The sequence below is a fragment of the Protopterus annectens genome, chromosome 1.part0, assembly GCF_019279795.1.
Source record: "Protopterus annectens isolate FY-2018-M chromosome 1.part0, PAN1.0, whole genome shotgun sequence".
In the NCBI taxonomy this organism is placed as follows: Eukaryota; Metazoa; Chordata; order Ceratodontiformes; family Protopteridae; genus Protopterus; species Protopterus annectens.
The window spans coordinates 1339606212-1339678300 of record NC_056725.1 but is presented as its reverse complement, the minus strand read 5'-3'; positions in this window follow the sequence as shown (position 1 = coordinate 1339678300).

The following is a 72089-nucleotide window of genomic DNA, read 5'->3' as shown; positions in this document are numbered from 1 at the left end:
ATGATGCCTCAGTTGACCCAGGAACACCCAACACTACATCCTCTACTGAGACCAGTTTTCTGTGCCCTTCAAAGGGAGAAGGATAATAAGAAAGATGGAACTGGTCATGTGTGGTCCCTGTCTGGGAAAGAGCATATAATTCATCCTGGTCAGGTCACCTGCTTGAGAGCCAAAGTGAGGATGTGTGGACAAATGGTTTCCTCTCATCTCATGATGGAAACGGATCCAGAAAGCGACTTGCCACCAGAGCTGGAACTAGTCCCAGACGTTTGGCCTGTGGACAAGTTAAAGCATCCTTATGACACTTTGCCTATGGGGTTAAAGAATAAAGGAAGTACTCCCATTGTCCTGCATTCACAAGTGTGTTTGGGAAATGTTTATGCTGCCACTCCCTTACCTGCTTCTGTGTTGACAAGGAATGAGAGCAGGGCCAACAAGTTGAAGCTGGAAGATATTGATATAGGAGGTGGTTGCTTAAACCCTGAGTGGCTAACCAGAGTTAAAGAGCTACTAATGAAAAAAGCAAAATTATTTTTCTACTAGTGAAGTAGATGTGGGCTGTGCAAAAAGTGCAGAACACCAAATAAGAGTAAAAGAGGACCAGCCTTTCAGGGAACATTCCAGAAGAGTACTCCGGGAGACCTGGAGGACTTAAGAAAACATTTGGGAGAACTGAAAGCCTTAGGGATAATTCAAGATTCAAGAAGTCCATATGCTTCGCCCATTGTCATTGTCAGGAGAAAGAATGGGTCAATTTGCATGTGTGCTGACTATCGTACTCTGAATCAGTGAACCATTCCAGACTAGTACACAACTCCCTGGATTGAAGATGCTCTAAATTGCCTGGTGGGCAGTAAGTGGTTCAGTGTGCTAGACTTAAAGAGTGGATACTATCAAATCCCTATGCATCCAGAATGGCTCAGCGGAAGCCTAACCCAAGGCGATCCAGAAGGCTAAGGCGGAGAGGAACTATCATCTCCACTGTTCAAGAGCCTATGCTTCCTCCTGCTGAAGGAGAGGAGGATAGTGATGATGACTGGGGTTTCAATGAGCTTTTTTATGATGATGTTCAAGACCCCGTGGGCTGTAATCTCCATGTAAATGCACCTGAATTCATTCCTTGTCATTTTGAGCAGCCCAGACCTAACAACAGACTATGTAATGTTTCTGTGCCTCTTACAGAACCTGATACTGATGGAGGCCCTGCTATGCAAACTTCAGAAAATAGTGTCGAGGACAGTCATACTGTTATGGAAAATGAAAGTGAAGTTATACAAGAGGAGATCTTAGAAGTAGACAATATGCCTACTGAAGAACTGGACCTTGAATATGATGTGAGTGACAAACCTTCCGAGCAAAATTCTTTAGCTGTCTCTTCCAAACCAAAACTGCAGAGATTGATTCGGCCCCCACAGAGACTTACAAATAACAGTTTGGGACATAGTACACAGGAACCTTTGACCACAGCTCATCAGAGAGTCTGCACCCATAATCCCTCTGTCTCTTATTCCAGTAGTGTCACCCCTTCCCAGGTTACGCATAAGGCTGATTACCCTTGGTGGAATGTACCTTTTGAATGCAAAAATATTGTTCAGTTGATGGTGCATTAGTGCTTGTAAATATTTTGCTGCTAATCTACCTTTGACTTGGGGGGACCCAAGATTTTCAAGTGGGGGGAGGGTGTAGCTCCCACTGTATTTCATTGTAGAATAGACTGTAGTTATTAATTACACCACAAGGTGGAGCTCTTTTCAGGAATATAAAAGACAATTTCAAAAGTGAAAGAGGAGATTGGAACACTAGCCAAAGGAGCGAAGACTGAAACAGGGAGCTGAAGGGAAAAAGGGCCTTGCAGCATGACTGGATTTTCTTTTCTAGTGCTTTAGGACAGGGAAGTGAAGTAGCAGATTGTGTCTATATTTTTGCTGAAATCCTGGATGATGGTATTTTGTGGAATCAGGAGAAAAGTCTGAAACCAGTAGTTCCATGCCTGCATATGATTCAGCAAGAAAAGGAGTTCCTTTGGGCCTAGTACAGAGAAGCCGTAGATGATTACCAGAGTTCTGTCAGGTGATTTTTCTACCTTTCTCATCAGAGGAACCATGGTGTCTGGTCACTAGGATATTCTCGACAGAGTGGTGAGAGGCTCTGGCCATCATTTTATATTTTTATAAGATTGTGGATCCCCCAAATGCTTTGTGGATTACACATAACTGGGATCCATATGAGCTCCAACTTGGACCCCATCATGCCAACAGCAAGACTGTAAGTAGTCACTGGCCAGTGAACAGGGTATAATAGAGTGTTTCATAGTTGGTCTGTTTAGAATTGATCAAGAGGGTTGAGGGTGTTAGTACCGCTCAATGACATTGCATTTTCTCATATGTGTATTGTTGCATTATAGATCTGCATTGTTCAATGCCACTGCATTTTGCTCATGTTAGTACTGCTGCCTTCAAGAATTTTGCTGGTCAATGACATTGCATTTTCTCATATCTGTATTGTTGGATTATAACTCTTTTATTGCTTAATGGCATTGCATTTTTCCTGTGTTTCTATTGCTGCATTCTAAAGCTTTACTGCTCATTGATAATGCCTTCTTTGTACATGTTTGAATGTCAAGACCTTTTTCTGTTGAGTTCTGGGGAAGAGGGTGAATGTATGTTTTCATTGTGTGCATATCTCATATTGCCTTATTGCTAACTGGTGCACTGTTGAAATAATTTGTTAGTGGTTGTGCTATTGCCTTTTAAACTAGATGTGTCACCTAGAATAAAATCTGTCATTCTTGCCAACTTGGTGTGTTGGGCCTAATAAGGGTGTCACCAGAGTCAGGTAGGAAAGAACCCATAACATTCAACTACACCTGTGGGTGTGCTACATACCCAATGCATAAAATGTATAATGATTAGCATAACAACTAAGGGGTGTACAAATATAATGTTCAAAATCTCATCTCTTTGAGCAGAATTTTTATCTGTGTATAACCTGCCTTGACTATGTCATCCAGAAAGCTTTCCACTTGATATTTAGAACAATAGCACACTTTTCAATTTATAATAAGAAACATAAGACTCCCAAACGTAGTAAGAGAAATCCAGACAAAGCTTTACAATATTTATAATGTATTATCTTCATGACTTAACACTCCTGGGCTATAGAATAATCCAGTCAAGTAAATAAATCAATATTTTAATAATATTTTCACAACTAAGATTTTAGCTTCAACATTGTTACAAAGTAAAATAGGTGAAACAGAGTCTTTAGCACGTGTAAGCATTTCTGTGAAAATAGGTGAAACAGTCTTTAGCAAAAGTGTAAGCATTCCTGCTGTATGCTACTGCTCTTAGAAGGCTCAGAGGCTGTACTTTTTAATAGCTTTTATAGAAGACTGAGTGTAGTTCATGTTAATGTTCATATTGTATAAATTAACTGTAAGATTATTGCCTTAGAACAGCCATACTTGCTTTGTGCAATATATCCTGTCTGTATTCACTGCTGGATTGTACAGATGTTATCAGTCAGAGGCTGCATGTTAATGCTAATAATGTATGCAATATAATCAGTTTTACTTTTTATCTGTATACCTTGCATGCTTTGCACTTCACATTCTGTAACCTTTGCACTAATTCTGCCTTATTTAATTTTATTTTTCAGTTGCATGGGTTTCTTTCCTGCGTGAACCCCCCCCACACACACACACACTTGGGATTAACTACAATACACATTTTCCACTTCATCCACTGAAGCTGACTATCGTAACTAAATAAAACTCCAGGAAGCAAGAACCTGACACCCTACAGCTTTTCTGATGTAATAGATGAATTACAACTTTGTTTTTTGTCAGGTTTTAAGGCTTAAAATGTGTATGCACAACATCCAGGAAGGGTTCCAGCCAATTGACACTAGACTGGGCCAATACCTTGAACCAGCCTTAAGCACACAAACACACACACACACACACACACACACACACACACACACACACACACACACACACACACACACACACACACACACACACACACACACACAGTCCCAAGCCTTTACTGTTTACATTAGTAAATTTTGCTTGCTTTACTTTCAGCAGAGTCTCTAGACTAATAACAACTTTCTCTAAAACTGCCAAACAGCCCTGTTTATGTGCCTGCAGTGAAAATTAAAGTATTCCAGAGCTACGTCAATTAAGCTTTTGTTAGATACTGATATTTTAAGCTCAGTACTCACCTTTAAACTGATAATTTTTTCAGGTCTTCTCCCTGTGGGGCTGAATCTGGTCCATTTGCTACGCTCACTCCGCTCTCCTCCCTGCTCCCATCCCCACCCTCCCACCATAACATCAACCTTATACCTAGCCTGACCCCTCCCATACTTCTCTTCCACCTCTCCTATAACCCCCCTAATTATCCCCCTATCATACCCCCTCATTATTGTACTCTACCTCCCCACCCATTTCTAAATAAGCCCATATAGTACTCCATCCTCTAAACTACTTCTATCCTGCTCATATTCTTTATCACACTGCACTCAACCACCATCATGTCCATCACAACTATTACTATGATCTTGCTTCTCTCACTTACACTCTCTCTCCTAACAATAATCACAACTTTCCCGACACCCAACATACCTCCTGCACCTACCTGTACAACCAGCAAACATAACCCACATTTATCAAGTTACTCAGACATCCACCCTAGCTTATTCACAGCTAATACCTCTGTATTATGCAAAGTGAAAATTCTACCTCTCCAAAGACACTCCCTTTATCATACCACCAGCAGCAACTACACCATTTTTAGGAAAAAACTGAGAAGTATAACCTACACAATTTGCCAAAGCACTATTTCCCAGTGTGGTGATGTACAACCTAACCCAGGCCCAGCCCCCCTCAGCTCCAGCAAACCTAGCAAATCTCTTATGCTATCAACCATAAATCTCCAAAGCCTTAGAAACAAGATACCTGAACTCCATGCGTGGATTTCTAAGTACAACCCAGATATTATAGCAGCTACCGAAAACTGATTGAAATCATATATAAAAGACATGGAATTTCTCCCCCCAAGCTACTCGTGACTGAGAGTTGATTGACCCAACAAGAGAGGAGGAGGAGGAGTAGCAATACTCTTCCCTAGAAATTACACATTAATTCCCTACTCAAAACTAGCATCCAACTTCTCCCCAGCCGAAGTACTAATCTCTATATTAAAACTTAACAACCATAAAAACATTTGCATAATTGCTCTTTATATTTCTCCAAGAAACAACATACCAATATTAGAAAACATACTTGCTTGGACTTCCCAAAATATATATAATGAAACCATCATTCTAGGTGATGTAAATATCGATTGGCTAGATAGAGGCCACAACAGCCCCTCAAAAAACATAAATCTTTACAACTTCTCCCAACCAATTGAAGACATCACCAGACCTCACAAAAATTACAGCTGGGGCTCCACCATAGACTGGATATTAGTGCCCCACCCTTTCAATGTCATCAGTGCAGGCATACTACCTAATACCATTAGTGACCACCACCCAGCATATAACATACGCAAAACTACTCCAACCACAGGCCAACACCAATACAAATCTACCAGAAATTTTATTAAGTTCCAATCATCCATATTTAATGAAACCTTAGCTACAGTAAACTGGAAACCCCTCAAATCCCTACCACTTAATGAGGCTGTTGAATTTTTCAATTCAACATTTCTAGACATCCTAAATAGGCAAGCACCCACCCGCCAAAAACAAATAAAACATAACCATGCATGCTGGCTCTCAAAATCCACCAAAGAAGTAATGTCCACAAGGGATAAAATCTGGAAATCATGGCAGAAAAACAAAGACCCCTCAACTCTACTACATTACAAGCAACTCTGTAACCAGGCAAAACATCTAATAACCACTGATAAAAAAGACCACTACTTCCACCTACAAAGCCAACTTAAAAATAATCCCCAAAGGATTTGGTCCTCCATCAGCCAACCATTACACCCAGGTTCTCCAAGCAATCCATCCCCTGACCCACAAAAAAATCTCATTGAACTTGCTACCCTCTTCAATTCTTACTTCAATGACACCATAGCTAACGTAACCACCACCTTTCCTACAGTTAATAGCACCACCAATAAAACAGCTGATGACCAAATCATCTCAGAAAACAAGTCTACCCTTAACCCTAACCTAAAATTCTCCCCCATACCCACCAGCACAATAAAAAAAAACTTTTACTTAAGCTAAAACTCTGTACTCTGGCCCCTGACAATCTACCCCCACACTTCCTGCAGCTAGCAGCAAACTCTATAGCTTATCCCATCAGCACACTCATTAACAGATCAATTAAAGAATCCCTTGTCCCAGACATCTGGAAAAAAGCATTCATTCTCCCCTTACACAAAGGTGGCACCAACACAGACACCACAAACATTCGACACATAGCAATTCTCTCAACCCTCTGTAAAATACTGGAAAAATGCATCCATGCCCAACTCCTCAACCACCTGCATGAAAATCAAATGTTATCACCCACTCAGCATGGTTTCAGACCAGGACACAGCACCACTACCACCTTCCTATCCTTCCTTGATACAGTTAACTGGGCACAGGATTCTGGCAAAATAATTGCTTCACTTTTCCTTGACCTCTCCAAAGCTTTTGATTCCCACACTATCCTCCTCTCTAAACTATCCACCCTCCACATTTCTCTCCCTACCCTACAATGGTTCAACAGTTATCTCTCCAATTGACAGCAATCCACCAAATGGCAACAATCTTACTCTTCCTTCCTCAGTACTTCCACAGGGGTACCCCAAGGCTTCATATTTGGTCCTCTCTTATTTAGCATCTTTATTAACAACTTTCACACCTCTCTCCACATGCTCAGTAATCAAGTATATTGATGACTCTACAATAATATGCACTGCAAATTCCAGCTCTGAACTCCAGCAAATTACCCAGAATGCCCACACCTCTACTGAATCTTGGATGCTTTACAATAATCTTGCCCTAAATCCAAAAAAAAAACTAAACAAGTAATTTTTACTCCTAGGAAAACTACCCCATTTAATAAACAAATCTTCACTATACAAGCCCAAGACAATACCACTATAGAAGTTGTCCCACACACTAAATTACTAGGCATTATTATAGATGAAAACCTTAACTTTGACCTACACATAAACGATAACATCAAAAAAACACACCCAAAGCTTGGTATGCTGTACAGGCACCAACACTTTCTTAGCCTCTCTACTAGACAAACCTTTGCAACTGCCTTTTTATTACCCTCTCTCCTTTATGGTGCCCCTCTCCTCACTAATATCCAAAATTCTACAAAATCCATACTTGCTACGTGTTACAACAGAATAGCAAAATTTGCCACCAAAGCCAAATTCTCATCCCACCACTGTAAGTCACTGAAACAATTAGGGTGGCTGGAACTCCCCCACCATCTCTCATTCACCCAACTAACTACTGCGCACAAAATAATCTACAGGCCCACAGACTGTCCTGCTCTCTCAACTCTACTTGCCAAATACCATCCCAGCAGGCCTCTAAGATCTGAAAATCATCTACCTCTAAAAGTAGATAAGCCCACCTTAACTGCTGGTCAACTCCTCTATTCCTTCACTGTTGCCAAACTATGGAACTCACTTCCACCTTCTATAAGAAACGTAGGCAGCATCACCACCTTCAAACAAATACTGAACAATCATCTCAACTCTTCCTGGCTATGTTCCTGCTCTATAACCTAACCTCTTCACTCTCCTTATATGATTACTAAACTCCTATGTCTTTTGCTGCTAGTGACTGATGAAACTTTCTCCATATTTATTTTTATCTTTACTTGTTGATACTGGTACAATAATACTTATTAATATATTTCAGTTTATACCACTCCGATTGAATTTGTTGAATTCTGCTTTAATGTATATCTTCTGTATATATTACTGTAATCAAATAAACTAAATTCCTGCTTTTATGCATATATTCTGTATATGTTACTATATTTACTATCTGTAACACTTTTTCTTCTTCTGTACTAATTAATGTTTATATTTTTTCTCTATCTCATTGGAGCTTTTCTCCCCGGGCCTCCACTGAAAATGGGCTCTTTTAGGCCCAGTGGACTTTCCCGGTAAACAAATGCAATAAAATAAAATAAAAAATAAAAGTGATAGCCTGCTTTCTTTGCTACTTGACCTAGAGTTATTTAAATCTGGTAAACAGGTATAGTTAAGGGAAATTCCTAAGGTTCAGAAAATGTTGAAGTAACAAAGCCACACCTATATTCTCAGTAACCTATATTCTCAGTAACCAGTGAAGTCTGAAATTCAAAAATGTTAAGCATTCTAGTATTGCAAACAATTATCAAAGTTTAGCAGATTTAGTTTTTATGTCAGCCCCACATGCATGCAAATAATCTTTGCCATGTCAGTCAATGGTGACAGTGTCATTAGATGCAATTAATGTCGGTACTATTTTCTCCTCGGCCACACCAAATCCCACAGTACTTGTCAGACATCTTGTCCCTTTTAAATTTGCACCACTCCATTCCTACATAAATTATATTTTACCTGAAGCACTATTTTGACTGTCTGTGTCTAAATTTACTTATGCATTGTGTATTTATTATTTTTTTATTAGCACTGTTTATTTATTTACTTGCTTACTTATTTTTGTGTTTGTCAACTAGATAAGCAGGCTATGAGCCAGTTTGCAACCCATCTTGTGACATAGGGGTTGATATTTAAGCTGGTGAGCTTATTTATGATGCCCGAGTGGGGTATTGTGTCAAAGGCTTTTGCGAGGTCCAGGTAGGCTGTGTGGACTACCTTCCCTTCATCTATGGCTTTGGTAACTGTTTCAAAGAAGTCGACCAGGTTCAAGAGGCAAGATCTGCCCTTAACAAAGCTGAATTGGATAGAATCCAGTATCTGGAGGTTCCCAATGTCTTTGTTTATGATTTCCATGATGATACGCTCCATAGCTTTGCAGACCAGGCTAGTCAGGCTTATAGGGCGATAGTTTCCGGGGTCTGTTGTGACACCACCTTTGTGGAGTGGGACCACTGTTGCTGTACGCCATTCCTTGGGTACATATCCTGTAGTAAGGCTGAGATTGAACAGTGACTTTATATGAAGGTTTAGTTCTTCTTAGAGCTCGTGTAAGATGCAGCCCGGGACACCGTCTGGTCCCATTGATGCTGTGTTTTTTGCTTTGGAGAGGGCAGCTCTCACCTGTGCATCTGTGATCTCAGGAAAGCTACACTCTGTTGGGATAGACATTTGCTCTTTTTGGGAAAGGGAGGGAGAAGTTTGCACTGAACTTTTCTGCCAGGATGTTGGCAATGTCTGTGGGTTCAGTGTATTTTTTGTCATTTTGCACTAACTCAGAGCAGATCTGGGAGTTGCCTCCCAGGTTTCTGACATAACTAAAGAAGGCCTTGTGATTATCTTCAGTGTCTTGTGCAATTTTTGTTTCGAAGCTGGCCTTAGATGATTTTATGAGGGATCGTATTTCTTGTTAGTACTGATCAGAGATGCATTCCCTTTTTGGGATTTTGCTCCATCATGTAGTAGCTTTCTCCTACTGTTGTATAGCTTATTTATGGCCAGGGTCCACCAGACAGGTCTCCTGCCTTTGGAGGAGTGAGTCTTGGTTTTATTTGGGATTGCATGCTCCATGCATTCCTGTAGGTGTCCATAGAATGCTTTTGTAAAGGATTCTGCATTTTGGGCCGTATTTTCCACTGGCCCGGGGGCTTTGAAGGATTCCACCTCGGTTTTGAGAAGTGTGAAGTTTGCTTTTGAGAAGTTCTTCACCATGGTTTCCTTGGCTAGGGGTGGGGATGGAATATGGATGTCCAGTGAGATTAGTTTATGGTCTGATCTTACCAATGAGGGGTATACCTCTGGTGTGGAACATAGAGACCACACATTGGTGATGACCATATCCAATATGTTTTCCCCTCTTGTGGGAGTGGGGACCAGTTGTTCCATAGCATTTGAGTTTATAAATTCTAGGAACCATTGGGTGAGGGTGTTTGGGCTTGAGTAGTTTTCCCAATCAATGTTTGGGTAGTTGAAGTCACCAATATAATGGTGTTTGGAGAGACCTTCATATTCTCCAGTGTTCTCAGGAAAGCCGAGTGAGGTTCCTGTGTTTGGGAGGGTGGTCTGTAACAGGCTATAAACTGAAAGGCAGTTTTTCCCACTGTTAGTTGCACATGGATGATCTCCGATGCTTCGTGCAGTGCCACTAACCTGGAGGTGTTTAATAAATATGGATACCCCCCCTCCTTTTGTGGTTCGGTCCAAGTTTTGGGGCCGGAAAGCATGGTATGAAGTATAACCTGTTAGTGCTGGGGTGCTCTCGAGAGCCTTGAACCAGGTTTCTGTTACTGCACAGATATCGATAGTCTCCATACTGAGGAGAGTCTCGAGTGCATGTATCTTGAGGTTTAGACTTCTGGGGTTGAGCAGCATTACCCTTGTTTTTTTTTTCTTTGTGTTGTCTATGGAGGTGGGTTTGTCTTTTGAGCCTTGCCTAAAAAAGGCACTATGGGGGAGGCAAGAGCCTTTGCCAGTATTCGAAAACCCAGGGGTGACAGGTGCAAGCAGTTCCTAGCAAAGCAACGTGGCTTGTCGAGCATGTCATCCCAGGCTGACAGACACTGGATCCCCTTTGAATGACACCAATACTTAAGCCAATTGTTGAAATTGATCATCTTGTCTTCATATTGTGGCATCATTCTTGGTGAGGGTAAGATGCTACTCAAAGTCAGGGTCATACCGGCCTGGGCTACATGCTCAGAGAGCTCCTCTGTCTCTTTTCATGTAGTCCAGGGAGGTACATCTCAGGTCATTCACACCAGCATGGACAATGACAGAGTCATATTTGTACTTGCTTTGGAGTGACCTGAGTGCTTGTGTTATGTGGCGGATCCTAGCACCCGACAGGCAGCTTACAGTGACCTTCTCCTTGTTCGGCCTGGTGAGCGGGACGTCAGTGTGTTTGACAATAGAGTCACCTATTACAAGTGTATTAGGTGTGTTGTTTAGCCTTAAGGGCTGTGACTGTGTGGCACACTGACTTTGTGAGCTATGTGCTATGTGGGTATTGTTTCATGGTAGGGGTTGCTTGGATGTCTGCTTTGGAGGTCTCTGCTGCTTAGGCATATTTTTATTTAGAGCCTCCGAGTATGTTTTTGTGTGTTTATGTATTTGGTTTGCTGATGTGATAGGTCTATGTGAGACTGGATTTGTGGTGTGCGTGGTTACCTTCTCCTGCTGACAGGCTGTGCCAGTACTGGGTTGAGAGAGCTTAGCCTCCAGTTTGGCTATATAGTTGCATCTCTCACATATATTTGAGCTTGTTGGGAGGAGGAGAGGGTGGTGTGTATACATAAGGCAGTTGTAACATTGCCTCAAGATTCCCAGATTCACCAGCTGGACTGGAGAGTAAACCTGAAACTGACCTTTGGACATGCCTGAATAATATAGGGAACTACTTATTGACTGATTAGAAATAACCAATAGGGAGCAAGTGCTTAAAAGGAGTATAAGAGGATTATATAAGTCAGCACTAAAAAATTAAAAGCACTACACCCTCACAAACTCCCCTTGAGTACCTTGTTCCCCATTGGCCCTTTTTTCAATTATAAAAGAATTCCCAATACTATTCTAGCATGTCCAAAGGTCAGTTGTCAATCTCCTCTCCAGTCCAGCTGGTGAATCTGGGAATCTTGAGGCAATGTTACAACTGCCTCATGTACACAGACAACCCTCTCCTCCTCCCAACAAATTCCAGCACATGTGAGAGATGCAACCATATAGCCAAACTGGAGGCTAAGCTCTCTCAACTCAGTACTGGCGTAACCAGTCAGGAGGAGAAGGAAACTGCACTCACTACGATTCCAGTCTCACATAGACCTACCACGACAGCAAACCAAACACATAAACACACAAAAACATACCCGGAGGCTCTAAATAAAAATCTGCCTAAGCAGCAGAGACCTCCAAAGCAGACACCCAAGCAACTGCTAACCCAATACAAAACACGTGCAACACATAGCTCACAAAGCCAGTGTGCCGAACAGTCACAGCCCTTAAGGCTAAACAACACACCTGATACACTTGTAATAGGTGACTCTATCATCAGGCACACTGATGTCCCGCTCACCAGGCTGAACAAGGAGAAGGTCACGGTGAGCTGCCTGTCAGGCGCTAGGATCTGCCACATAACACAAGCACTCAGGTCACTCCAAGGCAAGTACAAATATGACTCTGTCATTGTCCATGCTGGTGTGAATGACCTGAGATGTACCTCCCTGGATTACATGACAAGAGACATAGAGGAGCTCTCTGAGCATGTAGCCCAGGCCGGTATGACCCTGACCTTGAGTAGCATCTTACCCTCACCAAGAATGATGTCACAATATGAAGACAAGATGATCAATTTCAACAACTGGCTTAAGTATTGGTGTCATTCAAAGGGGATCCAATGCCTGTCAGCCTGGGATGACATGCTCGACAAGCCACGATGCTTCGCTAGGGACAGCTTGCACCTGTCACCCCTGGGCTTTCGGATATTGGCAAAGGCTCTTGCTTCCCCCATAGTGCCTTTTTTAGGCAAGGCTCAAAAGACAAACCCACCTCCATAGGTATCACAAGGGATAAGAAACTAAGAGTAATGCTACTCAATGCCAGAAGTCTAAACCTCAAGATGCACGCACTCGAAACTCTCCTTAGCATGGAGAACATCGATATCTGTGCAGTAACAGAAACTTGGTTCAAGGCTCCTGAGCACCCCAGCACTACCAGGTTTTACCTCATACCATGCTTTTCAGCCCCAAAACTTGGACCGAACCATAAAAGGAGGGGGAGTATCAATATTTGTCAAAGATACCCACACCTCCAGGTTGGTGGCACAGCACGAAGCATCAGAGACTATCCATGTGCAACTAACAGTGGGTAAAACTGCCTTCCAGTTTATAGCCTGCTACAGACCACCCTCCCAAACCCAGGAACCCCACTCGGTCTTCCTGAGAACACTGGAAAATATGAAGGCCTCTCCAAACACCATTATATTGGGCGACTTCAACTACCCAAACATAGACTGGGAGCATTACTATAGCTCCAACACCCAGGCCCAAAGGTTCCTAGAATTTATAAACTCAAATGCTATGGAACAACTTGTTACCAATCCCACAAGAGGGGGAAAACATACTGGACCTGACCATCACCAACATGGGGACTCTATGTTCCAGACCAGAAGTGTATCCCTCACTGGTAAGATCAGACCATAAACTAATCTCACTGGATATTCACATCCCGACTCCACCCCCTGCCCAGAAAACCACAGTGAAAAACTTCTCTAAAGCAAATTTCACACTCCTCAAAACCTGTGGAAAATACGGCCCAGACCGCAGAATCCTTTATAAACGCATTCTATGAACACCTTCAGGAATGCATGGATCATGCAATCCCAAATAAAACCAAGACCCAATCCTCCAAAGGCAGACGTCCTGTCTGGTGGACCCCAGCCATAAACAAACTATACAATAGAAGGAGGAAGCTACTACATGATAGAGCAAAATCCCAAAAAGGGAAGGCATCTCTGATCAGTATTAGCAAAAAACTACGGGCACTCAAAATCGTCTAAGGCCAGCTTCGAGAGAAAAATTGCACAGGGCACTAAGGATAATCACAAGGCTTTCTTTAGTTATGTTAGGAACCTGGGTGGGAATTCCCAGATATGCTCAGAATTAGTCCAAAATGACAAAAAATACATCAAACCCACAGACATTGCCAACATCCTAGCTGACAGGTTCAGTGCAAACCCCCCCCCCCACCACCAAAAGGGCAAATATCTATCCCAGCAGAGTGCTGCCACCCTGACATCTCAGATACTCAGGTAAGAGCCGCCCTCTCCAAAGCAAAAAACACAGCATCATTGGGACCAGACGGTGTCCCGGGCTGCGTCCTACATCTAAACCCAAACATAAAACTACTGTTCAATCTCAGCCTTACTACAGGATATGTACCCAAAGAGTGACGTACAGCAACAGTGGTCCCTCTCTACAAAGGTGGTGCCTCAACGGATCCTGGAAACTATCGCCCCATAAGTCTGACTAGCTTGGTCTGCAAAGCTATGGAAAGGATCATCATGGACCTCATAAATAAAGATATTGGGGACCTACAGACACTGGATCCTACCCAGTTCGGTCTTGTTAAGGGCAGATCTTGCCTCTTAAACCTGGTCAATTTCTTTGAAACAGTCACCAAGGCCATTGACGAGGGGAAGGTGGTCCACACAGCCTACCTGGACCTTGCAAAAGCCTTCGATACAATACCCCACTCGGGCATTATAGATAAGCTCAACAGCTTAAATATAAACCCCTATGTCACTAGATGGGTTGCAAACTGGCTCAAGGGCAGAACCCACATGGTTAGAATTGCTGGAGCCATGTCAGACTCCAAACCAGTTACAAGTGGCATCCCACAAGGCTCAGTCCTGGGACCTCTCTTGTTCGGTATATATTTCTCAGAGGTACAGGCCAACACAGAAGGACTGTGGCTGACCAAGTTCGCAGATGACTGCAAACTGGGCACCATAATTGACTCTCCAGTTGACACAAGCATCCTCCAAAAGGGCCTCATAGAAACAGGCAACTGGTGCCAGAGCCATGGCCTCAAGCTAAACGCCAAAAAGTGTAGAGTCATCCCCTCTGGCAAAAACAAAGTGCCCACAAATTACCACATAGGTGGTAATCCATTAAGTGCAGAAGAAGTAATTAGGGACCTGGGGACCCAAGTTGATAGCAATCTCTCATTTGACAACCATGTGGCCAAAGTGGTTAGAAAAACATTTTATATAGCCCACCTAATCATGAAGGGATTCACATCTAGATCAGGGGAGGTCATCATGCCTCTTTACTCAGCCCTTATCTGGCCCATAATTGAGTGCAATGCCCCTTTTGGGATGTACCTTACCAGACACCTGCAGCAACTGGAAAGACCCCAAAATACCTCACCAAGAGGATCAAAGGGCTCAAACAGATGCCATATGCTGCCCGGTTAAAGAAACTCCAGCTCTACTCAGTGGCATACCGCCTGCTCAGAGGCGATCTGTGCCTGACGTATAAAGCCATGTCCAACCCGGAATTAATGGACATGCTGCACCTCAGAAAATCCAAATCCCATCGAGCTATGCGCTCGAGAGACTTGAACCTCAGCACTGAAATAAATAGGACATGCTGGAGGGACAGATTCATAACCCAGAGGCTCCCTTCACTCTGGAATAAAATCCCAGTCCAGGTTAGGCAGAGTCCCTCATTGACTCTCTTCAAGAGAAATCTTGATGAGTGGATGGGAGATCGTAGGTTTACCCTGGGTATCACTTCTGTGTCACTGTTAGACAGAGGCACAGTATACTAACCTTGAAAAAGGGCATAGCAAAATTAATTTAAAATGGATGACAAAAGCCAAACACACTCTGTCTAGGCTTATAAATGCCCTAGGGCAGATAGCCTAGTATGAACCTATGAGCCTATGAACCTATAGTGCTTAGGTTTATTAGTGTTTACCTATGAGATTACTTATACAAGCAAGTGCAGGGCTTTAGAATGAAAATAGAGTGCTTATTTTCAGATTTAGAGCAGTTCTAAGGGAAAAAGTGAAGAGTATGTTTGGTACATTGATTTTGGCAGTGGACGGGTGTGGTACTGTGGGGATTTAATGAAGCAGAGGTATTGTGTAATTTGAAAGATGACAGGATAGAACTAGTTCATATGTTAGGACAGAGAGTAAATTCTATATAGTTGGGGCAAATTTTGTATAAGTTCTCCTGGCAGCTTAAGATGAAGGGTGTCTTGGACTTCCAAGATGGCTGCACACTGATAAACAGCTTAATTTTTGTTCTACCAATGTGAAAAAAAGAAACTGAAAGAAAACAGCGGGTAATTCTGCTAATTTTTGTAAAATTCAATTATTGGCTAGTAAGCATACTGTCTGGATGTCAGCAAAGAAGAAACTTAGAGAACCAAAAAGAAAATCAGCAAGAAAAGGTGAAGAGAAAATGCTGACTGGGAAGAATCCTGCAGTTTTTCAGCAAAAAGGCAGTTCAAGCTCCAGCTTTGGTACAAGAGATGGCTTCCAGTAATTTAGAGGAAAAAATACATCAAATGTGCTCAGAGCTGATTAAAATAAATACAACACTGAATGAGTACTGTATATCAACTCAAATAAAAAAAAAAGCTGGAAAAAATGGAAGATGCTTTACACAGCTATTCAGATGAACTGATAAAATTGCAAAAATCAGAAGTTGAAATGAAGAAAAGGTTGGCTGATTATGACAATTCTCAAGAAGAGTTGTTTATAAAAATGTCAGAGTTAGAGGACAGAGCACGGAGAGAAAATCTGAGATTTTCTGCTATACCACAGAAATGAGAAGTAACAGACTGTATTAATTTTATGAAAGTATAAATAAGCAAATGGGCTGGTACTCCACAGCAGGATATGTAAATTGAAAGGGCGCATTGTGTGTATGCTCCAAACCTGGCCATGGGAAAGTAGACAAGACCTATATTACTAAAGATGCAACCTTACCAGCAGAAAGAGTTTATCCTGACAAAATTGTAGCAGAAGGGCAAAGTATTAAAATTGGAGACAGTGGAGTGGTTTTGTAAAATGATTATTTATTGTACACAAGGCAAAAGAGAAGCAAATGTTTCCCAGCACTTAGGGAATGTTGAGAGACAGGTGTGAGATTCAAGCTGCTGTAACCAGCTGTCTTCAGAATGTTTTTTTTCTGGAAGATCAGTGGTGTTTTTTGACGCAGAACAGATTATAGAGGAAATACAAAAGTTGTCCAACAAAAAGTGAGAAATCAAGCAGGAGACTCTGCTTCTCATTCTTCTGATAATAAAATTCAGAGAGAAATGTTGTCAGTGAAGCCTTTTCTAATATTCCAAAGGAAAATGAGTGACAGAAAAAAATGGGTCTATGAATGCCCATCAAATGGAAAAATCATTGAACAGCATATGTCGTTGAATATGCTGTTCATCGAGCCATTCAAGTAAGATTGTGTTATGGTATGGATATGGAAATTTGCCCTTTCCTCACTGTAGTGCACTTTCGGAGTTGGTAGATATGATTAGCAGGGGTGTGAGGAGGTTTCACTAAATGGCATTTACGATGTAAAACTGTTTGGCGATTTTTCCATTTGATGGCTACACATAGACCAAAAACAAGCACAGGAGTTGACTAGAAGATTTGAGAGTACCTTGGACTTGAACTGGAGTCTGGGGATGAGAGATGGAAATGAACAAGAAGAAGACCAACAACACTGAAATTAGTGAATAAATGTGACTATAAAACATCTATCACATTTATGAAATATGGCTTTACAAGAAAAAGTGGCTGAGAAAGACTGCAATGTTGTGACTCTGTTAAACTAAACCAGTGTGCAGTCTGAAAAGCATATACCTCACTTCATGTCATTAATGTTGGAAGGACACTAAAAAGAAAAAAGTAACTATAAGTTAAACAATTTTTGTTCTTAGTATTTGTATAAACATTTCATGATATAAACTGCATGCTGTATAGTAAAGCAGATTTGTGTTGTATGAAGTCAAGGGTATGTAAAGTGAAGGGATGAGGGTGAGACTTTTCAGAGATTGTGTGTGATAAAAATACTAAAGTAAACAAGTACTTTTTGTTACTTTTAAGAAATGGAGGCATTACAATGTTAAAATACAAGGAAGTCTGGACAAAAGCATGTTTAAGTTAATACGCTGTGATCTTAGACTGTTGGGATAGGGGACAGGGTGCAAAAGTGCACTGATTATAACATATGTAGAGCTGAGATGTTTTCTGTTACTTTTGCATGGATGAATGTGTGGAAAAATGCCCTTGGCTTAATTTCAAAACATTTTTTTTTATTTAAGCATGTGGGCTTTAAAGTAAGAGAACACTGTGAATTCAGTGAAAAGTTTTAATTTAGCAAATAAATATTCAGTGTGAGTTGAGAAGTTAACAGCTGAGGGCAGTCGTACATTCTGTTCTTGCGATTCCATGGAGACAAGGTAATTACAGGTGTAGGCAATACATATCGAGGATTCTGGCCATTATTTGCTTAGGCACATATAAAATTTAAAGGTGCAAGCAAAGTTTGAAATTTATTGGAAGTCAATAAGCGATAGCAGCTTTCCTGGTACTTAAATACTTCAATGAATTTACTACAACTTGGTATAATTTAGTTGTACTTAAATATAGCCAGTGTGCTTTTTTAAGGCTAAAAAGGTAATGCTTTCTGAAAACATACAAGCTGTTTTTCACATCTAGAAGGGAAATGGAGATAAGACAAGAAAAGACAGCAATTAGTGCAAGTAGGAGCACAGGCTGTAACATGTGTCTTAGCATGGTTAATCTTAATTTGAGGTTAGCTAATGCCATGAGTGCAGCTGTCAATTTGGGACAATTTCTCCTACAAGGAGAGTTAAACTTCATTATTTGAAGTTGTACATAGTTTTGTGTATTTGTTTTAAGTTAATAGGTTACGGAAATGTTTTGGGGTCTGTGTTTTGTTTTGAGGATTTTCATTAAAACAAAAAAGTACTGTAAAATATGACATAGATTCAAATGGAAATGACAAAAAACAACTGTGTAAATGAGTAACTTGCAAATCAGTGGGGTTCATGTAACAAAGATGTTGAAAATAGACATTTTAAAAAGCTGTCATATACAATAGGTTGGAATAATAACTTCTTATCATAATGGCTATGCTATTCATATTATTTCAGAATATTAATGTCTTCCAGGTATAGACAAAAGTAAAAGTATTGACTTATATTAAGAAATGCAGAGTACAAATATTAATGTTGCAACAGACACTTTTGGAAAGAAATGAACATGTAAATTTGATAAAGAAAGGATTTCAGGATGGGTATTCAGCAAAATATCAGGGATAATGGAAAAGGGGATTACTTATACTAATTGCTAGATATTTGGTAGTAAGGGACTATTGGCAAGGAATGAGGATCATGCTGGCATGTATTTATATTCCACCTAAAACTGCTATTATAAAGATTAAGAGAATTTTGAAATAAATAATTAGCTTTCAGTAGTGAATATTATTTATAGGTGAATACTGGCATTTGATTTATAACAGCAACAATGTATCTGGGGACATAGAAGGGAAAATATAACAAAGACAGTAGATTTCTGAAGAAAGTTATGAAAATATTTGGTATGAAAGATGCAAATGCAGTAGTAGAAACTCAGAGAGAATTTACATTTTATTCCCCAAAGTAAAATAAATGGGTTAGACTAGCCAGAATGTATATTTCACAGGAACATGTGTGTTTAATTGAAAGCTTTGGCACACATCCAATAACAATTTCAGATTATGCTCCAATAAAAACTAAGATAAAAATACATGGTAATAAAGTAAAAATGAGACAATGGCACTTCCTCACCTACCTGTTAAAAAGGAAGGAATTTAAGGAATGAGTGGTGGAAACTATTTGAGAGTTATTAGGGAAGATTTTATCCAAGACCTGGAGAGGTGTGGAACTGTGAGTAACTAGCTTTTCTTCAAAAAGAAAAGAGAATTATTTCAATTCTGCTTAAATATTTAAGTTGCATGTATAGTAAAATGTGGTAATACTTATTTGAACTTTTCTGCTTTTCTTCCATATTTTAGCCAAAAAACTTAACTGTTTGCATTTTTTAGTTTTTTCTGGGACCTTCATATTGTATTTTAAATTGCAGACTTACCGTTGTTGGAAGATTGTGTTTCTGCATTATTATGCACTTTTATTTCCAGAAGCAGAATTACTTGTAAAAGCTCTCCATTTGTATTTTAAACTTGCTGGACAATAGTCTTGTAGTGTAATTCCGTACTGTGGCATGACCGTGTACTGCTGCCAGATTTGGGTTTTACTCCTTTATTACTGGTTTTCTTTCCCAATGAACAGTGTTACTGGTACATTTCTACATAGTATAATACCTTAAAATGTAGTAGAAGTTTATTACTGAGAGAATTGTCTCTGCTCCGGCTAGCACTTCAGTGGTTTTATACTCTGATTATCATTTACCTGATTAAAGTTGCTTTCTGTGCCTGCCCCATCCCCCACTAATACATTAAGGTAAAGTTTCTGAAAGTGCTCCAATACTGGATTTATTTGATTGGGTTTCTGTCTAGCTAGTCTGCTATTTCCAGCTCGGAGCTATCCTTCACACGGTCTTTTATCCAAGACTTGGAGAAGTGTAGAACTGTGAGTAATTAGCTTTTCATCAAAAAGGAAAGATAGTTATTTCCATTGGACACTTCTCTAGGTAGCCAGCTTGAAAATTTTTCTCTTCCACCCTTTTGCTGTAGTGATTTTATAAGGCGATGTCTCTGGCCCCCAGCCTTATGGTAACCTGATTTCCAAAGTCTCTCCTTTCCCTCTTTCATTGTTATTGTCTGTTATATAAGCTACTCATGCAGTCTCCCCCATTGTTTTCCATAGATCCATGATGCTGAGTCCCCATCCAGCAAACCAGTATTGCCCTTGAATAAACCTCCTTTACTACTTATTGCCTCCTGCTCATTTTCCCAGTGCTCAGCAAAGCTTGGAGCACTGCATTCTGGAAGTGTTTTACTTGTATCCAGTGCCATCCAGGCAAAGTTAAGTAATTTCAATTGCTAAATCCCACTTGCTTAAGTTATTTTGCATAATCACTACTGTTCCCTGCTTCTGTGTGTGCATTTCACTGTATTTTTTATAGAAAACTATTACTCTTCCTCTAACTGTTACTGCCATATGACTGTCTTTAAACCACTCTCAGCAAAGGACTTCCATCTAGCTGTTTAATAGGTTTGTTGGTACCAATGTACTTGTGGGTCTTTTCTACTGTGTTTTTACATTAGGGTGACTGGGTTTATTCATCATGTGGCAGGAAGTGTCTATCTGAGCGGGGAAATACAAAAAAGGACATTTAGTGTTGTCATTTTATTGGCCAGAGGGCTCATTGGTTAGTTTTCTATTTTTTCTGTGCCTCTGTAAAATGTTGTCCATTTGCACAGGTTAACAATGCCCTGTACAGCAGCAAACACTAAGAAGCAAATTATCCCTGTAGAATGGTCCATAAGACTGTACCTTGTAAAGCAGAAATATAGAGCAATTACCTTGCGTCCCAACAAACTCAGAGTAGCTAGTTGGGCATCGAGTGGCAATATCTACAGATTTAGCAGAATTCAGTATTGTGTAAACATTAAAGTTAGTTGAATTTAGTACTGTTTGGCATAATCTGAAACAAAAAAATCACCCCTTATTAGTCTGCACCAGCAAAGCACCCTTAATAGCCTTCTAACCCCAATATACTGCCCCCTGTAGCCCACTAGTCAAAGGACTGGAAAGTGTGGATATGCGATTTCCTAACTTCTCTGTAGCCAACTTGGTGGATATGGGCATCTCAAGACAATGTAGCAATTTTCTCATGTTTAGGAGCAACCACTTAATCCTTAAAGGAGCAGACAAAGTATGCAAAAGGTGTACTTACACAATGACAACAGAGGCTAAACTCTTGCATACAAGTGCACATCAGGTTGTCAAAACCACACACACAACACCCACCTCATACAGCATAAATATAGACTAATGTATACTAAGGCACTTAAAAGCTATCTTCTTAAACAACAAACGACTATAGAAGTAAACCAAGCAACTGTGAACCAAAGAACAAAATAAATAGCCAAACGAAGATCCCTGTAGCTCGAGCAGGAAAGTAATCCAATAAACAGAATCCACGGAGACAAAATGAACTTGTTAAATGCAGATAAAAATCACACAGATCTCCAAAAGTATAAAACCAGGTTTAGCGCTTTCATCTGCCCACAGCAGACTTCATCAGAACCATTTGATAACAGTTAATTAGTTCTTATAAAGCCTGTTTGGCGCCAAATTACTACCCAATAATGACTGTAGGATGATTTAAAAATACATAGAAAAAACCATATGCATAACTGCAAATATGTACTAAAAAGCATCTAAGCTAAGTGTAATAGGTCATATAAAGACACTCAAGCCTTGTACAAAAATGACAAAAATGTGTGTGAATAACCATTTTTATTATTAGACCGTGGCTAAGGTGTGGATGTTTTTTATGGTACAATATTATGTTATATTATATATTTCACATTGTCTTATATATATATATATTTTATATTTTATATATTTTTTATATATTGTATATATTGTCAAGCATTATGTATTATATTGATTTTGAGGTTTTTAGTGTTATTCACACACATTTTTGTCATTTTTGTACAAGGTTTGAGTGTCATTATATGACCTATTACACTTAGCTTAGATGTTTTTTAGTACATATTTGCAGTTATGTATATGTTTTTTTCTATCTATTTTTTAAATCATCCTACAGTCATTATTTGGGTAGTAATTTGGCGCCAAACAGGCTTTATAAGAACTAATTAACTGTTATCAAATGGTTCTGATGAAGTCTGCTGTGGGCAGATGAAAGCGCTAAACCTGGTTTTATACTTTTGGAGATCTGTGTGATTTTTATCTGCATTTAACAAGTTCATTTTGTCTCCGTGGATTCTGTTTATTGGATTACTTTTCCTGCTCAAGCTACTGGGATCTTCGTTTGGCTATTTATTTTGTTCTTAAACAACAAAGGTCGCATAGACCACCCACTGTCAAAGCTATGCTTCAACAAACCCAGAGGCACTCAGAAAAAAACACCTAATGCCACACATGCTGTCACTGTCAGTGGCTCCCTAAACACTAAGCCCCTAAGGCAAGAAAACACACTTCCCAGGGCTCTCATCATAGGGGAATCCATTGTAAGATGTACTGACTCCCCTCTAACCAGGCTGAACAAGGAGAAGATAACTGTTAGTTGCTTATCAGGGGGTAGGATCTGCCCAATCACACACACACTCAAGTCATTACACCACAGGTACCATTACAATTCCATCAGAATTCATGTAGGTATAAATGGCCTGAGCTGTACCTCCCTGGACTATATGAAGAGAGATATTATGGAGCTTTTAGACTATGTGTCTCAGGATGGTATAAGCCTAACAATACGCAGTATATTACCATCACTGAGGATGATGCCACAATAAGAGAAAAAAAATAATAGATTTCAACAACTGGCTGTCTTTCTGGTGTCATTCAAAGGGGATCCAATATATGTCAGCTTGGGAGGACATGGTTAACAGAAAACATTGCTTTGCCAGGGATGGTCTGCACCTTTCTCCTCTAGGCTTGTGAATACTGGCTAAAACTTTATCTACCTCCCTAGTGCCTTTTTTAAGCAATGCCAAATTATCAAATCCACCGACATAGCAAAATTCACTCAAATGGACCTCGAGATGTTACTGCTCAATGTCAGAAGCCTAAATAAAAAAATATATACTCCTTTCAAGCCCTCTTCACACTTGAGAATATTGATATCTGTGCAGTTATCGGGATATGGTTTAAAGTTGCAGAGAGTACCCCAACAGTGCAAGGTTTCAGTGCCTTCCACACTTTTAGACCAGTATCTACACAGACAAGGGTTAAAGATGGAGGTGTCTTATTATATATCAGTAACAAGTACACCTCTAGGGTGGTCAAACAGGATGACATGCTGTAGTTCCTCAACATGCAGATCACCACAGACAAAATCCTGTACCATATCCTAGCCAGCTATAGGTCACCCTCCATGTCCCAAGAAGCTCACAATGCATACCTGGAATTACTGGAGACACTTAGCATACAACTTAACACTGTTCTCAAAGGAGGCTTTAATTACCCCTCTATAGACTGGGGATCCTGCACCACCTCAAATCTACAGACACAGAGCTTCCTGGACTTCATCAGTACAAACACCCTTGACCAAATAGTGAATACCCCCATTAGAGGATCCAACATACTGGACCTTGTGCTCACAAATATGGGAGAATGCGGCACCCCTCGATGTCTCACCTCCCTGGTAAAGTCTAACAGGCACAGGTTTACTTGTATATTGAACAAGTTATCATGTTTATTTTACCCTCCTTTGAACAATTATTTGGTTAAATTATACATATGTAAAAAGACCTATAAGAATTATCTGAACTGATTTCATGTTTCTGCAGTGCAATTTCACTTTAGGCAATGATTATTTACTTAACAAATACTTGTTATAATTAAATGTTATGTTTATGGTGCTTGTTTCTTTTCAAATTAGGTAATTAGTGATAGGACTATAAATTTATTGATATAGTTGTTTATGTAGTTCTGATGAAGTCACATTTCTTTTTAGGGATAAAAGCACATTGTATAGTTTTTATGTGCTCAATTGTCTTTTATTTGTTTTACATTAATAAAATTTAGTGTGTACTGTTACATGTTCTAGTGTCATTTGTTTAGTGGTTGTGGCTTCCTTCATTGGATTTCTTTTTTACTCTGTAAGGTCTAACTGTAAAGCCATCTCTTTCAAAATTAAAATCAACTCCATAATTCCATTAAAACAATAGCAGTTAGCAACTATTCCAAGGCAAATTGCCTTTTATTAAGCAATGGTTTGTCAAAATTCACTGCCCCTCCAAACCCCAAGAATATAGTAGCCTATGCTGAATTGCTCTCAGAGACTTCATACATTTATGTCAATGACTGCATAGAGGCAGCTGTACCTGCCAGAAGTAAGCCCATGGCTAGCCTCAAAAGCAAACTGCCCCAGTAGCATCCCAAATTAAACAGGATATACAACAAAATGAAAAAATTATGGCAAAAAATCAGGAAGAATAATTCATATAATGGTAAAAAAAATCTCTTATCAAACTAAATAGGCAACTAAGATGGCTAATTAGGTCAAGCCAAACAAACTTTAAGGTTAAGATAGCCTCTCAGGTGAAATATAACAATAGAGCCTTCTTTCCTCAAGTGCAGCACACAGCAATGTGAGGAAATGGTGGCTAATGGTGCCGCATTCACCAAGTCTGGCTATATAATGAACCTGTTAGCAGACAAATTTAGTGCCAACTTTACCTCCCTTCTCGCCCCTAACCATCACCCAAAAACTACCCTCAACTATAACCCCTCCAACTATAACTAGGGAGCATGTTCTGGCTGTGCTCACTAAAGCCAAGAACACACCTCAATGGGCCCTGATAACATCCCATGATGCCTCTTGAACAGTCTAAAATATGACATCAGGACCCCTGGAGTCATTATTTAACTATAGTGTTAAAACTGGCTTTGTGCTACATGACTGGAGGACTGTGATGGTTATCCCCCCTTTATACTGGAGGACCTTCAACAGATCCTGGAAACTACAGACCCATTAGTCTGACTTGTCTTATTTGTGAAGCCATGGAAAGAATTATCATGGAACTTATCAACAATGACATAGGAGATGTCCAAACACTGGATCCATCCCAGTCTTGCTTTGTCAAAGGAAGGTCATGATTAATGAATCTGGTGGACCTCTTTGAAAAGGCCAGTAAGGCAATGCATTAGGTGAAAATTGTGCATACTGCCTACCTAGATCAGTCTAAAGCATTTGATACAATACCCAACTCGGGCATTGTCAACAAACTTATGGAACTAGCTTTAAACCCCTTTATAACATGCTGGATATCTATATGGCTCACTGATCTCCACAAAGAGGCCAGTCACCAATGGAGTCACCAAAGGCTGTGTACTAGGCCTACTCCTCTTTAGCACCTACTTTTTGGATGTCAAACGCCTCTGGCTTACCAAGTTTGTAGATGATTGCACACTAGGTGAATTCATTGAATACCCCCAAGCTAAGAACACCCTTCAGGAAGGCTTAACACAAACAGGAACATTTGGTGCCAAAGCCATGGCTTAAAATTAAGTTCTAAGAAATGCATTATAGTAACTTTTGGGAAGTTGGCCACTCTGGATAACTGCATCATCAATAAAACAGCCCCTAAACGTTGATTCATTAGTCACTGATCTGGGAACTCATGTAGATAGTAACCTAGCCTTCAACTAACATGTGTCCAAGGTAGTAAGAAAATCCTTTTATGTTGCTCAACTTATAAACAAAAGCATACTATTTAGGTCCGGGGGGGGGTCATCATACCAAATGCCCCCTTCAGTACGTGCCCAACCAGACACATGCAGCATCTGGAACATCCACAAAGGTTCCTTACAAAAAGAATTTTAGAAGTAAACACAATATTTTATGCTGATCACCTCAAAGCCCTGTCTCTTTACTCACTATCATACAGACTTCTGAGAGGTGATCTCTTCCTGGTATACAAGGCATCGTTGGACCCTGTTTTGATGAACCTTTTGCACATCTACAAAAAAAAAACAGCATCAGAACTACTAGATTGAAAGACCTACATTTTGCTTGTAACATAAATAGGACACATTGGAGAGACAGATATGCTTCTTAGAGAATTCCCATTCTCTGAAACAGGCCCTTCATCCATTTGAAGCAAAGTTCCTCTGTATCCCTATTTAAGTGCAACTTGGATCAATGTATGGGTAATCAGAAATTCACCCCTAGTCTGACGCTGATGTCTCTGATGGACAAAAGCAGTTATTAAATCCTCCCCTATATAAATTAAATGTGTGGGTTCCTCTTAAATAAGCTGTGTATGAACAGAGGAACCAGACAGGGGTATCCTCTTCTCCTTTTTTATTTGCTTTATATTTAGAGCCATTGGCAAAGAAAATAAGGGACACAGAAATTCAAGAATATAATTGGTATCACAGAAATTCAAGGATATAATTGGTATTACAGAAATTCAAGGATATAATTGGTATGGCAATCAGGAAAAGTTGTCTTTATTTGCTGATGATATTATTGTGTACCTGATAAAACCAGGAAAGGACATCTCAGTGTTGTGGAACATTCTAAGACAGTTTCAAGTCTTTTCACGATAGGAAATTAATGAAGATAAAACAAAGGCTATAGCTGTAAATTATGTCCATACATGATGCTTCAGCAATACCCATATTGATGGGGACATCATAGTAATGTCTTTCGGCTTTTCCCGGTTAGGGGTCACCACAGCAGAACTCCAGTCTGCTAATGATTGGCAGTGGATTTTTATGGTGCCAAGTTGGCAGTCCGACACCCAACCTTCAAAGAAGGCACACCCATTCACGCACGCACCTACCTGCATGTCTTAAAATGAAGCATTTAGGAGTATGGATTAAAAAGATTTCTGTTATGGCAGCTAAGTATATGTGGGAAGAGACTAAACAAAAGATAATACAAATACCAAGAAACTGGAAGCTCTTGTTTATGGATATGGATAGCAAGATGCAAACAGTGGAAATGATTTTAGTCCCTTTAGTTTTATATATATGGTCAGGCATATTTTTATTAACCAGAGGAGAAGTTGTGGACAGTAATTAATAAAAGAGTTGAAGGATTTTATTTGGGAAGGGAAGAGGGCAAGGGTCAAGTGGGATAAGCTGATCCTTCCAATAGAACAGGATTGTATAGGATTACCTGATTTGAAGGGATATATTAGAGCTACACGGTTAAGGTTATATACATCAAAGTGAAAAAGGGTAATGATGAAACAGGAGGGGAATTCAAGAATTAAGGGGAGAGTGGGATTTGTGGATGTAGCCCCTTCAGGAGAATGACAACAGCCATACAGAATATTATACTCATAGAGTAGTAGAAAGTATTCTAAGAACTGAGTAATATGAGAATGGAGAAAGGAGACTTTGCTGATAGGGATGACTGCAATTAGGGGCACAGAGAACAGTCAAGAGGAAGTAAGAATTTACTGGATAAAACTGGCAAAGGAACCAAGATATTAGGAGCAAATAACTAGAGAGGGAAAGGTAATAGAATGGGAAGAGGACAAAAATACACTTGGACTGCAGACTAGAGATTGCATTCTCTATCAGGGATTAATATCAGCGTATAGGCAATGCAAAACAGATAGGAGAATATTAGGTGAAAGTCCTGTCCTGGTAAAGTTGTTTGCTGAATGTAGAGCAGAAGCTGCTGTTAAAAAAGGGATAGTTAGTAGGGCATATAAAATATTGCAGGATAAAAATGGGAATCAATCAGAAAAGGTTAGAAAAGCTTGGGAAGAGAGACTGAATAAGCAAGGCACAAGGAAACAATGAGAGGACATATATATGGCTCCGAAGTATGCAACAAAGTCTAGAAGATTCAGGATCTTTGCTTGGAAGTGTTTTCATAAATATTTTTATACCCCAAAGAAACTCCAAAGAATTTTCCTCTGGTTCATGGAAAATGTTGGAGGTGTGATGGAGAAGAAAGAGGTAACTGGGAACATGTTTTGGTAGTGTAATGAGATGGCAGACTTTAAAAATTTCCTACAGAGTACTCTATCAGAAATATCGCAGGAGCAAATGGGTGTAACTAAGGAAATTATTCTTTTGAGCTGGTATACAGGAAGGCCTTTAAGTTTATTTCTGGAGGCTTCCAAAATAGCTAGAAAATGGAAATTGATGTCTAAACCAACAGTATATGAAATATTGAATATTATAACAGAGGCAGTGGTAGGGCAGCTGCAGTGGTGCAGCGGTTAGCGTTGCCACCTCACAGCAAGTATTGGGAGAGGACAGTAAATTGCAGAGGTGTGTTCCGTCATGAGGAAGAATAATGAAGTAGCAAATTTTTTTAAGGGTTTTCTGCAGGAGATCACTTTTTTGAGTTATTTAAGTCAATATGAGAAAGGCAGTATTCTAGTATAGGGATAAGAATGTTTTAGAGATGCAGTATCCAATGTTTTGGAGAAGAGGTGAGAGATACTGAATGACAGTTTAAGTTGTTGGAATGCTTTGTTGATTATAAATTCAGTTTATGCATTACATGTTGGGTTGGGCTCCAACAGTACCTCAAGATATTTGTAAGTATTTACAAATTATATTATACTATCTGGGAAAAGGAGGCAATTAATTAGTCTTTGTGGGGTTCGAAATAACATAGTTTTAGTTCCAGATGACTTAACCGTGAGACGATAACAAGAGAACTGTTGGTATACTCTGCTAAAGTCTTCCAGAACTGACTTTTGAAGTCTGGTCATATTGTCAGAAGACTTCAGTTGGAGGAGATCATCAGCACAGAGTATCATATTACCACTATGAACCAGAGTACCATATTTATAATGTGAAGGTCCTGCAGGAATCAGCCAGCAAACAAAGAGAAAAGGATTAGCCCGAGAATAGAACCCTGGGTACCCCAGAGCTAAAGTGAGTTAAAAAAATGAGTGAGTTGTTCAGTTTGACTAGAAGGGTCTTTTGTGGAGATAGTTTGTCAGCCAAGCTAAACAGTTTGCACTAAAGTTGAAGACTGAATGCATTTTCATAAGAATAGCATGGTCTATAGAATCAAAGACCTTTTTCAGTATGACAAACAAATCACCATTTAGAACTGTCCTTTGTCAAAGTTTGAAAATATAGTGTTAGTGTTTTTTAGAAGAGCAATTGAGGTATAAAAGGTTAATTTCCCAGCATGCTATTCATACCTCTCAAGTGTACATCATTATGAGGAATGTACCTCATTTGGGGTCTTAAAAAGTTCATGTACCTCGTAAGTAAGACCAGCATATTTTAACCATCCTATGACCTTCCTACTTGGAGTTCTTAGTAAGCCATTAGTATGTGTTCCAGATTTTGCCCATTTGTTCCACATTATAAGGGCTAGTGTTCCTCATTTTGGACATGGAAGGATGAGAGCTACAATCTATTTAGTAGAATGAATGTACCTAACCTAAAGAAACTGAATGCTCTGTCTATACAAGATATGCTCAACAATTGTACCTGTAGGGAAGAGAATAGCAATGAAACAGAAGTGATGAAGTCTAGTGGGTTTCGTGGATTTAGGGAGTAGATTGATAGAAAACGTGCTCTGTCATTCAGTGAGTACAACTGTAGTACAGTGAAAGATAGACTGAAAATGCAAGTGACAGGTTTGCAAATAAAAGCAGTGCACTTTTTCAGGACTTTGGGGTAGAGAGGGTCAAATGTAGAAGGGGACCTATTGAGAATTTTAGGGGTTCCTAGATTACATTAAGATGAGATGGGGCTGAATTTGAAAGAAAATTGAAGTAGTTCTGGACTTGAGGGGTCATGTTGTAAGGTATGTGAGGATATTTAATAAGTTTAGATATAAACTGTCTGTCAGTTGGCACAGATGGTTAATGGTATGAGCTGTAATTCCTGTGGTACAGGGTTTGATTCCCTCAGCTCTTATTTGTCTATTGTGTGATCCTGAGCAAGTCACTTAACCAGACATTACTCCTGTGTTACCCTGAAAAAGGAACAGTGTATCCTGTGGGCCTACCTGATTAACAAATATAAGTTGTGCAGTGTTGACTGGGATACATTTATTACAGAGATAGATGGTGTGTTGTGAACATTGACTCTAGAGTCTAGATGATTGTCACTATTAAAGTGACACCCTAACCCCATATACAAAAATGGGAAAGGGGTTGTGGATGTAGAGAAGAATGGATGTTGTGAATTATTAATTTGCAACAACTGACTTAACTTTGAAATGGGATAGTGTGGAGCAGTGGGTTTGAGTGACATGAGTATGCAGTGGCATGCATGTGCACTGTCCAGAACTACTAACAAGTCTGACCAAAGGAGATGTTGCTCTTTTTGGTTGTGTCTCCTTGAGATAATGAGAATGGGTAGATAACATGATAAGTATCCATTGTGGAAGAAATGGAGGAAGAGAAGAAGAAAAGGAGAGATGGGATGACAAGATGAAAAAAAAAATCCTCCCAGAGACTGATAGCTATATAGAGCACATGTATAAATGTAGCATGCTTAGTTACTGTGCCATTCTGTCATTACCATGATTCATAACCATGGATTGTTGTAAGATGACAAAGACACGCTATGTTTATGAATAGCATATGTGGTATCTTTAGAAATGTTGAGCATCTTTTTAGGACAAAGTTTCTCATTCCGGTTGTGTGCAGAGAAGCAGTTTGAGGAAGGCTATTGAATGTCTTTTGCTTTTTGTTCCTGTGACTGCAGGGTAGAGTGTATTACTATAACATGCAGATGTTGGGATCCAGTCCATCAAGCGCTGCCATTGTCTGCAGCACCACTGTATCACTGCAGGGGAGGGGGCATATCTATTTGCAGAATGAGGTTTGTCTGGATCAAAGGAGAAAGTGTAACAAGTAGGGCTTTTCCTATTTTAATCCTTTAATTTTCACAGATGCACTGATCATTAAAAGAGAAGTTGGATTGGTCCAACCAGACAAACTACACCGACTGCCAATGTACACTTCAGGTCCCAAAATGTATGTAGTTAGGACCTGCTCATTCATAGTTGTTTTACTGTCTCTGAATCCTAGATAAACCTTAAAGGGGGGGTCACTTGCATATGTCCTTCATGAGTGGAGTACTGTGGCTATTCAATGGGGAAAGACCATGCATACAGTTTTACCCCATTGTATAATTAGTCTTTATGAATCACAGTGGATTTTGGTATGCCATTCTACTGCATACCAGCTCTACTTCATGGGACAAAATGTTTACAAACCCTGTCCATTTACTGTTATGGGCATGATATTAAGAGTTGAGAGTAGAGGTTGGAAATCATGCATGGTTTATGGTGAGTGCAGAGGGTCAGCAAAAAGAGAACAGAATTTAGGGTAAGGTAAGGATAAACAGGAAAGGATGTAGTGATTGGTTATATACAAATTATATAAACGAAAGGGGGAAAGATGAGCGAGGAAGCTGCAATAGTGAAACAACACACCTTTGTTCAGAAATTAAAAGTGAAAGATGGTAAGGTAGAATCTTCCAAATCTGACGCATGAAAAGTATTAGTTAAAGTTGTTGTTGATTCTCCTGTGAGCGACTGCAGGTAAAGTGGTTAATGAAGTGGAGGTCAAGTCACTCACATCTGACAATTTTTAACTCATTAACATCTCTGAGCTGTAGGATATCATACCTTTACCAGCATTCTCCCATAGCATTTTGTAAAGAAATCAAGTTAAAAAGCATAAGAAAAACAAATGTAAATATACCATGAACAGTAATTGCATTTTTTTAACATTTGTTAACTGGGAAAGCCCAACTTGGAACAAAGCCAATTTTCAGCAGAGGCTTGGGGAGAAACACTCCAGACTCATGTCTTTGTAATGTGGGAGGAAACTGGAGCACCAAGAGGAAACCCACACGAACACAGGAAAGATATGCAGACTCTACACAGAAGGAACCCCAGCCAAGAATGAAATCAGAGAACCTCTTGCTGTGAGGTGACAACGCTACCGCTGCACCACTGCGCCATCTGCAGCAAGATGGTATCAAGAAGATATAAGCAACAATGCTATCAGTAAAAGTTTTCTTTACAGCAATAATAGATAATCCATTCAATATTTACATTAGTGTTGTAATGTATTATAATGCACAGATACCCGTAATTATATTTTTCTTTAAACTTTAACAAACACCGTTTCATATATTGAAGACTGCACGATCTAGTTATATAGTGACAGAGCACTTTTATTCAGTCACACTTGAGGTATCCCTTGACAGCAAGAAATTATTTCTCTAAGTGCTTATATAGAAGGATAATTAAAGAAATATATAAAATATGCTCATTAATATTATTAACAATATAATAAACAACAGTGAATATCTCTCTAGATTTACAATTTTTAGTGCAAATATTAATGCAAATTTTCTTCAGCATCATATAAGATTTTACCTGAGCACATGCAATAGTTTGTATGTCACTTGGTTATTGAAAATATATAAATAGTCCATATTTTCATAATTAATAGAATCAAATGGCAGTATCTCTAAGATACTGTGGACTGTGGCAGTGTATTTTCTGTCTCCCACCTTGACATTTCACTCTGTGGTCCTCAATAACATGTAGCTGTCCCAAATGGGAAAATATGACAAACAAGTGATGACAAGTGGTTAATATCTACACTGCAGGACATCCTAGACTAACAGTCATAGTGTCCTTCTGTTACTTGGTCCACTCCTCAAAAATGTCATGATGCCATAAGAATCTATGAATGTTAAATTAAAGTATAGATAAAACACAGTGTAGACATGAATGACTTAATCTGTCAGGTAAAGTTTTGTTCAAATAGCTCCCCTTTCGCAAGAATTGAACAGTCAATGAAGCAGTAATGATCAAATGACTCACCTCTGACCAGAGGTTAGAAATTAATTAAGGATGTGGTCAAGTCTGTTATGTGTGGCTAGATATATAATGCTAAAGAAATGGAAGCAGAGGTCAAATCTTTAACTCCTGATTAGAGTTTAAGAAATTAAGTAAGGATGTAATCAAAGCTCTCAGTTTTGATAGGAGGTAGAGTTAACAAGCAGGTGCAGAGGTCAAAGTTCTCAACTTTGATTAGAAGTTAGCAATGAAGTAAGAATATGGTTCAAGCTTTCACCTTTGATTAGAGGTCTAGTATTAATAAATCAGGTGTAAACATCAATGTTCTCGCCTTTGACTAGAGGTTAGAAATGAAGTAAGTATGTGGTCAAATATCTCATCTTTGAGTGGAGGTAAAGGATTAAAGATACAGAGATCATACTAGTTATCTGTCACCACAGAAGGGACTGAGTATCATTAGCCTTTTCACTTTAGAGTGGAGGTAAAGGGTTTAGAAAGTAGCAAAGACAGGAAGAGGAAACATTACTGACAGGAGGCTAAAAGTAAGAAAACAGCATAATGTGTTTTACTTGCATTAAGAAAGAAATCTAGAGCACTAGATGTTAATTGTTAATAGAGGTAAAATTGTGTCTAGGACTTTACAGAGTTCACTAGAAGTAATCAGGTTGCCAGGGACGTTATATAATTTACTAAATGTAATTGAATCAATACTAGTAAGTTGTATTAAGAAGAATAATGGATGAGAGACAGTAATGATACTTCGAGGAGGGTATATTAGTAAGGTAATGTTAGTGTTGGTAAAGTGCCCTGTGTTACATATCATAAGGAAGGGCTGTCATAAGTCAAGAAATATGCATTGAGGAATTGAGCAGTGTTTACTTTGTACTATGTAGCAGTTCTCACTTGTTTTTTGTATTTTGTGCTGTTTCTGAGGCTTGCTTTGTTCTATTCTAACAAATGAATTAATTGCTGATCCTGTCAGTCCACTCTTCCCATTACCCCTTCCTACCTCCACTATGTCATCTTAGTAGCCTTCAACAAGCCATTATTACCTGTTTTGATTTTCTGTGGTTCATGCTTATAACGTTTCCTTTAGTCGTGTTTACATTTCATTCATTCCACTAGTCTTCATTATGCCATTCTTATAGGTTCATAGGTTGGTACTGGGCTATCTTCCTGAAGGCATATATTAGCCCAGCCACGTTGTGCGGTATTCACCGCCCCTTTAGTAGTTCCCTAGACCCTTGTACTAGCAACTAGTACCCTTGGCCCCTATCTAGTAGTGCTGTTGGTGTGATTCCCTGTGTGAACTTTCTGTTACCCATCCACTCATCAAGGTTCCTGTTTAAGAGTGATAGTGAGGGGCTCTGTCTTGTGTAGATCGGGTCCCTGTTCCATAGTAAGGGAAGTCTCTGCGAAGGGAATCTATCCCTCCAGCATGTTCTATTCATTGTTGTGTTGAAGTTTATATCCCTAGAGCATGTAGCTCGAGTAAATTTGGTTTTGTTAAGATGGAGCATGTTCAACAATTCTGGGTTGGACATGGCTCTGTATGTTAGACAGAGATTGCCTCTGAGAAAGCAGTATGCAACAGAGAACAGTCTTAGCTTTTTCAATCGTGCTGCATAAGGCAACTGTTTGAGGCCAGTAATCCTCTTGGTTAGGTACCTTTATGGTCTCTCCAGCTGGAGATGTCATACATGATCTGCATATTCTATTCACCTCCCCTTTCTTACTCACACTTACTTACTCAGTGTACAATTACCCTTGCAGGGCCAGTGTTACTTCTTTGGATGCTACTGTAAGTTTCATACTGGTGGCCCTCCAAGCAGACAGTGTGCTGCCGCAATATTCTGATGGCCCACCCTAATGCCATTCACAATCATACTCTTCTACCAATCCTCAGCTCCAACACCTCTTTTCTACCATACTGCTTCATATCTCTTCTTCTTTTCATACCTCTAGTGCTTTCCCTTCCACATTAAATACATGCCTCTATTTTAGATGTTTTTTTTTTTACTTAAGCAAACGTCTCTGTGAAACAATAGATGCAATGATTACTTTTATTTACAGACTTGCTCTAAACTTTTACACCAGACCAACACATTGCAATCTTCAGAGGTTAGTTCACACACTCTCTGACTGATACTTGATGTTAATAATTTCTACCAAAACAATCCCACAGCTTGCTCAAAACATGTTTCATAGCATTATTGTTATACACTTCTTTTTTCAATTCTAACTGACTAACCCATCAAACAAATTGACTGTTTACAAGTCTCATATGCATAAGGCAAGCAGAGATTTAACAGGATGGTATGGGGTACTATGTTTTCCCATATATATGCATACTCACTTTAAGCAAGCAGACTATTACATATATCACATTGGCATTATTGGAAAATTACAATTGTGGGGAATGAACAAAATAAATAATGATTAACAGAAGCCCAAAAGAGTTCAACAAATTAACATGCCCTGACAAATACTTGTTGTGTACAGCAATGAAGCCCCTCTACAACCCAGACAAACTGAGTTCAAATAGAGGCAAGGGCACTGGAGGAAATGGAAAAGATGACAGTGGATGGCCACTGCCAGCTCACCCATCCTAGAGGGACTGAGGCAGCTTAGCTATTTGCATTGGCAAGACCTGCAGCTGTTTCTCCCACAATGTATATAGAAATCTAGGGAACCTATGCTAAAGCAGTCCACCACTTGTCATGGGGTTGGTATGTGTGGTAGCACACATGTGCCCTATGCAATCAGCCATGGTACAACATATAAGATGCCACAAATAGTGTTAGATAAAGGGAGATGAAATTCTTGATGTGTGAATGACAACCTCTACTCCCAGTCATTCACCTTTCCCACAGGAACAAATGAGATGTTGAGCTTATGATGTTTGAGGATACATTTGCTACTGTTTCTGAGGCAGAGCATAACAGATACCAGCTGCACTTAAGTCTTATAAATCCTTCAGCTTGTAAATTAAAATGTGTGATTTAATCTTTAATGTGTTTGACAGGCATGAAAATGTGTGAGAACTTGTGACTTTTTATCTATGCAATACATAACTCTCTTTTGGTGGCAAATACAGCAATAATAATAATAATAAAATAAGAACTGCATAGCAAACATGAAACAGAACTTTTAATTATCCTGTCTCATGATCATAATTTCCATCACTGTTATTATGCCCAGAAGTCAAAATATTATAAAATGTGCAATTAAAATATTCTGTAAGGAGGCAGTTAGGCAAAAGCAGGAAAACAAACTCATTAGGTAAATGTGAAAATATCCTTAATTGCATCTCTGCTTTATGTATGGGAAAGATATAAGCCAAATATCTGAATGAACACACTCAGATAGTGGGAAGAGCTACCCTAAAGCTTATGGTGTAAAATCCCATGAGTTTATTTCTACACTTATATCTCTCTTTTGATGTCTTTGACAAATTCAGTCATGGTAGCTCAGGGCTCAGTAATTCTTATAATTAAGATATAACTAGGATACAATTTAACTGCAGGGACATGTTTTTCTTTCTTGTAATCCATTTGTTCAAATTGATTTTTTTTTCTGTTTTCTCTGTTTAAGATTATATTTCTCTGCATATTTAACTGTCAGTAGTACTGCTTATCTTTTTCTTAAGTTAGCTACTTTTATTTATTCATGTTTTAAAAAAGCTTGCAGCTGATCATCGGTTTACTTATTTATTTACTGATAAGAGGGTATATTTTTGTTAAATGTTGACAGGATGCATCATTCACTTCTAATTGGCCAGACTGTTCTACTATACACTACCATATGTGTTTATAATTATTTGGTTATCAATAGTAAAACAGTAACTGATTCCAAAATGGCTGCACTTTGAAGAGCAAGTTGATTGCAGTAAAAGCTAACAGTTTGGGTAACATTCAATTGCAGGCTAGTCACTATTCTGCCTGGATGTCAGAAAGAAGACATCTGAAGAAAGCAAGAGAAAATCAGAAAAGGAGAAGAAAAAAAATTGGGTGGGGAAGAGTCTTATAGTTGTTAGCAAAAAACAGTGAAGGTTTCATCTTTGTTGCAGGAGATGGCTTCCAGTAATTTAAAGGAAAAAAATGAAAATCAAATGCATTCAGATGTGTTTAAAATAAAAGAGGAACTAGATAAATACATAAAGTCAAACCACCAAATACTGGAAAGAATAGAAAAAGCTTAAAGTAGCTAAGCAGATGAACTGCTAAAATTGCAGAAATCAGAGGGTGAAATGAAAGAATGAATGGCTGAATATGAGGTTTCTCAAGAAAAAAATAAAAAATATATAGACTGAGAAGACACAGCATGTAGAGAAATCTGATTTTTTGATATATCAGAGAAACTAGAAAAAAATGACCTGCATTAATTTTATGAAAGTACAAATAAGCAACTGGACTGATATTTCACAGCATGATTTGTTAATTGAAAGGGCACACCATGTGTTTCCTCCAAAGTAGGCCTTGAGAAAGAAGCCAAGACCTACAGTGATAGAGATGTAGTCATAACAACAGAATGAGATGTTCCTGACAGAATTGGGCAGAAAGAAAAGAAAAACATTTGGAGGTACCACAGTGTTTGTGGGAAATAATTATTCACTGTACACCAGGCAAAAGTGGAGCAAGTTTATCCCTGCAATCAAGGGATGTCAAGAGGCAGGTGTGAGATCGAGTTGTTATAGCCAGCTGTATTTACAGTATTTTTCCTGGAGGATCAAAAATATCTCTGGATGCAGAACAGACTAAGGAGGAAATAAAAATGTTTAGTTAGCAAAGAGCAACACAGCAATCTGAAGGGGACTTTGCTTCTCATTCTTCTGTCTTCTGACAATAGCAAAGCCCAAAGAGAGAACTTGTTGGGAAAACATTTTCCATTGCTACAAAGGAAAATGACTGAATAACAGAAAAAAAAAGCCCAGAAGAAGCTGACTAGAAAAATCAGCAGTACTTTGGATTTGAACCAGAGACTCGTGCCGGGTGGTCAAAATGATGAGGAAGAAAACCAGCAATAATATAAAAGTAGAAAATAAATTGAAGAATTGCAAACTATAATTTATATAAGATGCAGTTCTTCTGCAAGACGAAGTGACTAAATAAGGCTGGACATTTGTTAGCTCTGTTAAAGTGGTAGGAAGACTCTAAAGCATAATAACTACTTGTGATCAATGTTCAAAAGGACAATGAAGTGACCAAAGATGATATTTCAGTAATAAAAAAGTTTTTTTCTTAATAAATGTCTTAAAATAAACTGCATATTAAATTGTAAATAAGCACAGTACAGTATACAGAGGTATTTTAAGTGTGAGATGAGTGATCAGTGACTGCTGTTTATGCTACTAATATAAAATAAGAAAGCACTTTTTCTTGACTGTTTAGTATCCACATATATACTACAGCCAGATAAAGGCTGGACATATGCAACATAATGTTGTGATCGTGGGCTGCTAGAGGAAATGTACTGATCATATATGTGTATTAAAATATAATAATTCCATTGTTTTATACAGATGGAAGTATAGACAAATGTTCTTAATTTAAACTACAGACAAAGGATTTTTCTCTAAGCAGGAAGGCTAGAAAATGGAAAGTGTGAAAAGTTGTAGGTCACTAGTTGTTGAAAAATCCTGTTCCTTGCAATTGTAAAGCTATTAACTACTTTGTTTTCGATCAGCAAGTGCCAGCAGTAGGAGACAGCATGTCTACAGGTTCTGGCACTTAATTAAGAATTGTCTGAAGAACGCTTTTGAGGCATGTGTTTAAAAAAAAAACATCCTGATTAGTATTTAAAGATAAACTGGTGAGCAGACCAGTGAATATAAATGATTGTTTGAGAAGTCAATACCTTTGCAAGTAAATGCATTCCTAGCAGTCTTAGTACTTGAATATTAAAATTAACAGTATTGGTAGCTAGTAAACTATTTTGTATGGCTAAACACCAGTTAACTGAGCATGCACACTGATTTTCATATCAGGGATGGAAATAGAGATAGGACAAGGGCAGATGGTATGTGTGCAAGGGGGAACACAGTCTCTAACATGCACTTCTAAACCTACCCTTAGAATAGGTAAAGCCACTAAGAGTAGCTGTTTGGGGTAACTACACCTATATGGAAATGTAACTTATTTTCAAAAGTTCATATAGATTTGTATGTTTGGTGTGAATTAAAAGGGATTAAGGGGTTAAACTATATTTAGTTTCTTGTTTCTTAAGTGCTTTTATTGAAGAAAAAAGGCTGGTAAAATGTGACATAGGTTCAAATAGAGATGAGAAGCAGCAACTCTATACAAAATCAGCCGTACAAGCATTAATATGTGCATGTAAGTTGGAAAATGGAAACACATAGTCAAAAATATTATATAGAATGTTTAAGCAATAACCCACGCCTGGGTGTGGGTAATGCTGGATTTACCCACGGTTGGTGTGGTTTGGTCACGAGGGCAAAGCCCAAGTGGCCAAACAAAGACAACCGTGGGTAAATCCAGCATTACCCACACCCAGAAGTAGGTTATTGCTATTATACAATATATATATATATATATATATATGGGGGTCATTGTATAATTACAAATAATTCAGATGACAATGGAATGCTAATGACATTGCAAGTACAGACAATAAGCAAAGAGTACTGAATTATATTAAAACATGTAAAGTTTGGTTATAAATGGGCATGTTAATTTCTTTGAAGTTTTGGAAGTTAACTCTGTATGTTCCAACTTCTGCTGTTAATATAGTTTATATACATTTCTGTTATTTTCCAGTAGGGTACACTGTGGTTACATTTTTGAAGCTCAGTACATAACATACAGTTCAACACACACTTCTGCACCAGACGTTTAATATCCACATAACAATATAGATAGTGATAAAGCCTGGAAAGACAGGAATAAGACCCATCTTATCAAAACCTTCACCAAAACTACCTCTAAATTAGATACTCAACTAGAGTATCCACAATAGTGTCAAAGCTTTATATACAAGACAAAAACAATCTGTTCTTTCTTCAAACCCTAAACTATTCTGGAAAGAAGTAAAGAAACTCGCTGGAAAAATTACAGATCCTTCAGCCTCTCATAATAACAAACAACAAAAAGATCATAACAGTTTCTCTAGAAATTTATAAAACATTTCTCCTTTAAGATCTAAAAGATATTAGTAACTCATTCCCTTCCCTTCCAATGAACCTGCTAGCAAATGCCATCAACACACCTTTAGTACTTTGTCTGGCTATGCTACTTTTCATTTGTCAGCAGTCTCACCCAAATAAACTAAAATACTTTTCTTAAAACTACACAACTTGGGCTGCACTTTTAGCAAATGTCACCCTATGTTTCTTAAACTAGCAGAAAAAAAATGGACAAACCTGTTTCACACATCCTTAACTTATCCATTTCTACTCCCTCTGTTCTTTCTCCCTTTGACATTCCATCTTCTTCCCATTACCAAAGGTCCACTCACCCTCACAAATGAAAGACAAGAGACCTATTTCCATTCTTTGTCCCGTAACTAAAATATTTGAGAAGCTTTTATATAAACAGCTTTTTAAAGACATCAACAATTACTGTCCCCTCTGTGAAAGACAACACTGGTTCAGGAGCTCATTTAACACCATCAGTGCAACTGGTTACACCTACAGTAATATGAAGAACACTACAACATCTGTTGATATACCAAGAGCATTTGAGATTGTTAACCAGAACCTGATTCCATACAAAATTAAAAAAGAAACTGAACTTTGGCGACAACACAGTTTCATGGTTTCAAACCTACCTGGAAGATAGAACCTTCCAAATATATAGTAATACTACTTTCTCAGATACAGCTACTGCAAATGCTAGAGTCCCATAGGGCTCATTATTGGGCCCTCTAATTTCTTCCCTATTTATCAATGATATTAGGCTTGCCCTCCCTAGTCTAAGTATCATAATGTATGGAGATGACATTCTTCTACCTTACACTAATAAAACACACCTACCTCTTGAAACAAATGGACAGCACAAATGTTCACCCTTATGCTACTGATTGTAATCAAACTGACATCTAAAAAACTCCAGAAAACAAATGTTATGCATTTGCATCTCCAAGGAAACTTTCCCTCTTTACCTCAGCTTCATTGCAATGACTTAAAAGGCGATATTATTTCAAATGTTACAAAACAAAAACACCTTGAATTAACTTTTGACCCCCTTCTCAGTTTTACAACTCATACAGATAATATCACCTCCAAGGCACTCTCCCAACTAAAACTATGTTATCCAATCTTTCATCTCTCTTCTTCTTCTGCATGGAAGGCCATATTTAAAAATCTACTGCTTCCTACGGTTGAATATGCCCTACCCCTGATCACACCTCAGTCTGCCCAAAACATCCAAAAGCTACAAACCACTGAAACGAAAAAAATGCAAATTTGCACTGCTGGCAGACCAAAATACTCATTACTGTGATATACTTCATGAATTACACTGGCTCCCTACCACAAGTGGCACCACACTACTCCTAGGCAACATTTTATTTAAAATAATGCATATGGGCTACTTCCCACCCTTCACAAAACTATCACTCAGAGAACAAAACGTCTACTTGATAGGCAGCCAAGAGTACAGTCTCAATTTGGCTAGATCACACTTTAAACTTGGCACTGGAATTCTCTAGATTAATCTCAGCCCTCCAAAACAACCTGCCACCTAAAGTTAAAAACAATGAAGTCCTAGAGTCCTTCAAGAAAACGCTTAAAGAACACCTATTCAAAGATGCCAAGTGCAATTGTTTCAGTTATACTAGCTAAACCAAGTACAATCTCACTCATTTACTGCATTATCATACTTTTCATCTGTTCCACAATAAAATGAAAGCAATATCTGTGTATTCCATATGAATGTTTAAAGTCTCTCCTGCATGTATATCTTCTATATACTGTATGTATCATCTGTAAATATTTACAGTATTGTGTTGACTCTGCTATATAGTCATATGGTTAAGATGTTTAGTTGTGCCATTACTGTTTATGTAGCATTACTCTGATTTATTTTATACCTTTTGTACCCTAGTTGTGACTGGAAAGTGTCTCTGGGCCAGCTCACCCACCTAGTAATCAAATTGTAAATAAACAAATAAATACATTAAATAAATAAATAAATAAATAAAGGCAGAGGATAGTGTGGGTGAATACATTGCAGAAATAAGCACTCAGTTTCATAGGTGGATAAGTGAATGAATGTCTAGTAACTACATTTGAAGTGCTAGCAGGCATTTTGCTTGGGGATGCAAGCACTCAGCATTGTCTATGAGATATGAGAATATGGTTGGCAGACTGGGACTGCAACACTGCTGAAAAGTTGTGAGGAAGGAGGTCTCTGTTTTGTTAGCAGGTCAGACCTGCACAGAAAGGGAATATCTTGCACTACACAAGGATATGAGGGGACATTTTGGGGCTGCCTGACAACAGGTTCACCTAGCAAAGGGGGATGCCATCAATTCTAGTACAGACCCAGATCTTGAGGTCAAGTGTTATCAGTGTAACCAAAGGAGGCATGCATGATGCAGTTATCCACAGAGATATGACAGGGTGACAGCACAGGAGATTAAAGCTCTGAGCTGTTAATGAGCTACTAATTGTAGGGTTTGATTCCTTCCACCTCTATTTGTCTACTGTGTGACGCTGAGTAAGTCAGGTAAACAGACCATGCTCCCTGGTCACCCTTGCAAAGGGTCACTTGGCAATGGGCTTACCTAGTTAACAAATGTGTATATATGGGCAGTCCTGTCTAGTTAACTCATTAACAGTTAACACCTAATGTGGTATGGAATGTTACACCTCTAGCATACACACATCTTGCATTCCAGAACATTTTCTGAAAAATAAACTTAAAAAACACAATAAAACAAATGTAAATATTTTGTGAACAACAGAAGTTATCACAACTATACAAATAACAGTGTTATCAGTAAGAAGCATTCTTTACAGTGCTAACAGTCAGCAATGAATAGTCTTTTAATAAGTATTTTTATATACTATAATGCAGACAAACCCCAAATTATATTTTTGCTAAACTACTCAAATTGCCATATTTTGGAGACCATATAGCATAGACTTATATTGTCAGAATATTTTTGTTAAACAGACATAAGGTTTCACATAACAACAAGAAATTAATCTATGGGTGCATGTTTATTGGGGTCTAGGACTAATGGTCAACAACACATTTCCACGAATCAGAAACAGCCGAGCACAGTTTAGCGAACGTGCTTTTTTCACTGAAAAAAAAGCACTTTCTCGAAAGTGTACTAAAAAAAAACACGAGGAAATGTCTGTTGCTGAGATCATGGCAGAGTGAGGATAAGGGAATATTCCCTTTTCCCCACTGTAGTGTGATCTCAGAGTGAGAATATAAAAGTAGGGGGGTGTGGGGGGCACAGTCATATGACATTCATCATATTTAAGTACATCCTGTTCCAGTGCAATACAATGCATCAGCCAAATTATACATGCACACATATGTACATTAATTTGCAGTGCCCTTTTTATCCAATCCAGAGTCACTGGAAGTTGGGGCCTATCAAGACAAGCAAGGAGTATAAGGCCATAAGTGATCCTGAAAAAGACAGTTATCTGTCAAAGTACACCCACAATAAAACTTACACTTCACCCCCCCACACACACACACACACACATACAAATAGACGCACACCATGGAGTAATTTCAGCATCATCAATTCACCTACCAGCATGTCTTTGTCATGCTGGAGAAAACTGGATTCCCCCCAAAAGAACACATGGACACAGGAAGGATATGCCAGCTGCACAAAAGGCATCTCAGCTGGAAACTGAGCTGAAAACTCGGCTAGTAACTACTGCAACATTCTACCACCTTACTTATTCTTTCAGAGAAAATAAAGAACTTAATATGTTAGCTACAAGTAATCAATTGACTAAATGCATTATGTAGATGTTTCTGATTCAAAGAATTGGCCAAACATTGTTTCACACTAGGGAGTTCCCTGACTAAATACAGGACTGAGTAGCAGGGTCAAGTTTACAACCTTGAAGTCCCCAACATTAGTCAGAAAAAAGTCATGGGCCTCTAAGCAGAATTAGCATAGCCATGTGGATAATAGAATCACAGAAGAACTAATGCAATCACCCTGGATGGGCACAGCAAGATTAAAAGAGTTTGAGACCCCCCTCCACACACACACACAAAATGAACAGGTTCAGAGGTATTGTCACCCTTAACAAAATCTAAGGCCATCTACAGGCTTAAAGGAAGTGGAGAGACTTCAGCAGGATTAAAGCAAGGTCCTTAAGAGGATGAACTGACACAGGTGGCTTCAAAAGAAAACTAAATATTAAGGGAACTCCAACAGAACTAGTATGGGGAGCCCAAGAAAGAGGGTAGAAGCCAAATATTCCTAACAGGACTTGCAGAGCAGGCTGAACTAAACAAAAAGTCCAGTCAGTTTAACTAGTCATGGGGTACTATCAGAATGAATTCAAAAGTGTAAAAAAAGAAGTCAGAAGAATATAGAAAGATTAGCGTAATTATGTATATAGTAAAAATAAACAGACTAGGGAGGCCCCAACGGGATTGGCACAATCAGGCACCAGTGGGATTACCAGAGTCAAGAAATTCACAACATGATTAAGGGAATATAACCTCTAACATAGTTAATAGAGTTGGGTGGGCACATCAGTTCATCAATGTCTTTGCTCAAGAATCGGGGATGAAGTCAAAAAATAATATTAAGGAACAAAATTTCAAAATGCAAAACGAGGGGCAATTTTTAAATACTACTCTAAATCACTTTAAAAAAACACCTTGGATTAACTTTTGACCCCCTTCTCAGTTTTACAACTCATACAGATAATATCACCTCCAAGGCACTCTCCCAACTAAAACTATGTTATCCAATCTTTCATCTCTCTTCTTCTTCTGCATGGAAGGCCATATTTAAAAATCTACTGCTTCCTACGGTTGAATATGCCCTACCCCTGATCACACCTCAGTCTGCCCAAAACATCCAAAAACTACAAACCACTGAAACAAAAAAAATGCAAATTTGCACTGCTGGCAGACCAAAATACTCATTACTGTGATATACTTCATGAATTACACTGGCTCCCTACCACAAGTGGCACCACACTACTCCTAGGCAACATTTTATTTAAAATAATGCATATGGGCTACTTCCCACCCTTGACAAAACTATCACTCAGAGAACAAAACGTCTACTTGATAGGCAGCCAAGAGTACAGTCTCAATTTGGCTAGATCACACTTTAAACTTGGCACTGGAATTCTCTAGATTAATCTCAGCCCTCCAAAACAACCTGCCACCTAAAGTTAAAAACAATGAAGTCCTAGAGTCCTTCAAGAAAACGCTTAAAGAACACCTATTCAAAGATGCCAAGTGCAATTGTTTCAGTTATACTAGCTAAACCAAGTACAATCTCACTCATTTACTGCATTATCATACTTTTCATCTGTTCCACAATAAAATTAAAGCAATATCTGTGTATTCCATATGAATGTTTAAAGTCTCTCCTGCATGTATATCTTCTATATACTGCATGTATCATCTGTAAATATTTACAGTATTGTGTTGACTCTGCTATATAGTCATATGGTTAAGACGTTTAGTTGTGCCATTACTGTTTATGTAGCATTACTCTGATTTATTTTATACCTTTTGTACCCTAGTTGTGACTGGAAAGTGTCTCTGGGCCAGCTCACCCACCTAGTAATCAAATTGTAAATAAACAAATAAATACATTAAATAAATAAATAAATAAAGGCAGAGGATAGTGTGGGTGAATACATTGCAGAAATAAGCACTCAGTTTCATAGGTGGATAAGTGAATGAATGTCTAGTAACTACATTTGAAGTGCTAGCAGGCATTTTGCTTGGGGATGCAAGCACTCAGCATTGTCTATGAGATATGAGAATATGGTTGGCAGACTGGGACTGCAACACTGCTGAAGAGTTGTGAGGAAGGAGGTCTCTGTTTTGTTAGCAGGTCAGACCTGCACAGAAAGGGAATATCTTGCACTACACAAGGATATGAGGGGACATTTTGGGGCTGCCTGACAACAGGTTCACCTAGCAAAGGGGGATGCCATCAATTCTAGTACAGACCCAGATCTTGAGGTCAAGTGTTATCAGTGTAACCAAAGGAGGCATGCATGATGCAGTTATCCACAGAGATATGACAGGGTGACAGCACAGGAGATTAAAGCTCTGAGCTGTTAATGAGCTACTAATTGTAGGGTTTGATTCCTTCCACCTCTATTTGTCTACTGTGTGACGCTGAGTAAGTCAGGTAAACAGACCATGCTCCCTGGTCACCCTTGCAAAGGGTCACTTGGCAATGGGCTTACCTAGTTAACAAATGTGTATATATGGGCAGTCCTGTCTAGTTAACTCATTAACAGTTAACACCTAATGTGGTATGGAATGTTACACATCTAGCATACACACATCTTGCATTCCAGAACATTTTCTGAAAAATAAACTTAAAAAACACAATAAAACAAATGTAAATATTTTGTGAACTAACAAAAGTTATCACAACTATACAAATAACAGTGTTATCAGTAAGAAGCATTCTTTACAGTGCTAACATTCTGCAATGAATAGTCTTTTAATAAGTATTTTTATATACTATAATGCAGACAAACCCCAAATTATATTTTTGCTAAACTACTCAAATTGCCATATTTTGGAGACCATATAGCATAGACTTATTCTGTCAGAATATTTTTGTTAAACAGACATAAGGTTTCACATAACAACAAGAAATTAATCTATGGGTGCATGTTTATTGGGGTCTAGGACTAATGGTCAACAACACATTTCCACGAATCAGAAACAGCCGAGCACAGTTTAGCGAACGTGCTTTTTTCACTGAAAAAAAAGCACTTTCTCGAAAGTGTACTAAAAAAAAAAACACGAGGAAATGTCTGTTGCTGAGATCATGGCACAGTGAGGATAAGGGAATATTCCTTTTTCCCCACTGTAGTGTGATCTCAGAGTGAGAATATAAAAGTAGGGGGGTGTGGGGGGCACAGTCATATGACATTCATCATATTTAAGTACATCCTGTTCCAGTGCAATACAATGCATCAGCCAAATTATACATGCACACATATGTACATTAATTTGCAGTGCCCTTTTTATCCAATCCAGAGTCACTGGAAGTTGGGGCCTATCAAGATAAGCAAGGAGTATAAGGCCATAAGTGATCCTGAAAAAGACAGTTATCTGTCAAAGTACACCCACAATAAAACTTACACTTCACCCCCCCCCCACACACACACACACACAAATAGACGCACACCATAGAGCAATTTCAGCATCATCAATTCACCTACCAGCATGTCTTTGTCATGCTGGAGAAAACTGGATTCCCCCCAAAAGAACACATGGACACAGGAAGGATATGCCAGCTGCACAAAAGGCATCTCAGCTGGAAACTGAGCTGAAAACTCGGCTAGTAACTACTGCAACATTCTACCACCTTACTTATTCTTTCAGAGAAAATAAAGAACTTAATATGTTAGCTACAAGTAATCAATTGACTAAATGCATTATGTAGATGTTTCTGATTCAAAGAATTGGCCAAACATTGTTTCACACTAGGGAGTTCCCTGACTAAATACAGGACTGAGTAGCAGGGTCAAGTTTACAACCTTGAAGTCCCCAACATTAGTCAGAAAAAAGTCATGGGCCTCTAAGCAGAATTAGCATAGCCATGTGGATAATAGAATCACATAAGAACTAATACAATCACCCTGGATGGGCACAGCAAGATTAAAAGAGTTTGAGACCCCCCTCCACACACACACAAAATGAACAGGTTCAGAGGTATTGTCACCCTTAACAAAATCTAAGGCCATCTACAGGCTTAAAGGAAGTGGAGAGACTTCAGCAGGATTAAAGCAAGGTCCTTAAGAGGATGAACTGACACAGGTGGCTTCAAAAGAAAACTAAATATTAAGGGAACTCCAACAGAACTAGTATGGGGAGCCCAAGAAAGAGGGTAGAAGCCAAATATTCCTAACAGGACTTGCAGAGCAGGCTGAACTAAACAAAAAGTCCAGTCAGTTTAACTAGTCATGGGGTACTATCAGAATGAATTCAAAAGTGTAAAAAAAGAAGTCAGAAGAATATAGAAAGATTAGCGTAATTATGTATATAGTAAAAATAAACAGACTAGGGAGGCCCCAACGGGATTGGCACAATCAGGCACCAGTGGGATTACCAGAGTCAAGAAATTCACAACATGATTAAGGGAATATAACCTCTAACATAGTTAATAGAGTTGGGTGGGCACATCGGTTCATCAATGTCTTTGCTCAAGAATCGGGGATGAAGTCAAAAATAATATTAAGGAACAAAATTTCAAAATGCAAAACGAGGGGCAATTTTTAAATACTACTCTAAATCACTTTAAAAAAACACCTTGGATTAACTTTTGACCCCCTTCTCAGTTTTACAACTCATACAGATAATATCACCTCCAAGGCACTCTCCCAACTAAAACTATGTTATCCAATCTTTCATCTCTTCTTCTTCTGCATGGAAGGCCATATTTAAAATCTACTGCTTCCTACGGTTGAATATGTCCTACCCCTGATCACACCTCAGTCTGCCCAAAACATCCAAAAGCTACAAACCACTGAAACAAAAAAAATGCAAATTTGCACTGCTGGCAGACCAAAATACTCATTACTGTGATATACTTCATGAATTACACTGGCTCCCTACCACAAGTGGCACCACACTACTCCTAGGCAACATTTTATTTAAAATAATGCATATGGGCTACTTCCCACCCTTGACAAAACTATCACTCAGAGAACAAAACGTCTACTTGAGAGGCAGCCAAGAGTACAGTCTCAATTTGGCTAGATCACACTTTAAACTTGGCACTGGAATTCTCTAGATTAATCTCAGCCCTCCAAAACAACCTGCCACCTAAAGTTAAAAACAATGAAGTCCTAGAGTCCTTCAAGAAAACGCTTAAAGAACACCTATTCAAAGATGCCAAGTGCAATTGTTTCAGTTATACTAGCTAAACCAAGTACAATCTCACTCATTTACTGCATTATCATACTTTTCATCTGTTCCACAATAAAATGAAAGCAATATCTGTGTATTCCATATGAATGTTTAAAGTCTCTCCTGCATGTATATCTTCTATATACTGTATGTATCATCTGTAAATATTTACAGTATTGTGTTGACTCTGCTATATAGTCATATGGTTAAGACGTTTAGTTGTGCCATTACTGTTTATGTAGCATTACTCTGATTTATTTTATACCTTTTGTACCCTAGTTGTGACTGGAAAGTGTCTCTGGGCCAGCTCACCCACCTAGTAATCAAATTGTAAATAAACAAATAAATACATTAAATAAATAAATAAATAAATAAAGGCAGAGGATAGTGTGGGTGAATACATTGCAGAAATAAGCACTCAGTTTCATAGGTGGATAAGTGAATGAATGTCTAGTAACTACATTTGAAGTGCTAGCAGGCATTTTGCTTGGGGATGCAAGCACTCAGCATTGTCTATGAGATATGAGAATATGGTTGGCAGACTGGGACTGCAACACTGCTGAAAAGTTGTGAGGAAGGAGGTCTCTGTTTTGTTAGCAGGTCAGACCTGCACAGAAAGGGAATATCTTGCACTACACAAGGATATGAGGGGACATTTTGGGGCTGCCTGACAACAGGTTCACCTAGCAAAGGGGGATGCCATCAATTCTAGTACAGACCCAGATCTTGAGGTCAAGTGTTATCAGTGTAACCAAAGGAGGCATGCATGATGCAGTTATCCACAGAGATATGACAGGGTGACAGCACAGGAGATTAAAGCTCTGAGCTGTTAATGAGCTACTAATTGTAGGGTTTGATTCCTTCCACCTCTATTTGTCTACTGTGTGACGCTGAGTAAGTCAGGTAAACAGACCATGCTCCCTGGTCACCCTTGCAAAGGGTCACTTGGCAATGGGCTTACCTAGTTAACAAATGTGTATATATGGGCAGTCCTGTCTAGTTAACTCATTAACAGTTAACACCTAATGTGGTATGGAATGTTACACCTCTAGCATACACACATCTTGCATTCCAGAACATTTTCTGAAAAATAAACTTAAAAAACACAATAAAACAAATGTAAATATTTTGTGAACAACAAAAGTTATCACAACTATACAAATAACAGTGTTATCAGTAAGAAGCATTCTTTACAGTGCTAACAGTCAGCAATGAATAGTCTTTTAATAAGTATTTTTATATACTATAATGCAGACAAACCCCAAATTATATTTTTGCTAAACTACTCAAATTGCCATATTTTGGAGACCATATAGCATAGACTTATATTGTCAGAATATTTTTGTTAAACAGACATAAGGTTTCACATAACAACAAGAAATTAATCTATGGGTGCATGTTTATTGGGGTCTAGGACTAATGGTCAACAACACATTTCCACGAATCAGAAACAGCCGAGCACAGTTTAGCGAACGTGCTTTTTTCACTGAAAAAAAAAGCACTTTCTCGAAAGTGTACTAAAAAAAAAAACACGAGGAAATGTCTGTTGCTGAGATCATGGCAGAGTGAGGATAAGGGAATATTCCCTTTTCCCCACTGTAGTGTGATCTCAGAGTGAGAATATAAAAGTAGGGGGTGTGGGGGGGCACAGTCATATGACATTCATCATATTTAAGTACATCCTGTTCCAGTGCAATACAATGCATCAGCCAAATTATACATGCACACATATGTACATTAATTTGCAGTGCCCTTTTTATCCAATCCAGTGTCACTGGAAGTTGGGGCGTATCAAGACAAGCAAGGAGTATAAGGCCATAAGTGATCCTGAAAAGACAGTTATCTGTCAAAGTACACCCACAATAAAACTTACACTTCACCCCCCACACACACACACACAAAAATAGACGCACACCATGGAGTAATTTCAGCATCATCAATTCACCTACCAGCATGTCTTTGTCATGCTGGAGAAAACTGGATTCCCCCCAAAAGAACACATGGACGCAGGAAGGATATGCCAGCTGCACAAAAGGCATCTCAGCTGGAAACTGAGCTGAAAACTCGGCTAGTAACTACTGCAACATTCTACCACCTTACTTATTCTTTCAGAGAAAATAAAGAACTTAATATGTTAGCTACAAGTAATCAATTGACTAAATGCATTATGTAGATGTTTCTGATTCAAAGAATTGGCCAAACATTGTTTCACACTAGGGAGTTCCCTGACTAAATTCAGGACTGAGTAGCAGGGTCAAGTTTACAACCTTGAAGTCCCCAACATTAGTCAGAAAAAAGTCATGGGCCTCTAAGCAGAATTAGCATAGCCATGTGGATAATAGAATCACATAAGAACTAATGCAATCACCCTGGATGGGCACAGCAAGATTAAAAGAGTTTGAGACCCCCCTCCACACACACACAAAATGAACAGGTTCAGAGGTATTGTCACCCTTAACAAAATCTAAGGCCATCTACAGGCTTAAAGGAAGTGGAGAGACTTCAGCAGGATTAAATCAAGGTCCTTAAGAGGATGAACTGACACAGGTGGCTTCAAAAGAAAACTAAATATTAAGGGAACTCCAACAGAACTAGTATGGGGAGCCCAAGAAAGAGGGTAGAAGCCAAATATTCCTAACAGGACATGCAGAGCAGGCTGAACTAAACAAAAAGTCCAGTCAGTTTAACTAGTCATGGGGTACTATCAGAATGAATTCAAAAGTGTAAAAAAAGAAGTCAGAAGAATATAGAAAGATTAGCGTAATTATGTATATAGTAAAAATAAACAGACTAGGGAGGCCCCAACGGGATTGGCACAATCAGGCACCAGTGGGATTACCAGAGTCAAGAAATTCACAACATGATTAAGGGAATATAACCTCTAACATAGTTAATAGAGTTGGGTGGGCACATCAGTTCATCAATGTCTTTGCTCAAGAATCGGGGATGAAGTCAAAAAATAATATTAAGGAACAAAATTTCAAAATCCAAAACGAGGGGCAATTTTTAAATACTACTCTAAATCACTTTAAAAAAACACCTTGGATTAACTTTTGACCACCCTTTTCAGTTTTACAACTCATACAGATAATATCACCTCCAAGGCACTCTCCCAACTAAACTATGTTATCCAATCTTTCATCTCTCTTCTTCTTCTGCATGGAAGGCCATATTTAAAAATCTACTGCTTCCTACGGTTGAATATGCCCTACCCCTGATCATACCTCAGTCTGCCCAAAACATCCAAAAGCTACAAACCACTGAAACAAAAAAATGCAAATTTGCACTGCTGGCAGACCAAAATACTCATTACTGTGATATACTTCATGAATTACACTGGCTCCCTACCACAAGAGGCACCACACTACTCCTAGGCAACATTTTATTTAAAATAATGCATATGGGCTACTTCCCACCCTTGACAAAACTATCACTCAGAGAACAAAACGTCTACTTGATAGGCAGCCAAGAGTACAGTCTCAATTTGGCTAGATCACACTTTAAACTTGGCACTGGAATTCTCTAGATTAATCTCAGCCCTCCAAAACAACCTGCCACCTAAAGTTAAAAACAATGAAGTCCTAGAGTCCTTCAAGAAAACGCTTAAAGAACACCTATTCAAAGATGCCAAGTGCAATTGTTTCAGTTATACTAGCTAAACCAAGTACAATCTCACTCATTTACTGCATTATCATACTTTTCATCTGTTCCGCAATAAAATTAAAGCAATATCTGTGTATTCCATATGAATGTTTAAAGTCTCTCCTGCATGTATATCTTCTATATACTGCATGTATCATCTGTAAATATTTACAGTATTGTGTTGACTCTGCTATATAGTCATATGGTTAAGACGTTTAGTTGTGCCATTACTGTTTATGTAGCATTACTCTGATTTATTTTATACCTTTTGTACCCTAGTTGTGACTGGAAAGTGTCTCTGGGCCAGCTCACCCACCTAGTAATCAAATTGTAAATAAACAAATAAATACATTAAATAAATAAATAAATAAAGGCAGAGGATAGTGTGGGTGAATACATTGCAGAAATAAGCACTCAGTTTCATAGGTGGATAAGTGAATGAATGTCTAGTAACTACATTTGAAGTGCTAGCAGGCATTTTGCTTGGGGATGCAAGCACTCAGCATTGTCTATGAGATATGAGAATATGGTTGGCAGACTGGGACTGCAACACTGCTGAAGAGTTGTGAGGAAGGAGGTCTCTGTTTTGTTAGCAGGTCAGACCTGCACAGAAAGGGAATATCTTGCACTACACAAGGATATGAGGGGACATTTTGGGGCTGCCTGACAACAGGTTCACCTAGCAAAGGGGATGCCATCAATTCTAGTACAGACCCAGATCTTGAGGTCAAGTGTTATCAGTGTAACCAAAGGAGGCATGCATGATGCAGTTATCCACAGAGATATGACAGGGTGACAGCACAGGAGATTAAAGCTCTGAGCTGTTAATGAGCTACTAATTGTAGGGTTTGATTCCTTCCACCTCTATTTGTCTACTGTGTGACGCTGAGTAAGTCAGGTAAACAGACCATGCTCCTGGTCACCCTTGCAAAGGGTCACTTGGCAATGGGCTTACCTAGTTAACAAATGTGTATATATGGGCAGTCCTGTCTAGTTAACTCATTAACAGTTAACACCTAATGTGGTATGGAATGTTACACATCTAGCATACACACATCTTGCATTCCAGAACATTTTCTGAAAAATAAACTTAAAAAACACAATAAAACAAATGTAAATATTTTGTGAACTAACAAAAGTTATCACAACTATACAAATAACAGTGTTATCAGTAAGAAGCATTCTTTACAGTGCTAACATTCTGCAATGAATAGTCTTTTAATAAGTATTTTTATATACTATAATGCAGACAAACCCCAAATTATATTTTTGCTAAACTACTCAAATTGCCATATTTTGGAGACCATATAGCATAGACTTATATTGTCAGAATATTTTTGTTAAACAGACATAAGGTTTCACATAACAACAAGAAATTAATCTATGGGTGCATGTTTATTGGGGTCTAGGACTAATGGTCAACAACACATTTCCACGAATCAGAAACAGCCGAGCACAGTTTAGCGAACGTGCTTTTTTCACTGAAAAAAAAGCACTTTCTCGAAAGTGTACTAAAAAAAAAAACACGAGGAAATGTCTGTTGCTGAGATCATGGCACAGTGAGGATAAGGGAATATTCCTTTTCCCCACTGTAGTGTGATCTCAGAGTGAGAATATAAAAGTAGGGGGTGTGGGGGGGCACAGTCATATGACATTCATCATATTTAAGTACATCCTGTTCCAGTGCAATACAATGCATCAGCCAAATTATACATGCACACATATGTACATTAATTTGCAGTGCCCTTTTTATCCAATCCAGAGTCACTGGAAGTTGGGGCCTATCAAGATAAGCAAGGAGTATAAGGCCATAAGTGATCCTGAAAAAGACAGTTATCTGTCAAAGTACACCCACAATAAAACTTACACTTCACCCCCACACACACACACACACACAAATAGACGCACACCATAGAGCAATTTCAGCATCATCAATTCACCTACCAGCATGTCTTTGTCATGCTGGAGAAAACTGGATTCCCCCCAAAAGAACACATGGACACAGGAAGGATATGCCAGCTGCACAAAAGGCATCTCAGCTGGAAACTGAGCTGAAAACTCGGCTAGTAACTACTGCAACATTCTACCACCTTACTTATTCTTTCAGAGAAAATAAAGAACTTAATATGTTAGCTACAAGTAATCAATTGACTAAATGCATTATGTAGATGTTTCTGATTCAAAGAATTGGCCAAACATTGTTTCACACTAGGGAGTTCCTGACTAAATACAGGACTGAGTAGCAGGGTCAAGTTTACAACCTTGAAGTCCCCAACATTAGTCAGAAAAAAGTCATGGGCCTCTAAGCAGAATTAGCATAGCCATGTGGATAATAGAATCACATAAGAACTAATGCAATCACCCTGGATGGGCACAGCAAGATTAAAAGAGTTTGAGACCCCCCTCCACACACACACAAAATGAACAGGTTCAGAGGTATTGTCACCCTTAACAAAATCTAAGGCCATCTACAGGCTTAAAGGAAGTGGAGAGACTTCAGCAGGATTAAAGCAAGGTCCTTAAGAGGATGAACTGACACAGGTGGCTTCAAAAGAAAACTAAATATTAAGGGAACTCCAACAGAACTAGTATGGGGAGCCCAAGAAAGAGGGTAGAAGCCAAATATTCCTAACAGGACTTGCAGAGCAGGCTGAACTAAACAAAAAGTCCAGTCAGTTTAACTAGTCATGGGGTACTATCAGAATGAATTCAAAAGTGTAAAAAAAGAAGTCAGAAGAATATAGAAAGATTAGCGTAATTATGTATATAGTAAAAATAAACAGACTAGGGAGGCCCCAACGGGATTGGCACAATCAGGCACCAGTGGGATTACCAGAGTCAAGAAATTCACAACATGATTAAGGGAATATAACCTCTAACATAGTTAATAGAGTTGGGTGGGCACATCAGTTCATCAATGTCTTTGCTCAAGAATCGGGGATGAAGTCAAAAAATAATATTAAGGAACAAAATTTCAAAATGCAAAACGAGGGGCAATTTTTAAATACTACTCTAAATCACTTTAAAAAAACACCTTGGATTAACTTTTGACCCCCTTCTCAGTTTTACAACTCATACAGATAATATCACCTCCAAGGCACTCTCCCAACTAAAACTATGTTATCCAATCTTTCATCTCTTCTTCTTCTGCATGGAAGGCCATATTTAAAAATCTACTGCTTCCTACGGTTGAATATGTCCTACCCCTGATCACACCTCAGTCTGCCCAAAACATCCAAAAGCTACAAACCACTGAAACAAAAAAAATGCAAATTTGCACTGCTGGCAGACCAAAATACTCATTACTGTGATATACTTCATGAATTACACTGGCTCCCTACCACAAGTGGCACCACACTACTCCTAGGCAACATTTTATTTAAAATAATGCATATGGGCTACTTCCCACCCTTGACAAAACTATCACTCAGAGAACAAAACGTCTACTTGAGAGGCAGCCAAGAGTACAGTCTCAATTTGGCTAGATCACACTTTAAACTTGGCACTGGAATTCTCTAGATTAATCTCAGCCCTCCAAAACAACCTGCCACCTAAAGTTAAAAACAATGAAGTCCTAGAGTCCTTCAAGAAAACGCTTAAAGAACACCTATTCAAAGATGCCAAGTGCAATTGTTTCAGTTATACTAGCTAAACCAAGTACAATCTCACTCATTTACTGCATTATCATACTTTTCATCTGTTCCACAATAAAATGAAAGCAATATCTGTGTATTCCATATGAATGTTTAAAGTCTCTCCTGCATGTATATCTTCTATATACTGTATGTATCATCTGTAAATATTTACAGTATTGTGTTGACTCTGCTATATAGTCATATGGTTAAGACGTTTAGTTGTGCCATTACTGTTTATGTAGCATTACTCTGATTTATTTTATACCTTTTGTACCCTAGTTGTGACTGGAAAGTGTCTCTGGGCCAGCTCACCCACCTAGTAATCAAATTGTAAATAAACAAATAAATACATTAAATAAATAAATAAATAAATAAAGGCAGAGGATAGTGTGGGTGAATACATTGCAGAAATAAGCACTCAGTTTCATAGGTGGATAAGTGAATGAATGTCTAGTAACTACATTTGAAGTGCTAGCAGGCATTTTGCTTGGGGATGCAAGCACTCAGCATTGTCTATGAGATATGAGAATATGGTTGGCAGACTGGGACTGCAACACTGCTGAAAAGTTGTGAGGAAGGAGGTCTCTGTTTTGTTAGCAGGTCAGACCTGCACAGAAAGGGAATATCTTGCACTACACAAGGATATGAGGGGACATTTTGGGGCTGCCTGACAACAGGTTCACCTAGCAAAGGGGGATGCCATCAATTCTAGTACAGACCCAGATCTTGAGGTCAAGTGTTATCAGTGTAACCAAAGGAGGCATGCATGATGCAGTTATCCACAGAGATATGACAGGGTGACAGCACAGGAGATTAAAGCTCTGAGCTGTTAATGAGCTACTAATTGTAGGGTTTGATTCCTTCCACCTCTATTTGTCTACTGTGTGACGCTGAGTAAGTCAGGTAAACAGACCATGCTCCTGGTCACCCTTGCAAAGGGTCACTTGGCAATGGGCTTACCTAGTTAACAAATGTGTATATATGGGCAGTCCTGTCTAGTTAACTCATTAACAGTTAACACCTAATGTGGTATGGAATGTTACACCTCTAGCATACACACATCTTGCATTCCAGAACATTTTCTGAAAAATAAACTTAAAAACACAATAAAACAAATGTAAATATTTTGTGAACAACAAAAGTTATCACAACTATACAAATAACAGTGTTATCAGTAAGAAGCATTCTTTACAGTGCTAACAGTCAGCAATGAATAGTCTTTTAATAAGTATTTTTATATACTATAATGCAGACAAACCCCAAATTATATTTTTGCTAAACTACTCAAATTGCCATATTTTGGAGACCATATAGCATAGACTTATATTGTCAGAATATTTTTGTTAAACAGACATAAGGTTTCACATAACAACAAGAAATTAATCTATGGGTGCATGTTTATTGGGGTCTAGGACTAATGGTCAACAACACATTTCCACGAATCAGAAACAGCCGAGCACAGTTTAGCTTAACGTGCTTTTTCACTGAAAAAGCACTTTCTCGAAAGTGTACTAAAAAACACGAGGAAATGTCTGTTGCTGAGATCATGGCAGAGTGAGGATAAGGGAATATTCCCTTTTCCCCACTGTAGTGTGATCTCAGAGTGAGAATATAAAAGTAGGGGGGTGTGGGGGGCACAGTCATATGACATTCATCATATTTAAGTACATCCTGTTCCAGTGCAATACAATGCATCAGCCAAATTATACATGCACACATATGTACATTAATTTGCAGTGCCCTTTTTATCCAATCCAGAGTCACTGGAAGTTGGGGCCTATCAAGACAAGCAAGGAGTATAAGGCCATAAGTGATCCTGAAAAAGACAGTTATCTGTCAAAGTACACCCACAATAAAACTTACACTTCACCCCCCCCACACACACACACACATACAAATAGACGCACACCATGGAGTAATTTCAGCATCATCAATTCACCTACCAGCATGTCTTTGTCATGCTGGAGAAAACTGGATTCCCCCCAAAAGAACACATGGACGCAGGAAGGATATGCCAGCTGCACAAAAGGCATCTCAGCTGGAAACTGAGCAGAAAACTCGGCTAGTAACTACTGCAACATTCTACCACCTTACTTATTCTTTCAGAGAAAATAAAGAACTTAATATGTTAGCTACAAGTAATCAATTGACTAAATGCATTATGTAGATGTTTCTGATTTAAAGAATTGGCCAAACATTGTTTCACACTAGGGAGTTCCCTGACTAAATACAGGACTGAGTAGCAGGGTCAAGTTTACAACCTTGAAGTCCCCAACATTAGTCAGAAAAAAGTCATGGGCCTCTAAGCAGAATTAGCATAGCCATGTGGATAATAGAATCACAGAAGAACTAATGCAATCACCCTGGATGGGCACAGCAAGATTAAAAGAGTTTGAGACCCCCCTCCACACACACACAAAATGAACAGGTTCAGAGGTATTGTCACCCTTAACAAAATCTAAGGCCATCTACAGGCTTAAAGGAAGTGGAGAGACTTCAGCAGGATTAAAGCAAGGTCCTTAAGAGGATGAACTGACACAGGTGGCTTCAAAAGAAAACTAAATATTAAGGGAACTCCAACAGAACTAGTATGGGGAGCCCAAGAAAGAGGGTAGAAGCCAAATATTCCTAACAGGACTTGCAGAGCAGGCTGAACTAAACAAAAAGTCCAGTCAGTTTAACTAGTCATGGGGTACTATCAGAATGAATTCAAAAGTGTAAAAAAAGAAGTCAGAAGAATATAGAAAGGTTAGCGTAATTATGTATATAGTAAAAATAAACAGACTAGGGAGGCCATAACGGGATTGGCACAATCAGGCACCAGTGGGATTACCAGAGTCAAGAAATTCACAACATGATTAAGGGAATATAACCTCTAACATAGTTAATAGAGTTGGGTGGGCACATCAGTTCATCAATGTCTTTGCTCAAGAATCGGGGATGAAGTCAAAAAATAATATTAAGGAACAAAATTTCAAAATGCAAAACGAGGGGCAATTTTTAAATACTACTCTAAATCACTTTAAAAAAACACCTTGGATTAACTTTTGACCCCCTTCTCAGTTTTACAACTCATACAGATAATATCACCTCCAAGGCACTCTCCCAACTAAAACTATGTTATCCAATCTTTCATCTCTCTTCTTCTTCTGCATGGAAGGCCATATTTAAAAATCTACTGCTTCCTACGGTTGAATATGCCCTACCCCTGATCACACCTCAGTCTGCCCAAAACATCCAAAAGCTACAAACCACTGAAACAAAAAAAATGCAAATTTGCACTGCTGGCAGACCAAAATACTCATTACTGTGATATACTTCATGAATTACACTGGCTCCCTACCACAAGTGGCACCACACTACTCCTAGGCAACATTTTATTTAAAATAATGCATATGGGCTACTTCCCACCCTTGACAAAACTATCACTCAGAGAACAAAACGTCTACTTGAGAGGCAGCCAAGAGTACAGTCTCAATTTGGCTAGATCACACTTTAAACTTGGCACTGGAATTCTCTAGATTAATCTCAGCCCTCCAAAACAACCTGCCACCTAAAGTTAAAAACAATGAAGTCCTAGAGTCCTTCAAGAAAACGCTTAAAGAACACCTATTCAAAGATGCCAAGTGCAATTGTTTCAGTTATACTAGCTAAACCAAGTACAATCTCACTCATTTACTGCATTATCATACTTTTCATCTGTTCCAATAAAATGAAAGCAATATCTGTGTATTCCATATGAATGTTTAAAGTCTCTCCTGCATGTATATCTTCTATATACTGTATGTATCATCTGTAAATATTTACAGTATTGTGTTGACTCTGCTATATAGTCATATGGTTAAGACGTTTAGTTGTGCCATTACTGTTTATGTAGCATTACTCTGATTTATTTTATACCTTTTGTACCCTAGTTGTGACTGGAAAGTGTCTCTGGGCCAGCTCACCCACCTAGTAATCAAATTGTAAATAAACAAATAAATACATTAAATAAATAAATAAATAAAGGCAGAGGATAGTGTGGGTGAATACATTGCAGAAATAAGCACTCAGTTTCATAGGTGGATAAGTGAATGAATGTCTAGTAACTACATTTGAAGTGCTAGCAGGCATTTTGCTTGGGGATGCAAGCACTCAGCATTGTCTATGAGATATGAGAATATGGTTGGCAGACTGGGACTGCAACACTGCTGAAAAGTTGTGAGGAAGGAGGTCTCTGTTTTGTTAGCAGGTCAGACCTGCACAGAAAGGGGATATCTTGCACTACACAAGGATATGAGGGGACATTTTGGGGCTGCCTGACAACAGGTTCACCTAGCAAAGGGGGATGCCATCAATTCTAGTACAGACCCAGATCTTGAGGTCAAGTGTTATCAGTGTAACCAAAGGAGGCATGCATGATGCAGTTATCCACAGAGATATGACAGGGTGACAGCACAGGAGATTAAAGCTCTGAGCTGTTAATGAGCTACTAATTGTAGGGTTTGATTCCTTCCACCTCTATTTGTCTACTGTGTGACGCTGAGTAAGTCAGGTAAACAGACCATGCTCCTGGTCACCCTTGCAAAGGGTCACTTGGCAATGGGCTTACCTAGTTAACAAATGTGTATATATGGGCAGTCCTGTCTAGTTAACTCATTAACAGTTAACACCTAATGTGGTATGGAATGTTACACCTCTAGCATACACACATCTTGCATTCCAGAACATTTTCTGAAAAATAAACTTAAAAACACAATAAAACAAATGTAAATATTTTGTGAACAACAAAAGTTATCACAACTATACAAATAACAGTGTTATCAGTAAGAAGCATTCTTTACAGTGCTAACAGTCAGCAATGAATAGTCTTTTAATAAGTATTTTTATATACTATAATGCAGACAAACCCCAAATTATATTTTTGCTAAACTACTCAAATTGCCATATTTTGGAGACCATATAGCATAGACTTATATTGTCAGAATATTTTTGTTAAACAGACATAAGGTTTCACATAACAACAAGAAATTAATCTATGGGTGCATGTTTATTGGGGTCTAGGACTAATGGTCAACAACACATTTCCACGAATCAGAAACAGCCGAGCACAGTTTAGCGAACGTGCTTTTTTCACTGAAAAAAAAGCACTTTCTCGAAAGTGTACTAAAAAAAAAAACACGAGGAAATGTCTGTTGCTGAGATCATGGCACAGTGAGGATAAGGGAATATTCCCTTTTCCCCACTGTAGTGTGATCTCAGAGTGAGAATATAAAAGTGGGGGGGGGGGGGGGGCACAGTCATATGACATTCATCATATTTAAGTACATCCTGTTCCAGTGCAATACAATGCATCAGCCAAATTATACATGCACACATATGTACATTAATTTGCAGTGCCCTTTTTATCCAATCCAGAGTCACTGGAAGTTGGGGCCTATCAAGACAAGCAAGGAGTATAAGGCCATAAGTGATCCTGAAAAAGACAGTTATCTGTCAAAGTACACCCACAATAAAACTTACACTTCACCCCCCCCCCCCCACACACACACAAATAGACGCACACCATGGAGTAATTTCAGCATCATCAATTCACCTACCAGCATGTCTTTGTCATGCTGGAGAAAACTGGATTCCCCCCAAAAGAACACATGGACACAGGAAGGATATGCCAGCTGCACAAAAGGCATCTCAGCTGGAAACTGAGCTGAAAACTCGGCTAGTAACTACTGCAACATTCTACCACCTTACTTATTCTTTCAGAGAAAATAAAGAACTTAATATGTTAGCTACAAGTAATCAATTGACTAAATGCATTATGTAGATGTTTCTGATTCAAAGAATTGGCCAAACATTGTTTCACACTAGGGAGTTCCCTGACTAAATTCAGGACTGAGTAGCAGGGTCAAGTTTACAACCTTGAAGTCCCCAACATTAGTCAGAAAAAAGTCATGGGCCTCTAAGCAGAATTAGCATAGCCATGTGGATAATAGAATCACAGAAGAACTAATGCAATCACCCTGGATGGGCACAGCAAGATTAAAAGAGTTTGAGACCCCCCTCCACACACACACAAAATGAACAGGTTCAGAGGTATTGTCACCCTTAACAAAATCTAAGGCCATCTACAGGCTTAAAGGAAGTGGAGAGACTTCAGCAGGATTAAAGCAAGGTCCTTAAGAGGATGAACTGACACAGGTGGCTTCAAAAGAAAACTAAATATTAAGGGAACTCCAACAGAACTAGTATGGGGAGCCCAAGAAAGAGGGTAGAAGCCAAATATTCCTAACAGGACATGCAGAGCAGGCTGAACTAAACAAAAAGTCCAGTCAGTTTAACTAGTCATGGGGTACTATCAGAATGAATTCAAAAGTGTAAAAAAAGAAGTCAGAAGAATATAGAAAGATTAGCGTAATTATGTATATAGTAAAAATAAACAGACTAGGGAGGCCCCAACGGGATTGGCACAATCAGGCACCAGTGGGATTACCAGAGTCAAGAAATTCACAACATGATTAAGGGAATATAACCTCTAACATAGTTAATAGAGTTGGGTGGGCACATCAGTTCATCAATGTCTTTGCTCAAGAATCGGGGATGAAGTCAAAAAATAATATTAAGGAACAAAATTTCAAAATCCAAAACGAGGGGCAATTTTTAAATACTACTCTAAATCACTTTAAAAAAACACCTTGGATTAACTTTTGACCCCCTTTTCAGTTTTACAACTCATACAGATAATATCACCTCCAAGGCACTCTCCCAACTAAAACTATGTTATCCAATCTTTCATCTCTCTTCTTCTTCTGCATGGAAGGCCATATTTAAAAATCTACTGCTTCCTACGGTTGAATATGCCCTACCCCTGATCACACCTCAGTCTGCCCAAAACATCCAAAAGCTACAAACCACTGAAACAAAAAAATGCAAATTTGCACTGCTGGCAGACCAAAATACTCATTACTGTGATATACTTCATGAATTACCCTGGCTCCCTACCACAAGTGGCACCACACTACTCCTAGGCAACATTTTATTTAAAATAATGCGTATGGGCTACTTCCCACCCTTGACAAAACTATCACTCAGAGAACAAAACGTCTACTTGATAGGCAGCCAAGAGTACAGTCTCAATTTGGCTAGATCACACTTTAAACTTGGCACTGGAATTCTCTAGATTAATCTCAGCCCTCCAAAACAACCTGCCACCTAAAGTTAAAAACAATGAAGTCCTAGAGTCCTTCAAGAAAACGCTTAAAGAACACCTATTCAAAGATGCCAAGTGCAATTGTTTCAGTTATACTAGCTAAACCAAGTACAATCTCACTCATTTACTGCATTATCATACTTTTCATCTGTTCCGCAATAAAATTAAAGCAATATCTGTGTATTCCATATGAATGTTTAAAGTCTCTCCTGCATGTATATCTTCTATATACTGTATGTATCATCTGTAAATATTTACAGTATTGTGTTGACTCTGCTATATAGTCATATGGTTAAGACGTTTAGTTGTGCCATTACTGTTTATGTAGCATTACTCTGATTTATTTTATACCTTTTGTACCCTAGTTGTGACTAGAAAGTGTCTCTGGGCCAGCTCACCCACCTAGTAATCAAATTGTAAATAAACAAATAAATACATTAAATAAATAAATAAATAAAGGCAGAGGATAGTGTGGGTGAATACGTTGCAGAAATAAGCACTCAGTTTCATAGGTGGATAAGTGAATGAATGTCTAGTAACTACATTTGAAGTGCTAGCAGGCATTTTGCTTGGGGATGCAAGCACTCAGCATTGTCTATGAGATATGAGAATATGGTTGGCAGACTGGGACTGCAACACTGCTGAAAAGTTGTGAGGAAGGAGGTCTCTGTTTTGTTAGCAGGTCAGACCTGCACAGAAAGGGATATCTTGCACTACACAAGGATATGAGGGGACATTTTGGGGCTGCCTGACAACAGGTTCACCTAGCAAAGGGGATGCCATCAATTCTAGTACAGACCCAGATCTTGAGGTCAAGTGTTATCAGTGTAACCAAAGGAGGCATGCATGATGCAGTTATCCACAGAGATATGACAGGGTGACAGCACAGGAGATTAAAGCTCTGAGCTGTTAATGAGCTACTAATTGTAGGGTTTGATTCCTTCCACCTCTATTTGTCTACTGTGTGACGCTGAGTAAGTCAGGTAAACAGACCATGCTCCCTGGTCACCCTTGCAAAGGGTCACTTGGCAATGGGCTTACCTAGTTAACAAATGTGTATATATGGGCAGTCCTGTCTAGTTAACTCATTAACAGTTAACACCTAATGTGGTATGGAATGTTACACATCTAGCATACACACATCTTGCATTCCAGAACATTTTCTGAAAAATAAACTTCAAAAACACAATAAAACAAATGTAAATATTTTGTGAACAACAAAAGTTATCACAACTATACAAATAACAGTGTTATCAGTAAGAAGCATTCTTTACAGTGCTAACATTCTGCAATGAATAGTCTTTTAATAAGTATTTTTATATACTATAATGCAGACAAACCCCAAATTATATTTTTGCTAAACTACTCAAATTGCCATATTTTGGAGACCATATAGCATAGACTTATATTGTCAGAATATTTTTGTTAAACAGACATAAGGTTTCACATAACAACAAGAAATTAATCTATGGGTGCATGTTTATTGGGGTCTAGGACTAATGGTCAACAACACATTTCCACGAATCAGAAACAGCCGAGCACAGTTTAGCGAACGTGCTTTTTTCACTGAAAAAAAAGCACTTTCTCGAAAGTGTACTAAAAAAAAAACACGAGGAAATGTCTGTTGCTGAGATCATGGCACAGTGAGGATAAGGGAATATTCCCTTTTCCCCACTGTAGTGTGATCTCAGAGTGAGAATATAAAAGTAGGGGGGTGTGGGGGGCACAGTCATATGACATTCATCATATTTAAGTACATCCTGTTCCAGTGCAATACAATGCATCAGCCAAATTATACATGCACACATATGTACATTAATTTGCAGTGCCCTTTTTATCCAATCCAGAGTCACTGGAAGTTGGGGCCTATCAAGACAAGCAAGGAGTATAAGGCCATAAGTGATCCTGAAAAAGACAGTTATCTGTCAAAGTACACCCACAATAAAACTTACACTTCACCCCCCCACACACACACACACAAATAGACGCACACCATAGAGCAATTTCAGCATCATCAATTCACCTACCAGCATGTCTTTGTCATGCTGGAGAAAACTGGATTCCCCCCAAAAGAACACATGGACACAGGAAGGATATGCCAGCTGCACAAAAGGCATCTCAGCTGGAAACTGAGCTGAAAACTCGGCTAGTAACTACTGCAACATTCTACCACCTTACTTATTCTTTCAGAGAAAATAAAGAACTTAATATGTTAGCTACAAGTAATCAATTGACTAAATGCATTATGTAGATGTTTCTGATTCAAAGAATTGGCCAAACATTGTTTCACACTAGGGAGTTCCCTGACTAAATACAGGACTGAGTAGCAGGGTCAAGTTTACAACCTTGAAGTCCCCAACATTAGTCAGAAAAAAGTCATGGGCCTCTAAGCAGAATTAGCATAGCCATGTGGATAATAGAATCACAGAAGAACTAATGCAATCACCCTGGATGGGCACAGCAAGATTAAAAGAGTTTGAGACCCCTCCACACACACACAAAATGAACAGGTTCAGAGGTATTGTCACCCTTAACAAAATCTAAGGCCATCTACAGGCTTAAAGGAAGTGGAGAGACTTCAGCAGGATTAAAGCAAGGTCCTTAAGAGGATGAACTGACACAGGTGGCTTCAAAAGAAAACTAAATATTAAGGGAACTCCAACAGAACTAGTATGGGGAGCCCAAGAAAGAGGGTAGAAGCCAAATATTCCTAACAGGACTTGCAGAGCAGGCTGAACTAAACAAAAAGTCCAGTCAGTTTAACTAGTCATGGGGTACTATCAGAATGAATTCAAAAGTGTAAAAAAAGAAGTCAGAAGAATATAGAAAGATTAGCGTAATTATGTATATAGTAAAAATAAACAGACTAGGGAGGCCCCAACGGGATTGGCACAATCAGGCACCAGTGGGATTACCAGAGTCAAGAAATTCACAACATGATTAAGGGAATATAACCTCTAACATAGTTAATAGAGTTGGGTGGGCACATCAGTTCATCAATGTCTTTGCTCAAGAATCGGGATGAAGTCAAAAATAATATTAAGGAACAAAATTTCAAAATGCAAAACGAGGGGCAATTTTAAATACTACTCTAAATCACTTTAAAAAACACCTTGGATTAACTTTTGACCCCTTCTCAGTTTTACAACTCATACAGATAATATCACCTCCAAGGCACTCTCCCAACTAAAACTATGTTATCCAATCTTTCATCTCTCTTCTTCTTCTGCATGGAAGGCCATATTTAAACATCTACTGCTTCCTACGGTTGAATATGTCCTACCCCTGATCACACCTCAGTCTGCCCAAAACATCCAAAAGCTACAAACCACTGAAACAAAAAAAATGCAAATTTGCACTGCTGGCAGACCAAAATACTCATTACTGTGATATACTTCATGAATTACACTGGCTCCCTACCACAAGTGGCACCACACTACTCCTAGGCAACATTTTATTTAAAATAATGCATATGGGCTACTTCCCACCCTTGACAAAACTATCACTCAGAGAACAAAACGTCTACTTGAGAGGCAGCCAAGAGTACAGTCTCAATTTGGCTAGATCACACTTTAAACTTGGCACTGGAATTCTCTAGATTAATCTCAGCCCTCCAAAACAACCTGCCACCTAAAGTTAAAACAATGAAGTCCTAGAGTCCTTCAAGAAAACGCTTAAAGAACACCTATTCAAAGATGCCAAGTGCAATTGTTTCAGTTATACTAGCTAAACCAAGTACAATCTCACTCATTTACTGCATTGTCATACTTTTCATCTGTTCATAATAAAATGAAAGCAATATCTGTGTATTCCATATGAATGTTTAAAGTCTCTCCTGCATGTATATCTTCTATATACTGTATGTATCATCTGTAAATATTTACAGTATTGTGTTGACTCTGCTATATAGTCATATGGTTAAGACGTTTAGTTGTGCCATTACTGTTTATGTAGCATTACTCTGATTTATTTTATACCTTTTGTACCCTAGTTGTGACTGGAAAGTGTCTCTGGGCCAGCTCACCCACCTAGTAATCAAATTGTAAATAAACAAATAAATACATTAAATAAATAAATAAATAAATAAAGGCAGAGGATAGTGTGGGTGAATACATTGCAGAAATAAGCACTCAGTTTCATAGGTGGATAAGTGAATGAATGTCTAGTAACTACATTTGAAGTGCTAGCAGGCATTTTGCTTGGGGATGCAAGCACTCAGCATTGTCTATGAGATATGAGAATATGGTTGGCAGACTGGGACTGCAACACTGCTGAAAAGTTGTGAGGAAGGAGGTCTCTGTTTTGTTAGCAGGTCAGACCTGCACAGAAAGGGGATATCTTGCACTACACAAGGATATGAGGGGACATTTTGGGGCTGCCTGACAACAGGTTCACCTAGCAAAGGGGGATGCCATCAATTCTAGTACAGACCCAGATCTTGAGGTCAAGTGTTATCAGTGTAACCAAAGGAGGCATGCATGATGCAGTTATCCACAGAGATATGACAGGGTGACAGCACAGGAGATTAAAGCTCTGAGCTGTTAATGAGCTACTAATTGTAGGGTTTGATTCCTTCCACCTCTATTTGTCTACTGTGCGACGCTGAGTAAGTCAGGTAAACAAACCATGCTCCCTGGTCACCCTTGCAAAGGGTCACTTGGCAACGGGCTTACCTAGTTAACAAATGTGTATATATGGGCAGTCCTGTCTAGTTAACTCATTAACAGTTAACACCTAATGTGGTATGGAATGTTACACCTCTAGCATACACACATCTTGCATTCCAGAACATTTTCTGAAAAATAAACTTAAAAAACACAATTAAACAAATGTAAATATTTTGTGAACAACAAAAGTTATCACAACTATACAAATAACAGTGTTATCAGTAAGAAGCATTCTTTACAGTGCTAACAGTCAGCAATGAATAGTCTTTTAATAAGTATTTTTATATACTATAATGCAGACAAACCCCAAATTATATTTTTGCTAAACTACTCAAATTGCCATATTTTGGAGACCATATAGCATAGACTTATATTGTCAGAATATTTTTGTTAAACAGACATAAGGTTTCACATAACAACAAGAAATTAATCTATGGGTGCATGTTTATTGGGGTCTAGGACTAATGGTCAACAACACATTTCCACGAATCAGAAACAGCCGAGCACAGTTTAGCTTAACGTGCTTTTTCACTGAAAAAAAAGCACTTTCTCGAAAGTGTACTAAAAAAAAAACACGAGGAAATGTCTGTTGCTGAGATCATGGCAGAGTGAGGATAAGGGAATATTCCCTTTTCCCCAGTGTAGTGTGATCTCAGAGTGAGAATATAAAAGTAGGGGGTGGGGGGGGCACAGTCATATGACATTCATCATATTTAAGTACATCCTGTTCCAGTGCAATACAATGCATCAGCCAAATTATACATGCACACATATGTACATTAATTTGCAGTGCCCTTTTTATCCAATCCAGAGTCACTGGAAGTTGGGGCCTATCAAGACAAGCAAGGAGTATAAGGCCATAAGTGATCCTGAAAAAGACAGTTATCTGTCAAAGTACACCCACAATAAAACTTACACTTCACCCCCCCACACACACACACACACATACAAATAGACGCACACCATGGAGTAATTTCAGCATCATCAATTCACCTACCAGCATGTCTTTGTCATGCTGGAGAAAACTGGATTCCCCCCAAAAGAACACATGGACGCAGGAAGGATATGCCAGCTGCACAAAAGGCATCTCAGCTGGAAACTGAGCTGAAAACTCGGCTAGTAACTACTGCAACATTCTACCACCTTACTTATTCTTTCAGAGAAAATAAAGAACTTAATATGTTAGCTACAAGTAATCAATTGACTAAATGCATTATGTAGATGTTTCTGATTTAAAGAATTGGCCAAACATTGTTTCACACTAGGGAGTTCCCTGACTAAATACAGGACTGAGTAGCAGGGTCAAGTTTACAACCTTGAAGTCCCCAACATTAGTCAGAAAAAAGTCATGGGCCTCTAAGCAGAATTAGCATAGCCATGTGGATAATAGAATCACAGAAGAAATAATGCAATCACCCTGGATGGGCACAGCAAGATTAAAAGAGTTTGAGACCCCCCTCCACACACACACAAAATGAACAGGTTCAGAGGTATTGTCACCCTTAACAAAATCTAAGGCCATCTACAGGCTTAAAGGAAGTGGAGAGACTTCAGCAGGATTAAAGCAAGGTCCTTAAGAGGATGAACTGACACAGGTGGCTTCAAAAGAAAACTAAATATTAAGGGAACTCCAACAGAACTAGTATGGGGAGCCCAAGAAAGAGGGTAGAAGCCAAATATTCCTAACAGGACTTGCAGAGCAGGCTGAACTAAACAAAAAGTCCAGTCAGTTTAACTAGTCATGGGGTACTATCAGAATGAATTCAAAAGTGTAAAAAAAGAAGTCAGAAGAATATAGAAAGATTAGCGTAATTATGTATATAGTAAAAATAAACAGACTAGGGAGGCCATAACGGGATTGGCACAATCAGGCACCAGTGGGATTACCAGAGTCAAGAAATTCACAACATGATTAAGGGAATATAACCTCTAACATAGTTAATAGAGTTGGGTGGGCACATCAGTTCATCAATGTCTTTGCTCAAGAATCGGGGATGAAGTCAAAAAATAATATTAAGGAACAAAATTTCAAAATGCAAAACGAGGGCAATTTTAAATACTACTCTAAATCACTTTAAAAAACACCTTGGATTAACTTTTGACCCCTTCTCAGTTTTACAACTCATACAGATAATATCACCTCCAAGGCACTCTCCCAACTAAAACTATGTTATCCAATCTTTCATCTCTCTTCTTCTTCTGCATGGAAGGCCATATTTAAAATCTACTGCTTCCTACGGTTGAATATGCCCTACCCCTGATCACACCTCAGTCTGCCCAAAACATCCAAAAGCTACAAACCACTGAAACAAAAAAAATGCAAATTTGCACTGCTGGCAGACCAAAATACTCATTACTGTGATATACTTCATGAATTACACTGGCTCCCTACCACAAGTGGCACCACACTACTCCTAGGCAACATTTTATTTAAAATAATGCATATGGGCTACTTCCCACCCTTGACAAAACTATCACTCAGAGAACAAAACGTCTACTTGAGGGGCAGCCAAGAGTACAGTCTCAATTTGGCTAGATCACACTTTAAACTTGGCACTGGAATTCTCTAGATTAATCTCAGCCCTCCAAAACAACCTGCCACCTAAAGTTAAAAACAATGAAGTCCTAGAGTCCTTCAAGAAAACGCTTAAAGAACACCTATTCAAAGATGCCAAGTGCAATTGTTTCAGTTATACTAGCTAAACCAAGTACAATCTCACTCATTTACTGCATTATCATACTTTTCATCTGTTCCGCAATAAAATGAAAGCAATATCTGTGTATTCCATATGAATGTTTAAAGTCTCTCCTGCATGTATATCTTCTATATACTGTATGTATCATCTGTAAATATTTACAGTATTGTGTTGACTCTGCTATATAGTCATATGGTTAAGACGTTTAGTTGTGCCATTACTGTTTATGTAGCATTACTCTGATTTATTTTATACCTTTTGTACCCTAGTTGTGACTGGAAAGTGTCTCTGGGCCAGCTCACCCACCTAGTAATCAAATTGTAAATAAACAAATAAATACATTAAATAAATAAATAAATAAATAAAGGCAGAGGATAGTGTGGGTGAATACATTGCAGAAATAAGCACTCAGTTTCATAGGTGGATAAGTGAATGAATGTCTAGTAACTACATTTGAAGTGCTAGCAGGCATTTTGCTTGGGGATGCAAGCACTCAGCATTGTCTATGAGATATGAGAATATGGTTGGCAGACTGGGACTGCAACACTGCTGAAGAGTTGTGAGGAAGGAGGTCTCTGTTTTGTTAGCAGGTCAGACCTGCACAGAAAGGGAATATCTTGCACTACACAAGGATATGAGGGACATTTTGGGGCTGCCTGACAACAGGTTCACCTAGCAAAGGGGGATGCCATCAATTCTAGTACAGACCCAGATCTTGAGGTCAAGTGTTATCAGTGTAACCAAAGGAGGCATGCATGATGCAGTTATCCACAGAGATATGACAGGGTGACAGCACAGGAGATTAAAGCTCTGAGCTGTTAATGAGCTACTAATTGTAGGGTTTGATTCCTTCCACCTCTATTTGTCTACTGTGTGACGCTGAGTAAGTCAGGTAAACAGACCATGCTCCCTGGTCACCCTTGCAAAGGGTCACTTGGCAATGGGCTTACCTAGTTAACAAATGTGTATATATGGGCAGTCCTGTCTAGTTAACTCATTAACAGTTAACACCTAATGTGGTATGGAATGTTACACATCTAGCATACACACATCTTGCATTCCAGA